The sequence below is a fragment of the Pleurodeles waltl genome, chromosome 2_1 (assembly GCF_031143425.1).
Source record: "Pleurodeles waltl isolate 20211129_DDA chromosome 2_1, aPleWal1.hap1.20221129, whole genome shotgun sequence".
NCBI classification, from domain to species: Eukaryota; Metazoa; Chordata; class Amphibia; order Caudata; family Salamandridae; genus Pleurodeles; species Pleurodeles waltl.
In genome coordinates this window covers 672,215,431-672,287,519 of record NC_090438.1, presented here as the reverse complement: position 1 = coordinate 672,287,519, position 72,089 = coordinate 672,215,431, and positions in this window count along the sequence as shown.

Sequence of the window (72,089 nt, the reverse complement as noted above, 5' to 3'; positions counted from 1 at the left end):
TTGGCCCTGTCACCTACGCTTGCCTGTGGTGATGCTGAAATTACAAAGACAAATAGGGTCACTACATGTGCCTGAACATATTTGAACAACTACTTTGATTATCAAACATTACCATAGTATACAGTAGCTCCCAGCCACAAGCTTCAACAAAGTGGACCCAACATTTACAACATCATATGCATGCATGCTACATGAACTGTGAACATTTGGCCACAGGACATTCAGAGCCACAGACAACTCCAATTTCATGGGTAAAGTGGTGCAATCACAATACCCATGGAACAAGTATAGTTTTGAATGGTTTAGCTTATGTAGCATCCCTCAGTAACAAAATAGAATGGCAATGCCAAGTTCAATCTCACAAATCCCACACAAGATCATGCATCCAGCTAATCTTCATATGACCATTACCACATCATGAAGAAATGACGGCCAAATAATCCAGTTATGTTGTAGCAACAAGTGCAGTAGCCGGAAGAAGGTGGCAGGAAAACACCTATGTCACACAGCTAAAAATACCCAATGATAATTTCACAATATGTACATTGTCTAAATAGACTCATGGAAGTTGTACCAATGTTGCCCTGATAGATAAGACACCTTTCACAGAAATGTACACTGGAGACAATTTAGGCAAACTGACTGGGAGATTTGTCTAAAAATATCCACAACACATTGAATCAGCTAGCTCCACTGAAATCACCTGTCTTGATTGGTATTGCTGGGAATACCCTAATCAGATTGTGTAAGTAAATACCAATAGTCCATTGAATATTGTAGAAGCTGAGAGATTCTCCAGTACCTGTAGAAGGCCCTCAACATGTTGCTCAATGGGAAAGCACATCACTGTCCCTTTTTGTCATGCAAACACAGATTCTTTTGGATGAATGAGTGTACAGAACCATATATGATTGCAACATTCTTGCATGTCACTCCCTGATCCATGTCATCAGTTAGGTAATGATCCGTCACCATTTAACATGTGCTAAGCACTTCGTCAAATGATTCTACATCAATGGCATAGAAATTCACATTGTGAGTCAAACCTGTAGTCCTTCTTGTCACTTCCTTCATTGCTTCTGCACTTGTACAATGCCAAATGACATGGAGTGATGGGTGAGGGTATGTGTTAGCCACCAAGCAATGGTGACACACCCTTATCTGTGGCACCACATGAACTGTAGGTCCATCACATATGTCCAATTCGTAACACATGTTGGCATGCACACATATGTGAGGGAATCAGACGTCATCCCATTAAGACAGGTAGACCATGCATGAATCAATAGTTAAAATGATATGGCAAACGTAAAATGTACACATGCTAATGTGTAGGCACATGGAATGATCGTAACAGTGATGTTACCAAAATCATGACAATGGACGTTCACTACTTACCAAGGGTAAGTTTTTCTCTGTGATTGCGCCCAAAGGGCAATATGCACTCTGTCACATGTATGATGGCCACCTTCACATGACAGACAATAGTGAGGCACCAGCACTTGTGACACACTGAAGACAAGTGGCTTGTGGGAGACAGATGACAATATACTCACTTGAGAAGACATATGGCAGAGTACAGTGGTCTATTACCTCATGTTCTATGTTGTTGGGGCTGACACGCTGAAGACAAGTGGACTGTTGGGTACAATTGACACTCACAGAAACAAACAATACTACCTGATTGATCACTGTACTCAGCAATGTGTTGGCCCTGGTTTTGGACTGTACACTTTTGTGTCCTAGGTCACTGGGCCAATAGGCAAGGCACATCGGCATGCACCAATTTCCATATCTACACAAAAAATTACTCATCTTGTGTGTCACACATAGCACACATAGCACATCTCCAATCTTCTTTTTCAGACTCTAACACATCAACAAGCAATGTAACAAGCAGGAATATGACCAGGACTCACCCCCTTGTGATTTCTATGCCCCCCTCAAATGCCAACCAAGCTCGGGGTAGGCCACTGCCAGAATGTAGGCTATCAGAGGGGGTCAGGCTCGACTGTGCACCCCATCCGTTTTGGGAGGATAGCCCCAGCTAGACATATGTGATCTTCCGGGCCCAGCATCTCATATCCTTCCACCTCCTGTGACAGTCGGTGCTCCGCCGGGTCTGGACCTCCAGGGTCTGCACTTCCGGGGGATGGCTCTCCAAATCCCTGTCTTTTGATGGGCGTTGACCTGTATGGATACAATATACAAATGAAAAGGTTACAATTCCAGTGTTTTGGCCAACTGGTTGTGTCACTCACATTTCAGAAACACCAAACACAAAAAATGTGCAATTGTCAACTTGCTACAAGTGTAAAGCACACATGCTGATGAGTACAGGGACATAAATGCATACTTTTGGAGTTATCTGCAGACTAGCCCACTACCCTGCTAATAGCCTAGACTGAATAAGCAAGCCTACTGACGTCAGGTAGCTCAGGCTCAAGCAACATGTACTGTGATGTGAGCCCCAATGAAACACAACGCACCATTATAACCTTCTGAAGGGTCACCTCCTTAGGCCAGGCTGGACAGACACATTTACATCCAGTCACATTGACTCACTGCATACAGTCCCTACGGACAACTACAACAGTACAAACCATAACCTAAGACTTAAGTGACAATGACAGGGCTGCAATGGGTGGCACGTAAAGTACCTTCCCTGTGCATGTGTGGACATGTAGGAGAACCAATGTAATCTCATACCACTTCAGTGTGGGTTTGTGTGGTATGTACGTGAAGCACAGAACAACATACCTTTGACCATATGTGGCAATCCTACAAGGATGGCATCCAACATACTAAGGTATCATTGGTCTGAATAGTTGCATGTAACCAAGCTAATGAGTCACATGTCATGCCCTCCCCTGAATCACTGCACTGTAGGTTTGTCACTTGTGCAAAATGCCTGTACTGGACAAATATGACTTAGGGAAAGGTGACAACAGAGCTATGGGAGTAAGAGAGCTGTCATAAGGCAATGACACACATTGACAATGAGGCTCAACGTGAATATGTTCTAGGTCAGGCAATCATGTCAGGACCCATTCCTGTTGTTGTCAGTGAACAAAGACCTTTAGGCCAGGTTTTGCCACTGAAGACTCATTTTCCCCACATCCAAGTATCTGCAGAGCTACAGGGAATGGGCCTGAGGCCCCAGTTTCATGGCCACAGTAACTTCACCCCAGCATGGTCTATGCCTCATACTGTGAGAAACATTTGATAGGCTGAGCATACAGAACCTACACTCACATTTTAATCACTTCCATGCATGACATTACATCCCGTGCCCATCCTCTATCTGAGTTTAGGGTTGTGTGGCACTCTGAAGGACACATTGATTTTTACATGGTTCTCATACGAGTTTGGAAAGGCCAGATGTGGGCTGAGTGATCTGTGGGACAATACACATTGCTAATGAGATCCTCCAATGACTAAAACAGTATACATACACAGCTCATGCTGTAATGCACATACATGTTGTTTTACATTTACAAACATCATATCCAAAGATACGTCATTGTATAGCTGTAAAGTCTCCTTGACTACATATACGAATGCAACATAAGGAGTATCTAGGGCTTATCACAAAACATGATGGTAATGTGAAATACATAGAGTACCTATCTCCACTACCAACACCATGTACATCCCATGTATGGAATACAAAGTGTGATAACAGGCACCTGAAAAGTCTCACTGGCACTCAGAGACACATCATAGCCTATGAGGAAGAAAAGTATGGTGTTGAACAGATTCAAATATGCCTATGAGGTTCTTACCTGCTCCTCTGGTGAGCTATAGTTCTGACCATACAGGGAAAGGACCTCCTCAATGAGCCTCTCCAGCTATTCAGGAGAGAATGAGGGGGCCCTTTCACCTGCTTGGTGTTGCATGACTGCTTCTGGTGACAGCACACAGCAGCTGAAGTGGTGGAGGTGTGGATGGCAGCAGCGTCAGGAGTCAAGTGAGTGATTTAGAAAAATGTGGCATCCATGTGCTCCAAGTACGCAGTCATCGCTGCGGACAGCCACAGCCATCGGCCTACAACTGTCACAGTCACCAAAATTAGCCTATGGCTGTGTCTTCAGCAGTTGAAAAACACCCACCGCACAGTCAACTTCCACCACATGTCACAGGCAATTCCTAATGTCAAGTGGACTAGGTCAGGCATCCGCCATTTTGGCAGTTGGAAACATAGTATTGGGTCCTGTAAAATGCATCACAACATAAATATATATGGCTGATTATCACATCAAGCTAAACCAGCCTTGCTGTTTAGGTTCTCCTACACAATCACCAGTGTAGCGTGGTGCTGGTAACAGATGACATATTATGGTGGTGCACTGTCCACTGGTGGTGAGAGTATTTTTGATGATCAGAACAGACTGTTACATTTTGAGGGACACATGAGGAGCAGGTAGTTGGGTGATGCGCAAATCCATGTTGTTGACACATGTGTACACAATTATGGAACTCACATTTCGCCCTTGAGTAGTAGACAGCTTTGGTGTGTAATGGGTGTAATGTTTTTCCAGTCAATAATGCTTTATCACATGATTACAGTCCTATTCATCATGTATGCTGGTGTGGATGCAGTGACCTATGCTCCAATTTATTTAATTCCTCAAATAGGTACCCTTGGAGAGGGAGGAGATGTAACAGTTGCCTAAACTTCCTCAGGGTCTGCACAATGAGATTGTGCGCCAATCTCTAGGCAGCTCCAAGCCATATTGCTTTTACAGCACTGAACATTAGAGTGGCCAGACGAGGGAAGAACTTGTGAAGGGGATGCCAGGGAACAAGACCTGAAAATAAACCTTTTACACATTCAAACAATGACTGCATCCTTGTATATCAGGATTAAGTGTTGACAGATTCAGGCATGATCCATCTCCTGCCCGATTCTGAATTAAGGATTCTCTTTTTGAACAGGTAATTCAAATAAATATTAATATATCTTGAAACTTTGCTCTTCTTAAGAAGTGCGATTAATAATTCAAGAATTTGTATGTGCTTAGTGAAAACAAAAAAAGTCAGGCTTCCCCCTTGATATTCTGCTTTTTAAACAAGCCTGATTTACTTAATGAGTAATTAGTGAGCTTGCAACAAAATAACTCTAGACTTCCAGTACGTTATAATGTTCACACTATCATTATCTACTTCTGTAACATTCACTAAATCAAAAAGAAAAGCATGTCGCCTCAGGGAAGCCCTTACTGTACAGAGTGCAAACCCAGTATGAAATCACCATGAGTTGTGAACAAGGAGATTCATGCTCAACAGCAGAATGCTGTCTAAAGTGTTCAGAAACATGCGGAAGCAAGTGCTTAGCAGGAGCCAGCAGCTGGGGCTGGTAAAGCTGCAGAGTAGCGCGAATACAGCCCAAGGCCAACCTGGCCAATAGCAAAAAATAGCAAAGCAAGCGGAATAACTCACCAGCTGGAATAAATCAACTAAAGGAATCCTCTGGGCCACCCACTCAAATACAGGAGCTGCTCTGAAGAGATTCTTGAGTAGGTCCACAAGGGTGGGGCTGCTTAAATAGATTGGGGCCACATCCAAGAGAGCTGTCAACAACTGACCCTGGGAAATGTGGTCTGAAAGAAACCTGTAAGCACAAACTACAGGTCTTTAACCAGGAAGCTTCTTGCAAACAAGCATTGGCACATGTGTCTTTTTACCAAATAAACATTGCACATCATGATCTTGCAAACAAGCATTTGCACATGTGTCTTTTCACCAAATAAACATTGCACAGTATGATTATATCGCAGAACACTGCAACCACCAACATGCAGAAGAATAAACTTGTCTTTTCCCACAGCATGGATTAAAATTTTGTTGGGCACATAAAGTAACCTGCGATATTGGACACAACTTGGTGGGGGCAGGCCCTAGAGCGCGTGGTGCCGCAACTTTGACAGTACTCTCCCTCCCAAGTGTGTTGTAGCGTCTGGCTTTTTGGAATGAAGGAGATGAAATTGTCATACTACTTGCGTAGCATGCACTTGATCCGCTTGAATCCAGGAATCATTCTCTGGACCATACACTTTCCAGGTGATTAAAATCAAAATTTGTTTCTACATTTTTTTAGAGTTCAAAAGTGCTCGAACTTCATATTCCCATTCTTCATTGACTAATGCAGGATGGGGACGCAAACGGAACCGATCGCATGCCAATTTTAAGGGAGAGGTGTGAAAGACTGAATGTATTCATAAGGTTCTGGGCAATTGCAATTTTTCAGTAACTACATTAATCTGTTGTAGCACTAGGTAGGGGCCTATGAATTTTGGATGGAACATGTGTTTCTTTTTTAATGTGATGTGTTTTGTGGAAAACCACACTTTGGGGGTCATTCTGACCCTGGCGGCCGGTGGCCGCCAGGGCCACCGACCACGGGAGCACCGCCAACAGGCTGGTGGTGCTCCCACGAGCATTCTGACTGCGGCGGTTCAGCCGCGGTCAGAAGCGGAAAGTCGGCGGTCTCCCGCCGACTTCCCGCTGCTCGGGGGAATCCTCCATGGCGGCGGAGCGCGCTCTGCCGCCATGGGGATTCTGACACCCCCTACCGCCATCCTGTTCCTGGCGGGTCTCCCGCCAGGAACAGGATGGCGGTAGGGGGTGCCTTGGGGCCCCTTGGGGCCCCTGCAGTGCCCATGCCAATGGCATGGGCACTGCAGGGGCCCCCGTAAGAGGGCCCCACTGTGTATTTCAGTGTCTGCAATGCAGACACTGAAATACGCGACGGGTGCAAACTGCACCCGTCGCACCCCTGCAACTACGCCGGCTCAATTCTGAGCCGGCGTCCTCGTTGCAGGGGCATTTCCTCTGGGCCGGCGGGCGCTCTTTTGGAGAGCGCCCGCCGGCCCAGAGGAAATGTTTGAATGGCCGCCGCGGTCTTTTGACCGCGGTGCGGTCATTTGGCGGCGGTACCTTGGTGGACGGCCTCCGCCGTCCCTCAAGGTCATAATCACCCCCTTTGTCTCCAGGTCGGTATGTAGTACCAGGACAATGTCATTTGTCATATTGTTGTTTGTATGCTTTTGTTTGCTTTTTCCAGATTATGCTGAATGATTTTTTGAGTGTGTTGAATTTTACACAAAGTGTCTGTAGCAGCGGGTGCATCTAATGCTGTATTAGGTATGGTGATGGGGAGTTTATTAGGATGATACATATATAACCCATAAAAGGGAGAGCAGCCAGTGGATGAATGATAGGAATTATTACAAGCCATGTAGTTCTGCAGTTGGTATAAAAAGGTAAGAATTGTGCATAGGTAGTCCTTGAACTATGGGTCTGTGTGAATGTTCTTTGAGACACTTTTGCCACTTCTCAATTTTAAAAACTTCTTGTATTTTATCAAGGAATTCCCCAGTCTTGATAATACAAAGAACTCTGGTTGGAGCTATAATAGATTGTCATGGTCCTGTAGTATGTGTGGTCACTGAGTCCTGATGTGAAAGTGTGTCAGCTTTTTAGTTATCACTCCCAGGTCTAAAAGTCACTATTAAATCAAAGTAAGCAAAAAAAGCATCCATTGCAACTGTCTTGGAGTGAGAAGATGAGCAGAACTCATGAATAGTAAGTTGCGATGGTCAGAGTACACTGTGATGGTATGCTATCCTTTCAGATAGTGTCGCCATTCCGTAAAGGCATCTCAAATGGCTAATAATTATTTCTCAGCAATCACATAATTTTGCTCAGCTGCATTAAGTTTTCATGACCTATAAGCCACTGGATTCAATTGGCCAATGATTTGATTTCTTTGTGACAAAAAAGGCCAATTGCTACATCAGATGCATTTGCTTCTCTCTCAAAAGGTTGTTCTACATTAGGATAAGATAGAATTGGGGCTGAAGTAAAGGTTCTCTCAGAGTTTTGAAGGCTTCTTCTGCTTCTGATGACCATACAAACCATTCCTTTTCACACACCAGATTTGTTATTGGCGTTACTCTTTGTGAAAAGTTATTAATGAAACAGCCATACAAATTTGAGAAGCTAAGGAAGCACTGCACATCATGGACTGAGGTGGGTGTGGGTCAGTCTGCAACTGCCTTGATTTTTCTATCTGCCATTTGCAATCCAGAAGGGGACGGAATGACTCCTAGAAATTCCACTGTGGTTACATGGAACTAGCACTTGCTGAGTTTTTCTGAGAGCTAGTAAAATCTTTCTTTACATGTATTTCATGAGCCTTTTCTGAACCAGAATAGATTAAAATATCATCTATAGAAACACTTGCAAACAAGTCCAGAAACTCTCTGAGGACATCATTCAGAAAATATTGAAACACTGAGAGTGTGTTATATGAGCCGAATGACATCACTGTGTACAAGCCATAACGAGCCTTCGAAGCTGTCTTCCATTCATTGCCGGAGCCCATGCAGACTAGGTAGTGTGCTCTTCGCAAGTCCAGATTAATGTAGATTATGGCAGATTTTACATGATTCAGGAGAACCGGAATTAAGGGCAAAGGGTATTTGATCTTTACTGTAACTTTATTTTATGCTCTGTAATCTATACATGCCTTAACTCACCATTGGCTTTGTTGACAAAAAAGAGTGGCGATGCAGCCGGAGATTTTGAGGGACCTATGAACCCATTTGCAAGGAATCTGTCCAAGTATTCTCTCAAGTGTTGATTCCCTTTTTAAGATAAGGCATCAATTCGACAACTTGGAATGACTGCCCCAGGTGCTAGATCAATTTGGCATTCATACTCTCTGTGTAGGGGTAACTCTTCAGCACCTTTCTCATCAAATACATCCACATACTGAGCATATTGAGGTGGTAACACAGTTTCTTTTTCCGCAGCAGTGGCAATTTGTAACTTTTGCTTGAGTGGAAAATTGATGCAATTTTATTAACAAAATAAGGACCTAAACTGGAGAGTTCTTCTTTTCCAGTGTGATCAAGGACAGTTGTATTGCCATCTGTCTGGGTGTTCCATTATATGAGGTGGGCTTCCTTTTGAGAGCTAGGGGATATGGTTCCAGCAGATGACACCAACCATATCCATTTTTGCCTATTTAACAGGTCAATGTTGATATGTCCAATTCTACAATGTTCTGGGGGACTGTAACAGTATATTTGGTGGCCTACACAGTCTGATATGGTAATGCCAGAATGTATATGTTTCTGACATCTTGACAGCATATGTGCTAAACAATGTAATAAAACCTCTTCTGAAAAGAAGACACTTGTATTCATGTGTTGTAAATTGGTTCTAGCCCTGAGCTAGACACATTGTGCATGAAACATATCCCTGCATGCAAAACAAAGCATGTATCTTCGTTGTATCGTTCATGTGGTCTTACATATCTACATAGCTAAATGTAAATTTTAAAACAGCAGACAATGAGTTCGTGCCTGGTGAATTTATTACAATGCTAACACAGAAAAATATTTTAGGACAGAAAGAAACAAAAGTGTACAGTGGTCAGTCATGGTGAATGAAATCATTGGAGTAGATGCCACACCATTAGATGTCCAAAGTCCACAGTACTCCTTCCATTGAAACTGGAATGTGGACCAGGATCAGTCCACTGAGTGTGAGTGTGTGACACTCAAAGGAGGACATTAAGGAAGAGGCTTCTTGCTGGCAGTGGTGGGTGTCTTGCCATCTGCACCTCCTGGATTCTTGCATAGATACCTCCGCTTGCTGGGGGAATCAACTGCTGCAGAGGCAGGGGTGTCCAAGGGTGGTTGTGCCTCTGACAGGCCCTTCCTTCTTGTAGCTGCTCCTGATGTACTAGGCCTTGAGTTATGCAGCCCACAGGAAGGGGTGGGCGGGGGTTGAAAAGCACTCCTCAGGGTTGTGTGAATGCCCCTCAGCACCCTGTTAGCCTATATTGGAAATGTGGTCATCCATTTTTTGGGTCATGTCCCTCTGCAGCTACATGGCTGATGGTATCCTGGTCGACAGCATCCCCAGTGGCCTCACATCGCTGTTCCACAGTATCCCTCCCACGCACCCTACCCCGATGAGCTTGTGCCCTTTCCACAAGGTACCCTCTCCATCTGAGTCCTAGACCCTCAATTTCAGGAGTATTGGGATGCACCTGAGAATACAGGACTGGGGCACAGGATGGTTGGAACGGTGCTAGTTACATAGGTTGGGTGGGGCGCATTGTTGCCTGTGATACTGACGTAACAGGACTGGGATGTGTTGTTGTGGTCACAGTGAGAGTCACTGTTTCTGTCTGATCAGGTTATCCAGATATGCCAGGACCATTCTTAACATCCCCAAGTCCAGAAGTGTTGTCATTACTGAGGGCTTCATCCGGGGATTGAGTGTGAGTTTGGTTGGTGGATGAGGTCTGCCCAGGAGCTGGGCCAGCTCGACATATTGAGTACGAGGGTACATTGTTATTTGTTGAAGTGTGACATCTACTTCCAAAGGTTTCGTTTTACAGAAATTAGAGACATTGGACATTTTTAAGTGGTAGGTTAGCCTATTGTGCCATGTTACCATGGTACTGGAATATTTGACATTACATGTCAAGCTTACCTTAACTATAAGACTCAAGCAGCACTTTGGAATAGGGCATTAAAATGACATCTTACCAACAGTGAAGCCAACACAGTAAAGAGGCAACAGGTGCATTTGACCATTCGGAGTCCTAGATGAGTGTGATACAGGCAAACACACTACTTTGTTGTATCTGTATCAGCAGTCATCGTGTGTGCAGTGCTGTGTCAATGTGTTTCCTGCTGCTACTAATCTGCTGATGCAGCTTAAGTCCTTAGGAATACTTGGTGTACCCACTTGGTAAGATGTCATTCTTGTCCTCAATGGTTTAATCTTGGGATACTAGGTCAAAATAGAGCTATGGAGACAGACACACCTCTGAGTTGAGTATGATTTATACATACTCCGAGCTGAGTAAACTTCATTTGAGAGTTGACATATAGGTGTATTCGGGCAAGTTCACACTGGGCTAGTGGTTGAAGTTACAGAAACAGAGCCTCCTTGGAGTTGCAATCAGGTCACTCCCTCTACTTCACAACACTTGACAAATTATATTCTCCCAGGTGAGTAAACTTAATTTGAGAGTTCACATATAGATGTATTTGGGCACGTGCACACTGAGCTGATAGTAGGAGTTGGAGAAACAGGGCCTATTGGGCTTTGCAGTCAGGGCACTCCCTCTGCCGCCCAACATTTGACACATGGAGTAAACCTCATTTGGGAGTTCCTTAACAGATACATTTGGGCAAGTGGGCACTGGGATGGTGTTTGGAGTTACAGAAACAGGGCCTCCTGGGAGTTCCACCCAGGTCACTCCCTCTACCTCCCAACACTTGACAAATAGTATACTCCCAGGTGAGAACATTTAATTTGGAAGTTCACTAACAGATATATTTGGGCAAGTGGATGCTGGACTGGTGATTAAAGTTACAGAAATAGGGCCTCCTGAGAATTGCAGTCAGGTAACTCACTCTGCTTCACAACACTTAAGAAATGTTGGGTATTACATATCTGTTGCCAGACTGCCTTTAGTTTGGAGCATACATTTGCATGTTGAGACAATCCATAAGTTTTGGGCTGACGTTTTGTCATTGAAACAATTAACAGGCACCATTCCATCTTATGGCAGGTGATGGGCCTTGGTAGCTGTGATGTTAGGTTCAACAATACACATTGGCAGTCTTACATCCTAGACACTCTGGGTATTGAATGTTGTTAGAGTCAATGAACAACACAGTAGCAAAAGCTGAGCTATGAGCATGCAGAGCATTGCATTTTAGCGACAGATTTTGTGTTGTAACTTACCAGGCTACACTTCCCCTGCTATTCCTCTCCAGCCTTCAGGATGCAGGATGGCCATGACCTTCTCCTTCCAGGGAAAGAGTTGTAATGGGGCACTGGGAGGGCCACTACCAGTTTTATTGGTCTCCATCTGTTGTCTGGAGGCCAGGAAATGCACATTGCCATTCAGGTCATTCCACCTCTTCCTAATGAGCTCCTTTGTGCACAGGGTAGTGCCTACAACATTTAGGGGCATATTTATGAGCCCCTAGCACCACTGGAACGTCACTTCAAGTGACGCTCCAGTGGCACTAACCTCTGTTCCATATTTACAAGGAGGTGTATCGCCACTTTTTGTGGCGTTATACTTCCTTGTAAAGATGAGCCCCTCCGACGCAGTTCTCTGCGTCAGAGGGGCGTACAATGGGTGTTGCTGTGGGCGTGCCACAGCAACACTCATTGCATATTGACACTGCCTCAGATTTACACAATTTCATAAACCTGAGGCAGTGCCGAAATCTAACGCTACCCCCAGGGATGGCATTAGCAAGGCACAACGAGGAGGAATACTTTTACTCCTGTTCGTTTTTAACTTTTCTATGTGTGCTGCATTCTGCAGCATGCTTAGAAAGAGCAAAATGCCAGAAATGATTATTTATGTGCAGGAAGGTGTTCCTCCTTGTGGATAAACAATCATTTGAAAATTACACTTTGGCACTTCTGTGTGTGCTGCACTCTCCAGCACACACAGAAGTGTCAAAGTGCCATTAGTGATTGTTTATGTGCGGGAAGGGACACCTACCCGCACATAAACAATCACACCACTTAACGCATTGGCAGAAAAATTTAGCACCAGCGCAGGGGACAACACAGTGATGCGCCATATTCACCTAAATACTGCGCATCCCTGCATTGTGAAAATAACAGAACGCTGCACTGCCAATTTTGGTGCAGCATCATGCTCTGTCATTTTCCATAAATATGGGCCTTACTCTGTCGACAATCCTTTGCAACAGTTTCATATTCCTACTGAGAGAAGTGTGCTGAACTTAGACTCTAAACAATTATGGCTCTACTCTTATGATTTCCTCCACCATGACTCTCAACTCATCCTCTGACGAATAGGGATCTTTGAGACGTGACATGGTGGGGAACTAAAGTGGGTGACAGGGAGTTGCTCACAAATGGAAAGTGATATGGGGAGTAAATGGAGAAAAGATTGTGAAAGGGGTTTTAAAGATAGTGGAAAAAGGGGTGCCTTATCTCTGTAGCCAGAAAGAAACTCTTGGTTGCAGTGGAAATGCAAAGGATCATGGTCTGTGAAGGGTTGTGTTTTATAGTGTGCTTTGCACCAGGTTGTCCATGTTTGAATTCATCTAATGGGCTTTTGTCTGTTGCTTTGCTGAATGTGTACCATTGCAGTCAATGGCTAACTGCTGCATGGGGACTGCCACGTTGACTGTGTGATTATAATAGGCTCAGCAGTTGGGTGCAACACTGACGGTGCCGGAGTATGGACCGCCAAGATAGCAGACCACCGCGTCAATGGCAGTCACCATTTTGGTTTGGTGGCTGCCAATTCTGCCTCCCTACATCACAATACAAAGGTCTGGGGACCACCGACGCAGAAGTCTTTTCGGCATATTTCTGTCATTTTTAGTCTATTTTCTGGAATCTAGGTCACTGGAAGGTGCTGCTGTTTGTTCTCTTTTAAGATTTGTAGGGTAGGGAGGATAAAGGGCAGCTGTTGTAGAGGTTAGTTATAGTGTTGTTTGTGTGTTTTAGTACATTTAGTTGTAGTAACTAAAAGGTGTTTCTTTAATGTCTTGGTTTAGGTTTTCATACAGTGTTTAAGAAATGTATAGAAATGCTGTATCATATCGTGTTATGTTACTTGAGATTTGATGATTAAGTGTAATGTATATGTATTTTTGGATTCTACTTATTGTTGTGGGTAGATTTTCTGTTTTACTTTGCTGTTTTTCTTAATGAATGCGTCCTGTGAGCATTTTGATTTTCCAGTTTCCTTTTTGAAGGAAATCTGTGTTGGTCTCTAAAAAACAATATTTTTCACTTTGATTTCCTGATTTTAGGTTTCTAAAATGTATTTTTTTAAGCAATGTTTCCCTTTTTTACAGTTCCTAGATACTTTGGATTTTTTTGATGGATCTCTTTTGTTTTATTTCTACCTTTTTTATTTGGCTTTTTGGAGAACAAAAATGCAGTTTTTAGTGGATTATATTTTTTGACCATGTGGATTTAGGGGGTGAACTGCAGCTACAGAGCAGTAAGTTACATTCAATTTATTTGTTTTGGGTGGGAAATGTTATATTCTATAATTTCTGTAAGTGTTATGCAATTGTTATTTGGAATTGTGTATTTTACGTGTAACAGTTCTTTTACACAATGGATTGAGTTTGTTGTTTGAGGTTTTTGATTGAGGTTTGGAGTTCAATATCGACTATATATATACACATATATATTATTATATCAGTCTTCTTTAAATGTCTAGTTTTATTTATTGGGTTGACTCTCATAAAATACTATATTTATTATTTAGATAAAAAAACAATTTTGCAATGGTTAAGTTTATGCTATATGTTTTTGGGAGTTTTGCAGGTTACAATTCATTTTATAATAAGCTTTTGGCAATTATTTCTCGGTAGTCTAATCCTTTACTGTTTATGAAGAGGTTTACTTTAAATTTTAACATTTGTTTGGTTTGTTTACTAAGTTTAGGTGTAATTTGGTTTACAGATTTCTCCATTTGTAGTTGTTAGTAGCTTTGTTCTTTTCGTAGGGCTTCTATAGATTTATAGAGTGTGTGTTGGGCTCTTCCAAGTATGGATTGGAAGGCATTGTGCCATCATTCCACTGTTTTTGTCATTTTGACTTCCTGTGTCAAGTTTAGTTCATGCAATTAAATGCTTTAAAGTCAGTTTAGATGGTACTTGGCCTGTGAGGTATTCAGGGACCTTAGGGAGTATACATTTTTGTATTTTTGTTGTGGGATCCTGGAAACTAGTGCGGCCTCTCTTACATCCTTCAATACCTTCCTTACTTCTATTTCTGTTATATTTGGGTGGTGCTTGTATTGACTTAAATTATTTACAACATCATCTTTTGGAGTGGCCCTCCCATAGCATACATTAGATAAATATTTAGTATATTTCCAGTTCACAGTTTCTATTCATGTAATTTTTGGTTTGTAGGTATAGCTCATTTGACTTAATAACTGCTTCCCATTCTGCAATGTTATATATCTTGCTTTTTCTGTCATTATGGACCAGATTATGACCTTGGCGGATGGGATACTCCATCACAAGTGTGATGGATATCCCAGCCGCCGTATTGCAAGTTCCCTTATATCCTATGGAACTTGTAAAACGGTGGGCAGGATATCCGTCATGTTTGTATTGGAGTACCCCATCTGCCAAGTTTGTAATCTGGCTCTCTGTCTGAAAATAGTGTAATTGTATAAAGAATCACAGTTTTAAAAAGTTTACACAATTATTATTCACATATAAAATTATGAAACAGCTTTTCTTCATTATAGTTACAGATGTATTCTCCCTAGATGTTTCAAACGTTTTTCAGCTTTACTATTGGAGGTGCTGCAATGTGAAGCAGGTGCATTATTTTTTGTTAGTAGAAAAAAAGAGCATTAATTTCATTTTAAATGTTTATTTGTTGGTAGTTTGTAGAGGTAGGGGTTATTAGTTTTTTCAGTTTTAGGGTGAGTTTCTGTTTCTGTTTTATAATATTTTAAATATACTTACCTTTTTATATATTTTTTCTAGTTTGTGATCAATCTTGTTTTTCAGTAGGTTAACTCTTTCTCAATGTTTTAGTATTTTCTTTTAGAAAGTACATGTAAACAGATAGAACTTGTTTTGCTAATTATTTGTTATTTTAGATTTTTAGTTTTCATTAAAAGAAAGGTTTAGTTTAAATATAAGCCGTCCTTACTGTGCAAGGCAGTTGTCCAGATATATATATTTCTGTTTTCAGGTTGTGGGCGTGGATCACATTTTAAATTGACATCTCTTCTGAACAAAGAGCAGTGGAGCTTCTTGAGGTGTGGACTGATATGGGTCCATTTGGGGATGGTCGAGGATGAATCTGGCTGCTGAATTCTGTACGGTCTTTACAGACCATGCAAAGAGTGATGAAGCATGCAGAGGAGACTGGGTTGATCTGGTTTTTCATGGTGAGCCTGCTGTCCAGGATGATGGGAAGGTTGTGAGCATGGTCTGTCAGAGTGAGTGCTGGTCCTAGTTTAGGAGGTCACCAGAAGTCATTCCACAGGGACAACTTCTGTTTTTTCTGTGTTGAATTGTAGGCAATTATTTTTCTTCCATTTGGCAACGACCCTCATGCACCTGCAGAAATTGGCCCTTGTGGTTGTGGGGTCATCTGATAGAGAGAGGATGAGCAGCTGGATGTTGTCTGCATAGAAAATGCCATTCATTCTGGGGGTTCTGAAGATGTTGGCCATGGGGGGCATGTATATGTTGAACAATGTAGGACTGAGGTGTGAGCTTTGGGGGATGCTACCAATGATGTTCTGGGTTTTGAGGTGAAGGGTGGTTGGCGGTTTGTCTGTGTTCTTCCGGTGAGGAAGAAGGAGACCCATTTGAGGGTGTCTCCTTGGATTCCAATGTGGCGAAGCCTGTTGATAAGGGTGTGGTGGGATGTGGTGCAAAATACTACTGAGAAGTGAAGGAGGATCAGCAATGACATTTCTCCCCGGTCAAGGAAGGTTCTGATGTCATGAGTGGCAGTGATCAGGGTGGTTTCAGTAATTATTGGCTCAGAATCCATATCAGACGGAGTCCAGAAGATTGTTGTTCTACAGGTTTTTGATGAGTTGGCAGCTGATAGCCTTTTAAAGGACTTTGGAGACAAAGGGGAGCAGGGAGAAGGGATGGTAGTCCTTTAGTTTGCTAGGGTAAGCAGATGTTTTTTTTAAAAGGGGTTTGACTTCTGTGTGTTTCCCTTCTTCTGGGATAGTGGCTGTGATTATGGCTGAGTTGAAAATGGCTTGCCCAAGAGGTTGAAAATGTGGTGAGGAACGGGGACCGGGGAGGAATGATTTCGGGATTGCTGTGGTGTTTTGTGTGGTGAGCTGATTCCAAGCAGTGAGAAGGTGGTCGGAGTCTGCATCGGGGTTTGCATTTGTGGGTGTGAGAAGGCAGAAAAGGCCAGCAGCATGGGATGGGGTTTGTAGTTTTGGTAGATGGTGGAGATCGTGTTGTGGAAGAAGTCTGCCAGGGTGTTGCAAGGTGTTCCTGAGAAGGAGTGATGATGTTTTCGGTGGATGAGGGGTTTGAGAACTCTACAAGATGTTGAAGAGTTCTTTGCTGTGTTTAGAGCTTTCTTTGATGCAGTCGGCTAGGGACCTCCTTTTCATTTCATTCAGTAGTTGATGGTATTCGTTGACGGATGACTTGAAGTTGCCTTGGTCCGTGGGCTCCTTGCTGGTGTGCCATTTTCTTTCTAGTTGCTTGCAATTGTGTTTCATGGTTTTCACTTCTGTAGTGTACCAACTGACCTGCTTGGTGGGTCTCTTGAATTCAGAGGTTTTGATGGGGCCGATTCTGTTGGTGCAATTGGTGATCTGGGTGGAGACGTTCTTGGCAGGCTGTTCTAGGTTGGTTGTAGTGTCAGGGGAAGGTGTTGAAGGTGTCAATCCACTGGCTCTCTGATATTTTGTATCAGATGTGGTGTAAGGTGGTGGCAAGCTTAGTGGTGGTGCCGTAGATCCTCTGATGGTTAAGTGGATGATGGCATGCTCTGTCCAAATAAACTTGGTGTAATTTACTCTGTTGCCAGCTGTGAAAATGGGTCAAAAGTGTGCCCTGCATAGTGTGTTGGGTCATTGACTAGTTGGGTGAGGCCAATGTTGTTCATGCTTTCCAGAAGGTTTGAGGTGTAGGTGCTGTTGCAATTGTCGAAATGAAACTCAAGGTCTCCGAGGAAGATGTAGTGTTTGGAGTAAATGGTGAGCGAGGCAATGAATTCAGGGATGGCAATGCAGAAACTGCGGTGTGGTTCAGGAGGTCTGCAGTATGGGTGTCTCTGATGGTGGTCTTGCCATAGGCTTGGATTTGGAAATTGAGGTGTTCAATGATCATGGCATTGTCATCTGCGGCGGTGGTGCACAAGATGGTTTGTTTGTGAATGATGGTAATTGCACCTCCGTGTTTATCGATTCTGTCCTGGTGTGCTATCTTGTAGCCATGGAGAATATCTGCAGTGATCTCGGGGGTGCATGTAGGTTGAGCCAGGTCTCGGTGAGGAAGATGATGTTGGAGGTGAGGGAGGCGATGGTGTCCCAGATCTCAGTGGCGTGTTTACAGAGTGATCCTCTGTTGAGCAGGATGCAGGGGAGTTGTTCTGGAGCAGTCGTGGTTGGTGTTGTGGCAGCCCTCATGCATGAGGGTTCTGTTTTTCTGGAGAAGAGACAGTGCCAGTAGGAAAAAGGTCCTACCGTAGCTCATGGTGAAATACGGCTGCAGGTGTTGTGGAGTCTGGCCTTTAAAGCTCTGTGGTCGTGGATCTTTGCATGGGGGGAGGACTAGGGATCCTGGCACTGGGTGACACAATTGGGCACAGCTGGGCTTGCCTTGGGTGTACCTTAAGTAGGTCCTGGGAGGAGGGAGCGGCGCTAAGTGCTTTGTGTTAAACTGGCATGAGGTGGGAAATGGGAAGGGAAAAACAGCAGCAAAATGGCAGGAAACACAAGCGCACTGCAGAGACAGAGCAAACAAGGCAACACGCATTTACAGCAAAAATAAACCCAACAGTCTACTAAGGAGATCAACAGTGGACTAAACAGCTGTAAATAGCAGCAATTAAAGAACAGCAGTAAAATGAAAAGAGAACAAGTGCAACAGTGGGCAAAGCAAGGCAGAGGAGAAGCAGTAACTTGTCAGGAGATAAGGCCAAACCCTAAACAATAATGTATACAAGCAAGGCAGAAGCAGTGGGGGGAGGTGGCATGAAGGACCCGCATACACCCTGCACGCACTACATACTACTGTATTATCCCTGACTGGCACCCAACCCAGGCACACAGCCCTTCACTCCAACGTGATTTAGGCTAAAGGTGAGTTAAACACACAACAGTAAAACCTTTAAATGCGAGTGAGCCTGTAGGCCTCACTCCAGTGACACAGGTTAAACATGAGCTGTTCACGCCTACAGATCACTGCCCTGTATGCTGTCACTGCCACACTTGTGCTATTTAACTCCTGGCAAAGGCAGTAACCTTCCACCACCATGATGGTAGCGTTTTAGGCATCTCTTTTGGTCTAAAAAAACTGCAATCCACAAGACAGGCCTATGTCATGGTGCACACTCATGATCAGTGTTTGCCTATGACAGCAAAAATCAATATTAGGGATCTAGACATCAGTACAGTTGGTCTCACAGGGCAGCGGTGCACGAACATTACCATGAAGAGGTCTTTTCAGTCACAGCAATAACATATCATGACAACATAACATAACTTTTTGAAAATTCTGTTGCAGTCCCAGCGTACCAGACAACCTGCACGTTTTGTGACATCCATCTACGTAGAAATACATGTAAGTGCCTTAGGCTTATTGACTGTGGGAATTTAAAGTCTACTGGGATTTCCACAGCAGATAATGTTTTCACTGTCAAAAGGTCAGAAAAGGGAGCTTTGTTAATGAGAGTGGGCAGCTGTCAGAGGCTCCAGTCAGAAGTTAATGTAGTGCTGCTGAATGCTTTCCAAAACCTCAAGAGCTTGAGAAGATAAATGTCAGGTTAACAAAGGCATTAGTAGCGAACTGGAAGCCAGAGACCCTTCCCATCTACCTGCGGCAACCACTACCGTAGCCTGATATTCACTCCCTCTCAGCTAATGTAAATATAATTAAGTTTCATTCATAGCTCAATTCGATGATGTATTTGGGAATCAAAACTGTACTGTATTCCTTGTTTAGAAATTTCAAATATAAATGATCTGCTTTTTGGGGAGCTGCATAGTTAGCAGATTTTTGAAAGCACGTGCTTATTTTGTAAGTAACACTTCAATATGTCATGGACTGCATCACATTTTATAATACAACTGTAGCTTAAAATAATTCGAAGAAAGGAGTGTTAGATCTGTGTTTTGTTCAATGCAAGAATATTCTGACAAAATAGAGGCATATCCTGCTGTGCATATCCTGTCCACAGAAACCCACTCAATCAATGTTCAAAGGTGTGGAATGAAGCTGTTATTTACGCAGAAATGTCGAGGATAATGCAGAGTTTAGGAATCACTGATTACATTTTGGAAATATTTCAGAAATTTCGGTATGGACATTATATGAAGTCGTGGCGTGTTAAGCAGTTTTTTTGAATTGCTATGCTTAAACAATTTAAACAAACAATGATAAATGCTATCAATCCGGCTTAGAGAGCAAGGAAGCATCGTGCCCTATGCATGACCGGCACAATCCCACCAAGCATCAGGATATCATAAACCCCGAATCCCCGCCTGTGCCGCTGTTCTGTCGGAGTGGCATATGAGGCATGTGCCAAGTGGGGTTCGAAGAAAGGAAGATGAGAGATACTCCGCTTATTAATAGTACGAAGACCGGTAATAATGGCAAAGCATACATTAGTTCAGCATCAAATGATTTCAAAATAAGTCATGAGCATTGCAAATTAGTTTCCCTCACTATCCACAAATTAGCATCAACATGTTGGGCTGGTTGTGTGTCGGAACAATGCAGGTCTTTAGCACGCCTGCCTTAAGAACGCGGCCGAAACCACAAATGCGTCTCTGCAACACATTCTTTTACCACTTGCCTTGGGGAAAGCACTGGACTTTGGAATAGTGTGGTTTACTATTCCAACTCCAGTCAGCGCCACAGTAGGGAAAGTGTTGGACTTAAAGTCCAACATCAGTCCAACAAAACTTTCCCTAAGGCAAGTCATTGTAATGACTTGAGTGGTAAAGGAATGCGTTGTAAAGACGCATTTGTGGTTCAGGCCACGTTGTAAAGGCACAACTTGACTCGAGCTGCGTTGTTAAGGCAGTTTCCCTGTTGGGCTTCATGTCAAAAGAATTTAGTAACACACATTTAGAAAAACTCTTTATCCCAGTTAATGATAGAAATATATTATTAATATGCAGCAATTAAGTCATAAGTTGCAGCTGGTACCTAGACAGCAAAAGAGACACATATTACATTGCAATGATAAAAGTAGAAACAGCAAGTAGCTTGCTTCAGCCCGGGGACACCAACAGTTCTGGCCTAACCACAGCTAACCCACTCAGCTAATATGAACTTCATATGCTCAAGTCTGCTCTCCAAACTCTAAAATAGAAATTATCAACTCCCCCCTAAAGAATTCTACCCAAGTTGTTATACTAAATCCTAATAAGCTTATGATTGGTCAGTCTATGGGGTGGTTTCATTTCAGCCAATCAACAACTAAATTGATGACCTAAAGCACAACAAATTTACGCTAACTATAACATTTTCTTCAAGAATATCTTTTCCTCTTCCGTCTCGTCTGTAGCTCCATTGTTTTATCCCCTCACGAATATCTTGTCTCAGGAAGAATCTTTTACTGTTGCAATCTACTTCCATTCTCGAGGAAAGACCAGATATTAGTAACGTTCTCAAACAATAGGACATTTCAACTTATGCAAGGCTTGGTTAAAACATGACCTTGTAAGACATAATGCAGCAACCCACTAGGGGTTGCTGTGAGCACATCTACACACACTTCAAAAACACCTTTATGTAAGCTTTTGAATCATGGAAAATAGTTAGAATTTCACTCAGCTAAGAACTGAAACCAAACATTTTCAAAAGTCACTCGTTTTGCGTGTCAATTCATTACACATTTTAGTATAAAAATAATTAATAAACCTATTAGAAAATTCACACTCTCACACAAAGCAGGTCAATAGTTTTACATCGTGGTCCAGCTCAGAAATGGTATTTAAACCCATTATATTTATACTTTTTGGCACAAAACTGCGCAAATGCAGTTTTGTGCAAAAAAGTATAGTGCCGGATTGCGTCATTCTAGAGCGCCAGCTAGGTGCCAAATTTATGGAATGCCGAAAGCCATCACAAATGGTGGGCGAGTGTAAAAATAAATTACGTTAGCCGGGTGGGGGTGGTGGTGTGGGAGAAGGGAGTTTTGCACCAAAATTTGATGTTAGGCTGGTTAGCGGCAAAAAAAAGAAAATGCCTCTTACAAGCCTAGCATTGTTTCTGACGCAAAACCATCCATACCACATGACTCCTGTCTTAGGAAAGACAGGAGTCATGCCCACCACCCCAATGGCCAGCACAGGGGACCAGTGTCCCCTGGGAATGGCCATTGCACCCTGTGCCATACAGGGGGCCCCAAGTTGGGCACCTGATGGCACTTTATTTTCTTTCTTTTTTTTAAAACTTACATATACTTACTCTACTTACCTGGGATGGGTCCTCCATCCTCCAGTGTCCTCTGGTGTTAATGGGGGTGTTCCTGGGGCTTGAGGAGGGCATCTGTGGCGGTGGTCTCCAGACCACCCTATTACAATGTATGTCAAGACAAATGGCAGCCTGCCGGCTGCGGTGAGCACTCTGTTGCCATCATGGCCGCAGGGAACAGCCAAGCCCATTACAAAAACACAGTCGACGTGGCAGTCTCCTTGCGGTGGTTAGCTGGTTAGCATTGGCCCAGTGGACACATCTGCAAATCACACTATAAGAAACATCCCTCCCCAGACCGTGATCCTTTGCCTCTCCACTACAGCACTGCAAGAAAGAGATCAGAGACCACAGTTTTTTTATTGATAAATAAGACACCCCTTTTTGTCACCATCCCATTTAACACCTTTTACACACTTTTGTCCATTTACTCCGTATATAACGTTTCTTGTTAAAAAAGTCCCTGTCACCCACTTTAATTTACATCCATGTCACGTCCCCAAAATCCCCGTTTTTCTGAAGATGAGTTGAGAGTCATGGTGGATGAAATCATAAGAGTAGAGCCACAGTTGTTTGGAGACCAAGTTCAGCATACCCCACTCAGTTGGAAAATGGAAATGTGGTGCAGGATAGTCGACAGAGTGAATGCTATAGGCACCACCCTGCGCACAAAGGAGGACATTAGGAAGATGTGAAATGACCTGAGGAAGAAGGTGCATTCCTTGGCCTCCAGACAATACATGGAGTCCCTGAAGACTGGTGTGGTCCTCCCAGTGGCCCATTACAACTCTTTCCCTGGGAGGAGAAGGTCTTGGCCATTCTGCATCAAGAGGGATTGACAGGAATACTTGGGGGCGCAGAGTCTGGTAACTTACAGCACAAAAACCATCACAAATCTTCAATGTTCTGCATGCTCACATCTCACCTTTTTCCACTGCTTTGTTTATCTACTTTCCCCACATGCACTACCCAGAGTAGCAGAGATGTAAGCTTATCAATGTGTACTGTTGTACATAGCATCACATATATTAGTCCCAATTGCATGCCATATGTTGGAATAGGGTCTGTACGTGTTTCAATATCAAAACGTCATCCCAGGACACATGGTATGAGTCAACATGTAAATGTAAAATGTATGGGCCAACCTAACTTCAGTGTGGTAACAGATATGTTAGACTAAACATTTTTCAATGTTTGGGAAGTAGAAAGAGTGACAAGACTACAAAAACCAGGAGGCCCGGTTTCTGTAACTCAAACCAACAGGCCTTTGTGCTCTTGCCCAAATACACATGTCTACCATCTCACAACTGATGTCCTTGCACCTAGGAGTTTAGCATTTGTGTAGTGCTGGGAGCCAGCAAGAGACATGACCACAACTATCAGGCGGTCCTGTTTCTGTAATTCAAACCAACAGGCCATTCTGAACTTGCCCAAATACACCTGTTTGCTATCTCTCAAATGATGAACTCTTTCCTGGAAGTTTAGCATTTGTGTAGTGTGGGGAGTCAGCAAGTGGCATGTCTACAACTATCAGGAGGCCCTGTTTCTGTAACTCAAACCAACAGGTCAGTCTGCACTTGCCCAACTACACTTGTGTGCCTTCTCTCAAATGATGTACTCCCCTGGGAGTTTAGCATTTGTGTAGTGTGGGAAGTCAGCAAGCAACATGAATTCAATTACCAGGAGGCTCTGTTTCTGTAGCTCAAACCAACAGGCTATTCAGCACTTTCCCAAATACACCTGTTTGCCACCTCACAACTGATGTTCACTCACATGGAAGTGAACACTCTACATATCATGCTTAACTCAGAGACGTGTCTGTCTACCTAGCTTGCTCTTGTCCTGGTATCCCATAATGAAACAATTGAGGACAGGAATGGCACCTTACCAAGTGTGCACATCAAGTATTTCTAAGACATCAAACTGCTTCAAAAGATTGGTTGTGGCAGCTAACATATTGACGCAGCACTGCTCATATGATGGCTACAGCTACATATGCCAGAAAGTTGTGTATTTGCCTATATCTCATAACTAGGCTTTGGAATGGTCAGATACACATGTTTCATCAACACTGTGTTGGATTACCTGTTTGTAAGATGTCATGTTAATTCCCTCATCTAAAGTGCAACTGATCACATCCAGTGAGCTGCTTGAGTCTAATAGTTTTTGCAAGCATTACATGTCATTTCAACATCTTCAATGCCGCAGTAAAAGGACACAATCAGCAAACCTACCACTTAAGATTGTCCAAGGTCTCTACTTATTGTGACACAAAACGTTTGGATGTAGATTTCACACTTCAACTAATAACAATGTACTCTTTTTCTCAACAGGTCTAGCTGGAACCACACCTGGTCTGACATTGTCCATGGATCAGACTCCCAATCCACCTCCGGATGAAGCCCTCAGTGATGATGACAATCCTGGAAATATAGACGTGGATGACAGTCCTGGCCCATCTGGGCATCCTTGTCAGATGGCAACAGTGAGTCTCACTCTGCCCATAACAATACCTCAGTTGCTTCTACATCACAGACAATAATGCGCCCCAAACCTGTGTATTTAGTATAGGTGCCACCATCTTGTGCCCCCCAGTCTTGGATCCTGAGATGAAAATCAACAATCCTGACAGTGAGGATCCAGGAACCAGTTGGAAAAGGGACCCTGTACCAAGGGCACATGCTAATGGGGGAAGGGTCCGTGGAAGGGATGCTGTGGGCCAGCAGAGTGAGGCTACTAGGGCCACTCACAACCTGGATCAGATCTATCAGCTAAGTCTTAGGGGTCTATTAGGAGTCCCAAGGTGTGATGTGCCATGTGCTAACCAAACTCTGGGAAATCAAGCAGCTGTGGAGGTGCATGACCCAACAAATAGAGGACCATAATTTTAACATGGCCACCCTAACAGGGGTGATGAGGGACATCTATCCAACCCCGACCAGGGCTTTTCTCCCCAACATCTACCCCTTCCTGTGGGGTAACCACATCAAGCCAAAATACATATGTGGCCGACGCAGGAAGTGAGGCCCGTCCAGATGACCAACAACCCTCAGACACCTACTCTGCAGCAGCTGAGACCCTCCACCCCAGCAAGCCGGGATGTCCATGGAAAAATCCAGGAGGTGAGGATGGCAAGACACCAACCACTGCCAGCAAGAAACCTCATCCTTAATGAACCCCTTTGCAAGTTACACATTCACTCTATGGACTGATCCTGAACCCTATTCCATTTCTGATGAGAGGAGTACTCTGGTCTTTGGAATTCACCTAGTATGGCATCTACTCCTATGATTTCATTCACCATGACTGACCCCTTCATTTTTAATTTATGTTACTTTTTGCCACAAGGTTGTTTTCACCGTTAGCACTGTAACAAATTCACCAGTCACAAACTCATTGTCTGCTGTCTTAAATTTCACAGTAAGTACTGTATATATGTAAGAACATGTGAACCATACAATGAAAAAACAAGCTACTTGTGAAAGCAGGAATATGTTGCATATACACAGTGTCCAGCTCAGGTTTACAACCATTCCACACAAACACATACATACAAGTGTCTTGTCAAAGGAGACATTGTATTACTGTGTTCACCACATAGGCTCTCAATATATCTGAAGCATAGCAAATCATAAATAATTGAATCATACTGTGTAAATGATCAAGATTACAAGTACAGACCTCCAGAACATGAAAGGAAGCAAGATAACAGACATTGTCCTGTAGAATAAGCAAACATGAAATTGGTTGATGTCATCAACTGCAACTATATAGCCGACCTCGCAAAAGGAGTCCACATAATAAAATGCAAGACTCAGATGGATGGCAGTACAACAGTTTCTGATCATAGGGTTATTTCAATCCATCTGCATCTGGTGATATGACACAAACAAATGTCTGTGATGTTCTACAGGTATTTTGACCAACAATAATGAAACACATCAACATCTACATATAGTTCCCACAAAAGGAGTGTTTAGCCACTATGAAGGGAAACTAACATGAATTCAGCCTAGGACTACATATTTTCTGACCACATGAGGAGACACATGATGCATCAGGGCCACCACATGACAAGGAACAAGTCCAATGGAGTCTTCTAAATGTCTATCCTCTCACTATGCAAGCTGTCTTGGCACAGGTCTTGTACACCCAAAGTCTGTGACATACATTCCCAAGAATAATCCATGTCCTCTTCATATGTCCGAAGAGCATCATATACCTTCCAATGTGACAACTCAAAAATATCCCATTGAAGATGTCATGGTGAAGGTACTTGAGCAAATGCAAAAACAAGGAGATCTTGTTGCAAGTCAGCTCCTTCCTCTTCACCACTATCATCTTCATTTGGCATTTAAGGATACTCACCTAGTGGCACTGCAGGCTTCCCCTCCCCTGGAATGTAAGGGATGTTCCTTTGCAGGGTGATGTTATGGGGCATGTAGCAGGCATGGTGATTTGACACACCTTTCCGGGTGAGTATAGGAGGGCTCCCCCAGTTTCGTCCAGATAGCTAAATCTGGCCCCCAGGAGCCCTAAAGCCCACTCAGCTGGTCACCATGGGCCTCATTGAAGGCGGACTTCCCCTGACGCAACTGAATTCCTCAGCGGTGTTAGCAACCAAGGATCGTTGGGATATGCTGAGCCTCCTGTTTTGTAATGAGACATAAGTGCCACAATGAGTCACACACTTCTTGAAAGTTGCACTTGACACTTCGCACACAAGATCAGGACAGATGTAACTTACCAACAAGCCAGGCCCTCTCTGATCGCACCTGTGACATCAGCTGGGTTATGGTGCTTTGAACTTTGTACATTTGAAATGTACAGCTCTGACAAGCAGACAGCTTGCACATTGTTAGAATGGAAGTGCTTCCTGTTTCAATAGAATTGTTCACTGGCATGCAGTGGCACCAATGCTATATGAGTGCCACCAACGGCTCCCACAACATTGGAGTTGACCAAATCCATACAAGTTAACCTTCACATTGGCTAAATCCTCACATCTAGGGCACCTGATATAACTGTCAATGTGTTTCACCATTGTTGATAGAATGTCTTTTAAAACACCACTGAACATAGACACACCACCAGATACAGCCTCTGTATATTGAAATGACCATGTGTCCAGGAAGTGTAATACTGCCATGAGTCTCACAATGGGTGTGATACATGTCTGATTATTGTTTTGAGGCATGAGATCTGGCTCCAGCTGATGACATAAATCTTTGATTGCTTGCCTATTCAGATGGAACTGCTTTATTACGCCACATTCTTCCATGGTCTGGATTCTGAAAATGGACAGTAGACTGGAGGTTGTCACCTTCTCCCTCTACAAGAGTACCTATTTGTGGAATGAAATGAGTTGGTGCACTAATCACTGTGTCCAGACCAACATTTATCTGATGAGTAAGACCAAAGTTGTGTGACAAAACATTACTGACTGGAAATACATTACACCCATTACACATCAACACTGTCTACTACTCAAGGTCCAGCTATGATCCCCATGGTTGTCTAGACTTGCATCCACAACATATATGTGCACTTAACACACCTATCTGCCCCTGTTGGGCCCCTTGATATTGTAAAGTATGTTCACACTGCCAAAAATACTGTCACCGGCGGGGTACAGTGCACCAGGGTTATATGGCATCTGTGACCAGCAACACACTACACTGATTATTGTGTAAGAGAATCTACATGTCAAGGGAGCTTTACATATGCTGAGATTTTGCTACACATGTATGGATGTTGTGATGCATTTAACAGTCACCAAAACTGTAGTTTCAACTGTGAAAACGGCGGATGTCTGACCTCATTCATTGAACTTTAGGAACCTCCTACTGCCGGGGGAAGTAAACCATGCAGTGGGCAGTTTCAACCACGGTGGACACGCCATAGGCTAATGTTGTTGACTATGATCATCACAGTCCAATGGATGTGCCCGGCAATGGTGATGACCGTGTACGTGGCATACTGTACATGTACACTGCGGTTTGGAAATTAACTCACTTGCCTCGTGACAGTGCTGCCACCAACACCTCCACCACTTTAGCTGCTATATGCCACCTCTGGGAGAAATCATGCCAGGCAAAGCAGGTGAAAGGGCCCCTGCCTTCTCTCCAGAGGAGCTGGAGAGATTTGTGGAAGAATCCTTCCCCTGTATGGACAACTCTATAGCTCACCAGACGCACAGGTAACTTCCTCATCAGCATATTTGACTCTGTTCAACACCATCCTTTCCTTCTTCATAGGCTACAATGTCCCTCTGAGTCCCAATGAGTTACTTGAGTGTATGTTGTTACAATCTGTGGTACCTACATCAAATGTACAGGTTGTGGATTGTGGAACCCTGTACTCTGTATATTGCAAATGACCATTGTGTCGTGTGATGTGTGATGTACGCTAGATCCCCTTTCTTTTGCATTCATATGTCTACGCAAGTAAACTTTGCAGCCAAACAATGATATATCTGATGAGCTGATGATGGTAAATGACACAGTAAATGTATTTGCATAACAGCATGAGCTGTGTATTTATATCTTTTGAGTCAGTTGAGGATGTTGTTAGCAATGTGTAAAGTCCCACAGGTTACTCAGGACAGAGCAGGCCTTGGCAAACTGTCATATGAGAACTATGTAAATTTCACTGAACCCTTCAGAATGCCTCACAACCCTGAACTCACATATAGGATGACCACCAGATGCATGGTAGTGATGGAAATGTGATGTTCATGTAGGTTCTGTGTGCTCAGCCTGCAAAGGGCAAGGCTTGTCAAAGCCTTCTCATTGTATGGGACATAGCCCAGGCTGGTGCACAGAAACTGAGGCACTGGGTCCACTCCCTCTCGACCTGCATATCCTTGGATATGGCCAAAATGAGTCTTCAGAAGCAAGATTTGGCCTGAATGCTTTTACATTGACTACGTTAGGAATGGGGACTGTGGTAACCACCTGACCTGCTACTTATTGTTATTGACCCTCATTGTCCATGTGGACATTGACTTATGACAGGCCCCCTTACTCTCATAGGTCTCTTGTCACCTGTCCATAAGTCATGTTTGTACAGCACAGGCTTATTTCAAAAGTAATAAACCCACATTGAAGATAGTTGGTTAATTCAGGGGAGACCATGACATGTGAATCACTGCCTTTGTTCCATGCAACAAATCAGAACAAACATGCCTTTGTATGTTGAATGTCATCTCTATAGGAGTGCCACGTATGGTAAAAGTTGTCTCCTGTGATAACAGTACATACCACCCAAAGCCAATCAGAAGAGGTATGAGAATCCATTAGGTAGACCACATGTCCACACATCCACAGGGAAACAGCTTTCAGCGACACCCATGGTAGCCCTTTCATTGTCACCTAAGTCTTAGGGTGCAGTCTGTACCATGGTATTTGCTTGTATTGACCGTATGCAGCGAGTCAATGTGTCTGGATGTAAAGGTGTCTGTACAGTCATGCACAAGTAGTTTACCCTTCAGAAGGTCACAATGGTGTGTTGTGTTTCATAATGGCTCACATCGCAGTACAAGTTGCTTGGCCCTGGGCTAAATGATGTAAGTGGGCTTATTTAGTCAGTGTGGGCCATGACCAGGGTTGTGCATAGTCAGCAGATGACTCTAAAACTTTGTATTTATATCCCTGTACTAATCACCCCGTGAGATTTACACATGTAGTGTCTTGACAATTACAAAATGCTTGTGCTAGATATTGCCAAAATGTGTGTTAAACAACCAGTTACCCTAAAAAAGTGCAATTGTGACTTCTTCATTTGTTTATTGCATCCATACAGGTCAATGCCTGTCGGATGCAAGGGATTTGGGGTCACATGTACGTACCATTTTTCCTCTCGCAAACAGCCCGATTTGCAGAATCCGACTGTTTGCGTCAGAAAAAAACGATTTTGGTATGTACAGAGCCTATTTTGCGATTCGGTAATCTATTTACCGAATCGCAAAATAGGTTTGCAAGTCGCAATTAGGAAGGGGCATTCCCTTCCTAATTGCAAATTGCAGCATTATGTAGCATTGTTTTGTGACTGTGAACGTGGTCACAAAACAATCACAGTTAGCACCAGTTTCAACTGGTGCTAAATGCGATTCCATTGGGACCCCTTCCCCTTAGTGAATGGCAGCGAAAATATTTGTTCGGAGCAGACAGTGGTCACATGGACCACTGCTTCTCTGAAAAATTGAAAAGAAAACTTTTCATTTTTGTTTTTGAAATGCATCTTGTTTTCCTTTCAGGAAAACAGGCTGCATATAAAAAAAAAAACTGCTTTATTTAAAAGCAGTCACAGACATGGTGGTCTGCTGTCTCATGCAGGCCACCATCCCTGTGAGGGCGGCCATTCCCTATGGGGTTGCAAATTGTGACCTACCTCATGAATATTCATGAGGTAGATAACTTGTGACCCCATTGTGAATCGCAAACAGTGTAAAGTACACTGTTGTACATTAGCTTTTGCAGCTTGCAATTTGCAACTCTCAAACAAGTTGCAAATTGCAAGTTGCAAAACTCAGGGTCGTACATCTGGCCCTTGGAGAGCCATCACCGGTAATGTGCAGTCCCAGGGGTCTATTGTCAGCGGAGTGTCCACTGTTGCAAAAGCTCTGGCAGCTTTTTCTGCCTACGGCCCTGACCTGATTTCAGGCTAGGGCCATAGACATCGGAAGAAAGCTGCAGTTTCAGGCCTCTTGTGCACCAGCCCGCCCCATGTGCTGTACACAAGAGGCCTGAAACAGCAGCTTTCTCCGCCAACGGCCCGCACCTGAATCTGCCCAATCTCGTAAGCGCTAAGTAGGGTAGGGCCTGGCAAACCAGGCCCGACCCTGCTTAACACTTCTGAGATCGGGCACATTCAGGACTACATGGGTCACAGAACTCTGAAGAATTCCACAGAGTTTTTATTCAATTCTGTAGAGTGGAACTCCATGAACTCCACCCAGGCCTAGACTAAACTTTGGCATTGCCATAACATTTGATGCCAACAGGTTACTGAGGGGTGCCACAAGAGCCATTCAAGGTGACAAGGCCTCCTATTAGATCAATGGGTATTGTAATTGGACAACTTCACTCATGCAATTGAAGTTGTCTGTCATTCTGATTTTCCTGTAGGCAATTGTTTCCAGTTCATGTAGCATGCATGCATGTGGTTTTGTAAATGTTGCTTCCACTTTGAAGTACCTTGTAGGGCCTTCTAGAGACTTTCCCTGCAACATGCCTGGGCGCGGTTCTAGGCTGGGCCAAGACTCTATAAAAGAGAGTCAGCCCAACTTCCAGTACTCACTATTCAGAGGTCCCGGTGCAGAGCAGCAGCTTCTTCCTGAGCTCCTGTCCCGGCGGCCTATTTGGATTTTCCAGTCTTCTGCACTCATCTCTCATTGGTGATCACTGTTTCCAGGCGGTAAGACGGTGTTTGGACATTTCCAAACACCGTAATTGAGAATTTTCATATTCTTGATTTTAATTCTTAAATGAATAACAGATTACTTGTGTGCTGCCATTTTTTGACATTTGTATGGTGGTTTGCAAATAGGGAGGGCGCGCAATTTATTCCATAAAGATTTGACTTCTTTATTACATTGTTGTTCATTGCGCGCTGATATTTCTTGACATTTACATGATGTTTTACGAGTTGGCAAGACGTGCAACTCGTTTCATGAGCATTTAACTTTGTTGTTCATTGCACGCGCGCTACCTTTTCTTGACATTTACATGGTGGCATTCGAATCGGCGAAACGCGCGATTCACTTCTCTTGTGTAATTCATGCTGTTCATTGTGCGCTGCCATTTTCTGGCATTTACATGGTGGCATTCGAATCAGCAACACGCGCAATTCTTTTCTTGAGTGTTTTTTCATGTTATTCATTGTGCGCTACCATTTCTTGGCATTTGTATGGTGGCATTTGAATCGGCAAGACGCGCAATTCTTTCCTCGTGTATAAATAATGTAAATTACTGTGCGCTACTATTCTAAGACATTTTCTTGGTAGCATTTCATGTTGACACGATGCCTGATTTATTCCTTGAATCTTTGTTGTGTGATTTCATGGTGCACAATCCTTTATGGTGTTTAATACTCATATAAAAATCTGCAATGTGCGCAATTCACTTCCCAATGTTTTTTCTGAGATGAACACAACAATACCAGAGTTCTAGATGTAATGCTGTGTGTTCCTGATATATATTCTTAAAAGGAGATTCATATGGTTGTTTAGAAATTGCTCAGAGTGTTTCCTGATTCTCATGCTAAAGATAGTACTCGAATCTGAAAGTCCTATTTATCTTTTCCTGTTTCCTCCTCAGGCATTCGCTCATCTAAAACCTAGTCAGTTTTAGGACTATTCTAGGGTTGTTCATGTTTTTCGGAAAAGACGAAGCTTAGAGTTGTAGCATGGTACTGATTTCATGAGATGTAATTTTGATGTTGTGTTTTAACCTTTTGCTTCCTACAGGTTTCCTTCCCAGCTGTTCCCGTCCTAATCCCCTTTTCCCCACTTGGACTCTCTTAGACTCTGTGATAAATCTAATCAGAGTATTGGAGCTGTCTTGTGGTGGAAGTGTTGGGAACGTGCACAGACCCCGAGGATCTGGTGACTCTGACATGTATGACTTCAGTTGTGTTTGTTTCACCCTGACTGATGGCCCATTTTATGTGGTTGATAAGATCTGACTTTGGAACCAGTGCTAGAGTCACTCAGGATAAGAGAAATGTTCGATGGATGGATGTGTGGCTTGTAATCCAATTGGGGTGGCATTATATTGTATGGTATTTAATATGGTAAGTATTTCATCTTGGCTTGGCCAATGTCAACATCTATTGGGTTACATTTCTCCTCCTGATGTAGACTGAACATATGTGTCATGTGTTAAAGCTTAAGGTTTGTCCATACATGGGGGTCTTCAATTGTGCTATCTTCCAATATAATCCAATAGATATGTGTCCATTTTAATATGTGTACTTTTAACCTACTTTATCAAAATGTGGGACCCATGCTGTTTCTGCTGTATTTGCTTTCTACACTTGCACGTACACATTTGTCACATCGGCATGACTCTTGGTTATATTATTGGTCGTTCCTGGCATTCATCAAGCCACAGTTCCTGTGCAAATAGTGGTTTTAATGCATGTGCAAAGTGAAATGTGTACCAGGGCAGCAGCCTTCCTGGGGTCCCCCTAATGCTACCATACATATTCTGCAGGTATTGTTTAAATTGTGAGCTCTGGATATCTGTCACACAACATATTCTGTGTTCCATTTACCTTACATTCTTTGGCAAAGTAGGTGATTTGTGTGAATCCATGACAAGGTTTATGCAGGGAATGTGTGTTTGGGTTCAAGATGTATATGTTATGTCATGACAGGCCATGGACTGTGAACAATGTGAGGGTGTCACTTCAATTTTTAGGTGTGATATTAATGATGATTTGCTGTTGTGTGGCACAATGTTATGGACATATCGCTATCACTGAAACGGGGATGTGCACACATATCAAGTTTTGAAGAGTGTAGCAGTGCAGTGTCAGTGACCCCCAAAGGGGGTGTCATCTGGTTGTGATTGGGTCATATGTTGTGCACAACTCCGACCCTGTGTATACAACATATATTTGGGCCAAAGAGCACAGCCCACATACCAGGTCAATGGCAGCTTATTGATTTACTGTGGAGTTGGATGAAATAGGTAAGTGTTTGGCTTAGTGTTGGTTGCGTCCATTACGGCATCGATTTTGTGTGCCATCGAACAGCACAAGCAATGGCAGAACATGGATGATCTGCTTCATGGTGGCACAGGATGTGTAATGCTGTATGCATGTTGGTTTCTGCCTTATATCCCTCCATTTCCACCTGCTCAGATGTGGTGGTGGAACCGCCACAGTCATGTCAGTGGAAAGCAACATCAAAATTGGTCTGGCGGCACCCTCTGACAGGGATATTGGCCTATTTCACCACAGTCTAGTGTTGCTGGTGGTGTAGGCAGGACTACTGCAGTCTTTCATCAATTCAACCACATGTATTGTAATATGGCAGTCGGACTGCCAACACAACAGTGGTCAGACCCCCACTGCCGTGACATTCCCTGGACCGCCAGACTTGAAATCAGGCCATTAGAAATTGACACGACGGAGGCTACTTAACATTTATGATCATCAAAAGACATATTAATAACAAATATGAAACAACAAACACACATAAATGGACAGGGACTGGTTCTTACATTCTATGACAGCTTGAAACTGGCCCCATATTTCAGTCCTACATTCTCCTCATTATGAGCATGGCGGTCCGTTCTGCACCACCGGCGGTGGTGGCAGAAACCGCCAACAGAGGAGCGGTCCGGACCGCCAAATAATGAACCAAACGAAACTCACGCATCCCACGCACCACCCACCGCCAGGAAAGGATTCCCGCTGATGACGGCAGAGGCTGCCCACAGGCCGTCGGAAAGACCCAACCCGCCCATCAAATTATGAACCACCATTCCACCGCCAGTTCGGGGTGGGAACCACCGCCACACAAAGCCAGGTGGAAATGAAACAAATAGGAGGAAATACTCACCGGAGCTCAACAAAACGTGCAGCGATAGCCATGGACAGAGAGCTGCAGATCATGCCAGCCTTGCTCCTTGCCATATATCTACACGACTGAGACCACTGACGAAGACGATGACGGTAAGTACTGCAACCTACAAAACAAGGGAGGAAAGGGCAAAGTTACATACCCACCCACTCCACCCACTCCTCAAAGCCCCCAACCCTACCCAGCAGCAACAGTCAGACACCCCACACCAAGAGGGATGTACCCGACCAAAGGCCACTGCAACTTGGCCATAGGACATACAATAGCACCACAGCCATAACTTATATAAACAAACACCAGGGCGGAACTGCGTGCAGCCCAAACACAGGCCACACCAAAACTTTATTATGAAGCTCACTGAGCGAAATGATGAAAACAGGGCCAATAGCCAGTCCATAAAAAGTCAATTTTCCTTGGCCACAACTGGCCACACCTGACACCCACAAGTGCTGGGTACTCCACTCAACAGGGCACCATAGGGTGATCCAGGCACCTCACGGAATTGGGGCATGGGGTTGGGGGTGGGGATTGACGACGGAGGTGGGACTTTGACTTGTGTGAGGAGGTTGTGGGGGTGGGCTTCTCCTTAGAAGCAGGTGGGGGCTGTTTGGCACGGGCAGAGCTGGATGCCTTAGGCTCAGAGCGGGCCTTCTTCTTCAGTGGAGAAGGGGCACAGGAATGGGAAGGCTGGACTGGGGTGGGCTGCGATGTGGAAGGAGCGGGAAGGACAAGGAGGTGGGCATGTTTCGGGACAAGACGGGGTGGGCCAGTGGGTTCGAACAGGTCTACACAGGAGAGGAAAAGTTTCTTGGGAGCAATTGGGGTGGGTGTGGATGAGGGCGTGGGAGTGGAGGCAAAGGGCGTTGATGTATGGGGTGTAGGTGTGCGTGTAGTGGGTGCCGGTGACTGCTCAGTATGCTGTGTGTGGTGGATGTCTGATGGGTGGGTGTCTTGGTGCGTTTGAGTGTTTTGGGAGGTGGGGGGGTGGACACAGTGGGAGAAGACAGACAACTAGTGTGGATGTATGTTGGGTGGGCGTCTGCAAGTCGGGTGAGTGTGCTGCATGTGTCAACTACAGTGGAGGTGGTGAGTGCAGGTGTGGTGTATGGGGTGCATGTATGGCTATCTACTATTGTGATGAGTGCACAAAGAGGAGCAGTAACAGTGAGTGATGGTGCAGTGCATGAGGGTGTGCATGTAGAGGGGACAGACAGGGAGGCGGAAGAGGCGGGCACACTGGGAGAATGGACGTTGTTGTGTGTGCAGGTGTATGTTGGCTGTGTGAATGCTTGTGGTGGGGGGTGTGGTGCTTGTGTTTGGAAGTGTGTTTTTTGTGTGTTGAAGTGCTTGACTGCGTGTCTTAATGTGTGTCTTGGACGGGTGAAGGGAGTAGGGTGCTGGAAGGGGTAGAGGAGGTTGGAGGGGGGATGGAATGGCCAGGGAAACTGGCTGCCGTCCAAGAGGAGGTCAGAGCCTGAAAAGATCTCTGTGGGGCAGACACTGCACTGTGAATGCCATCCAGATAGGCATTAGTCTGCTGCACCTTTGATGCTAGCCCCTGGATGGCATTGACAATGGTTGTCTGCCCTACAGAGATGGTTCTCAGGAGGTCAATAGCCTCCTCTGTGAGGGTAGCAGGGCTGACTGGGGCAGGGGAGGAGGTGCCTGGGGTGAAGGAGACGCCCACCTTTCTGGGTGGGCAGGCACGGCCAACTCGGTGGCGAGCAGAAGGGAGGGCACTGATGGTATGGGTGGTGGCGGAAGATGTCACGGTCGTGATTTGTTCCACTAGTGTCCGCCACCGCCGGAGGACACCCATCGGAGGAGGTTTCAGAGTCACTACCACCGGTGGTAGTAGCCTCCCCCGTGGAAGTCCCCTCACCCTCCCACCCACTGGTCCCCTGGGCGTCCATTGTCCCTGCCTCCGAGGATCCATGGGCCACTGTCTCCCCACTAGCCGGTGCCTCAGGTACCTCGCCTGATGTTGAAGTTGTACCAGACACACAAAAGGGAATAGGGATGGGGAGACAAAACAGGAGAGACACTTGTAAGTAGCTGAATGCTGATACACAATGGCCAGACTTACACCTACCCAGCAGGCACACCCAACAGGCAGCACCGTGCACTAGGCCCATGACCATGGCCGTGACTACTGAGCAGTATATTGACCTACACCCATATCCTGTCATTGCATTGAAGCTGAGGTAGGTGAAACCTGACAGGGACACCCCTACACCCTTTGGGGAGCAGACAGTAGCTGGACACCAGTCAAAACCCTGCTCTAAGCCCCATGACCCTATTGCACACACACTCATCCTTCCAGGCTGAAGTATGGGCTATGAGTACTTACCCCCTTGTGACTGCTGTGCAGCCTTCAAGCGCCCATACAGGTCTGGGTACGCCACCGCCAGGATTCTTCGTATTAAGTAGGTCAGTGCCCGACGGGCACCCCTACCACATTGGGAGGACTTCCCCAGTTGGGCCTCACTGATCTTCCGCACCAAGCCGCGGGTCCTCCCACCTCTTCCGACAGTGGGTGCTCTGCCGGTTGTAGACCCCAGGGTCCGTACCTCCTTGGCGATGGCATGCCAATGTGCCCTCTTCTGGTGGGCACTGACCTAGTAGGGAGACACAGAGAAGAAACACAGAGGTCAGGCACCTGCACGATGGCAATAGCTGGCTGATTATTAGACATAGGACAGACAGTACTCCTAGATATGCAGGACAGTGGGACGCAGCATTCCATGCACCAAGCCCTATCCTGGCTCACAGGAACACACATCAGAGCAATCCACTCCATCCATTACCACACAGTGCCCCCCAAACCCGGACTCACCTGTACCCCTGGCCGGCCGTAGAGTCTGCCGTACAGGGGCAGGACCCCTTCCACCAGTTACTCCAGTTCTTCCTGGGTGAAGGCCGGGGCCCTTTCCCCTGCACCACGTGGAACATCCATAGCCAGAGGCAGGCCACAGCAGTACACGGAGTGGAGTACTTGTCCGCACAAGATCAGGGAGTCAAGTGAGTACACAATGACGAATGCGCGTACGTTCCGCGGCGGAATGCACCGTCACCGCCGGCGGCGATCATGATACGCCAAGATTCCCCATTGGCATCAATGTTATCCAATGAGGGTGCGAACAGCAGTAAACTCCACCGAACGCTGTGACGTCAACCGCTAGCGGTCTTAGGTCACTTCCACAACGAAGGGGCAGTACTACAGTGGGCAGACATTTTGCCATCACCTACACATATTGAAATTCAATTTAGTCACAATGCTGGGCCTACTAGCCATATGATTCACATATGTCTCTATCCATAGAGTATATTATCACACATGATTTACTCCGTTCCCTCTGAGTGGTGACAATGTTCATCTGTCGGGTTGCAGTTATTGTACAGACACTACTATGAAGAATGCAGTGAATGTGTTTAGCAAATATGCCTGTGCATGTGTGCACATGACTCCTTGTTCTTGCCCCTCACAGGTACAGACCCTTGTGGCGAGGAAGGGCACCTTCTGTGTACAGATCACTTGTGGATATGGGGACCATGGTGGAGCATCAGATCATTATCAATTACAGACTCACACGTGCAACTATTCAGGACCTATGTGCATTACTGGATCCTGCACTGACTCCCGGAAATCGTAATCAGCATGCCATTCCAACTGAGGTGCTCTCTGCACTCCATTTCCTAGCCACAGGCTCCTTTCAAGTGACAGTTGGCATGGGTGATGATTTTTCACAGCCAATGTTCAGCCAGGTACTTACAAGATTTCTAAATGCATTTGTACTGCAATCCTATGTGCGATTCCCACAAAGTGCTGAGCTCCCTGCCATCAAGCCAGACTTCTATTTCTTTTCAAACATTCCCCATGTTATTGGTGCCATCGATGGAACCCACATACCCATCATCCCCCCAAGAGTGAGTGAACAGGTGTACAGAAACAGGAAGAACTTTCACTCCACGAACATCCAATTGGTATGTACAGCAGACCAGTACATATCCGATGTGAATGCCATGTTTCCTGGTTCAGTCCATGATTCATTTGTTTTGACGAACAGTAGTGGGACACAAAAGATGGAACAACTCCAAGAGGACAGAGGGTCGATCATAGGTAAGTGTCTGTCACTAACTGACACATTGCTGAAAAACAGCCTGTCAGACTAAGGACATTCCAATGACAACTCTGTATTGACCATTTCTCTAGGTGATTCTGGCTATCCAAACTTGTGTTGGCTCCTGACACCAGTGAGGAATCCCAGGATGGATGCAGAGTGGAAATACAATGAGGTCCATGGGCGTACTAGGAGGGTGATAGAGCGTACTATAGGTCTCCTGAAGGCTAGATTTCGGTGCCTACAAATCGCTGGGGGTTCCCTGGCTTATGGGCCTGATAAGGTGTGTAGGATAATGGTGGCTTCTGCATGCTGCACAACATGGCAGTGCGACATTCAATCCCCCTTTTGGAGGTGGAGGGTGCTATGGGTCCTGATCTGTTACCTCAGAGAGATGAGGAGAGTGATGGTGAGGATGAGGAAGGGGAAGATGTAAATTCCAGAAACCAACTGATAGAACTCTACTTCCAATAACTGTCTGGGACTTCAGCCTGTATTTGTGGTTAGTGACTGATACTGTAAGTGTGCCATGTCAACTAGGGGGAATTGGTCATGATATGCGAGTCATGGACCTCTTCAGCATGGTACAGACAGACTACAGAAGCATTCCCTTCTTGACTTTTTAGAAAAACACTGTACCAGCAGCATGCACAATTTGACAATAAAGTTTATCCCTGCCTGCTGCATCATTACTCCACTTTGTTCAACATTGAAGACAGGGGACAGTGTTATAGATGAGATATGTTGTTTAGTGGTGGAATACAGTGAAATGTGCTATGTACAGTGATGGAAGTAGTTATGGTTGGTTGTCCTCAAAACCTCAAAATACAGGTGGCAGGCCTGTTTGATTTCATAGGTGGGTCCTATTTGTAGTTCTGTTCATCATTTAGCCCTCAGGTAAGTGCAGTTTTTGAATGGGTGTGTTGGTTGCTTGGCAGTAGCAGCAGTGTCAATTGTTGGTAGGTGGCTTGTTCTTTGCTGGGTTTCCAGGGCCATATCTTGGCCTGAGGCTACGTTTGGGCGCCTGCTCTGGAGCTACTTGGGGTGACATGGTCAGCCCTTGTGATTCCTGGGAGGCTTTTTCCTGTGCAGTTTTAGCTGCTTGGGATAACTGTTGCTGGTTGTCCAGGGCTGTTGTGGGGGCCTCTTGTCCGGTGTGGGTGTCTGAGGGTTTGTTGACCAACTGCAGCAGTGCTCCAGCAATGGTGGCCATTGTGGCATTGTGTTCTTTCCACTGCTCCATGGCCTGTTGGTGGTGTTCCAGCTGCATCCTCTGACTTTGCTCCAGGGTGGTTACAATCTGTGCCAACCTGTCTTGGGTATGTTGGTATGCCCCCAATACCTCTGCAATGACATCCTGGGCTGCTGCATCTATCCGGTGCCCTACCCCCTGACCCACTGGGGCACTTGACATTGCCCTGGCCCCCTGTGCCTGTGTCCCCTGCGCAGGTATGGACGTGCCACTAGTACTGGGGCCCCCGTTTCCTGCATGTTGGGGGTAAGAGACTGTGTCCTCTGTTTCTGTGTTCCACCTGTTTGTGACCTGGGTCCACTGGTGTGGGCACGCCTCCCCTGGCCTGCTGGTCTTGACTGGGTGTTAGGGGTGACAGTGTTTTCCTGGGTGGGACTGCTGCATGGTGAGCATCCAAGGCAGTGTGAAGGGCCTGCCTGCTCATCAGTATCCAGGGATCCTTCACCAGTGTCCTGTGATGTGCCTCTGTCTCCCTGGAATGCTGTGGCACTCCTTGTCCCCTCCATTAGGGTTGCATGGGTGGTGGTACCTGTTGGGGGACATAGAATTGTTTGTTACATATGCAGGAGGGTCTGAGGTGGGCAGTACTGTACAATTTAGTGCTGGTGTGCCTTTCAGTGGCCTTCAGGGGTGCCTTTGTGAGGTGGACATAGCATCTAGTGGCAGTGGTGGTGATACATTGTAGTGAGGGTTATTATTCCATTGTGGGAACGTGAAGGGGTGGGTGGCTGTGCACAGCGGGAGTGATGTGGGCCTGGTAGTGAATTGTGGGTGATGCAGGGTGGTGGATGTGGTGGGTAATGGCTGGGAGGGGTGTGGGTCTAGGTGGGTGTGGGTGGGATGGGGTGGTGCATGCATTACAGGTATGGTGTATATAGGGTAAATGTAGACGACTTACCCGAGTCCATTCCTCCAGTGAGTCCAGTGAGCCCCTCTGGGTGCAGGATAGCGAGTACCTTCTCCTCCCAATCGGTGTAGTCGGGTGGTGTTGGTGGCGGCCCTCCCCCAGTCTTCTGCACTGCGATGTGGTGCCTGGATGCCATGGCCCAGACCTTCCCCCGCAGGTCGTTCCATCTGTTGCAGATGTCGTCCCTGATGCGTGGATGGTGTCCCACTGCATTCACCTTGTTGACGATGGTCTACCACAGCTCCATTTTCCAGGCAATGGGTGTGTGCTGCACCTCGGAGCCGAATATTTGTGGCTCCACTTTTAGGATCTCGTCCACAATGGTCCTTAGCTCCCTTTCGGTGAAGCGTGGATTTTTTGGGGGGTACATGGTGAGGGTGGTTGATGGCGTCAGGACTAGGGACGATGTTTGGGTGCTCCTGTGTGGGTCGCTATGTGTGTCCTGTCTGCTGGCGTTCTCTGTCTGGCTCTGGTGCTCTCCGTCTTCTGGTCCTGGTTTAGTTGCAAGGGATTGTGGGGTGTGTCTGGGGGTGTTTTATGGTGTTCTGGATGTGTGTCAGGTGTGTGGGTGCTAAGCCTAGCCAATGTGTGCAGTGGTTGCTGTTGGGGCCACTTGCCACTGTGGCGGACGCTGCCGCCAGTGGTTGTCCGGCCTCCACTGTCTGCCGAGGTGATTTGTGCATCTTTAGTTGGAGGGCGGTGGCGGGGTGGGGTGGGCCATGATTCCCGCCGACAGTGTCCTGGCGGGGAGTGGTGGTGTGGGAATGTTTGGCGAGCGTGGGTTTTTTGTTCATTATATGGCGGGTTTCCATTCACCGCCACTGGCGTGATTCTATTCACCGCCGCCACGGCGGTCGGCGGTCTTTACCGCCATGTTCATAATGACGCCTTGGTTTGCAAATGCCTCTCTTTACAGAAGCCATATGTTACTCAGCTAAAACAGAGTTTTCAGTCTAGAGGCATATGCACATGCAGGGCAGCAATAACAGAAAATCTTAATCTTGCTGATCCTCAATTCAACTGCAAGCTAATAAAATATTTGTCATTGCATGAAACCTGAAATGCAGTACAATTTAAATCTGAACAAAGCACAATAAGTGCTTGTGAGTGTGGACAGACAGCATGCATAAAGTTTACATAGGTGGAACATTAAACGGCGGTGGCAGACTGCTAGCGAAAAGCACAATTTGGTTACCCATGGCTATTCTGTCAACAGCCTGGATGAAAACTAGATAGAAATCCCTATGTAGCATACAGTCAGTGCATCTAATGATAACCTCTTTGCCTAGGTGCCCATGTCTGTAATAGGGTGCTAGTGTAAAGGCAAAGGATTCTCTCATTTGCATGGGGTCAGGCCTCCATGCAAATGCATACAGTCCATAGGTCCATGCAAATGAGGGCACATCCTCTTGTGATCATGTTAACAGACATTTAGTACTGGGATGAACCATACTTCAGAAGGGCCCCTACTATAATAGCATAGTAGCCAGGGGGTACAATAAGGGTACATTAATGTCCATTGTGCTCCAGGTCTATTAATTTGAAAAGAATACATACCAGTATACAGCCCATAAAAAAGGATTACTTCCACAGATGTTCCCAGTATTAATTCTGTGTTAAGCTTAACATTTTGAAGGTCTTCGAGTGGGTTGGTTTTAGCAGTACTGGGAGCCTTTTACATCTTTCGGCTACACTATACTCCTGCAGGTGTCATCCTGTGATGTGGTGGCCTTCAATCTGCAGCCAACACTTTGCCTTTGACTGACATTCCTCTTTTTGGGCCAGATGTGTGATTAAAACCCCTTTGCGAATCGCAAATAGCGATTTTTAAGAAATCGCTATTTCTGAGTCTCAAAATGCAATGTAACAAAATTGCGATTCGGAAATAGCGATTTCTTAAAAATCGCTAATGCAATTTGAGAGGCCCAAATACCGTATCGCAAAAAAACCAGGCCACACTCCATCCCAGAAGCCAGATCTACCATAAGGCAGGAGTCCCAGCCCCAGTGTCATTCAACACCCCGCAGGAGGCCTCAGGATGCAGGCACACAGCACATGGAAGTAGGTGAGGGCCCATCATTCTTCGGTGGCCTGGAATTCTCTATGCTTAAAGTGCAGCGCCTGCAAAATAAGAAGATGGCGGCAATGCACAGGCAGGTGCGGGCACACAATGCCAACATGGGGGGGCTGCATAAGCAGTTGGGGTGCCTTAATTCAAACATTTGCAAGCTGCATGAGGGACAGATCACAGCTGTGGAGAACACCAGGGAACTGACCAAGCTGAGGAAGCTCTGTACAGAGATAAGGCATCAGAGAGTCAGCCACCGCAGGCATGAGAGGCGATTCATGGGGATGTTTAGTGGATTTTGTGGAACTATCAATCGCCTTGCGACATCTACTGCCTTCAAATCGCGGCGTGCTGTGGCCGCACAGGTGGAGGCAGCACACAGCAGTCGGGATGTAGCACAGGGACTGGTCCAGATTACAAATGTTCTGGATACTATGCTGGGTAACCGCAGTGCTACACCCAGTGAACTTGGACTAGGGGAGACTGAGGAGTCATCTAGCCTCAGCAGCCTTGCAGTGCCCACGACAGATCCTAGGCGTCGCAGTGCCAGGCACAGCACTGCCACTGAGGCAGATACCAGAGGTGCCGGCGACGCCACTGCACACTCAAGTGGATTGCGTGGCTGTAAAAAGTGACTTTGATGGCCACAGGGGACTGACTGCATATTTTGTTTTACAGTGAACTATGAAGACAATAGTGAGACACTGTAAATGGTTATTTCATGACACATGTGTTTGTTATTTTTTCCTAGTGACACTTATGTTACCTGAAGTTAAGGTAATAAAGGTACTAACTACCAGAACACATGTCAGTGAAGTTGTGTTGTTATTACTTACATCTGAAATGGTAGTGCGTGATGTCAGCACGCCTTTGCCTGCCCTCTGCTGCACTGGTCCTGTCTGCTGGCTGTAGGGGTGGTATGGGATCCTCATCCTCATCTGAGTCTGGATCAGATATTTCCACAGGTATGCCCCTGGTGATAGCTATATTGTGCAGGATCGCACATGTGGCCACTATTCTACAGGTCGTGTCCGGGCTGTACTGTAGTGCACCTCCACTTTTGTGGATGCACTGGTAGCGACTCTTCAGCAGGCCAAAGGTGCGCTCCACCACAATGCGGGTTGCCCTGTGTGCTGAATTGCATCTCTGTTCTGCTGGTGTTGTAGGATTTAGGTAGGGCGTCATCATGTAGATGCGCACTGCTTAGGCACTGTCTCCTGGAAGGAACAGAGGGTATAATGAGTATCTGAGCCATCTGACATCACATTTCCATCAATGCACCAGTGTACAGAGGGACAATACCTAGTAGAAATCCTTCACCAAACTCCCCAGCTAGCAGTCTTGTGTGAATCCCGCTGTGGTGAAAGATGTACGAATCCTGTGTGTTCCCTGGGTACCTGGCCACGAGATCAGTTATGATGTAGGAGGCATTGCATATCACCTGTATATTCATGGAATGTTGCTGTTTACGATTGCGGTACACATACTCTGTGGCCGATGGTGGACAGATTGCAACATGTGTCCCATCTATGGCACCTAGGACGTGGGAGAACTGTACTATCTGGTAGAAATCTATTTTTGTCTGCTGTATTTCCTGTGGGGTGTGGGGGAATCTGATGTACTGGTGTATCCTACTCAGCATGGCGTTAAGAAATGCATTGAGAAATCTAGAGAGGGCACTCTGTGATACTCCTCCAGCTGCTGCTACGACCCCTTGATAGCTCCTTGAGGAAAGTAGGTGCAGGGAGCATAATACCTGCACATGGGTGGGTATGCTATTAGTCCTATGTGTTGTGCGCTGCAGTATGGGTTGTAGCTCAGCTATCAGGTCAAGTATCATGGCTGAGTTCAACCTGTACTTATCATATATTTCCTCCTCAGTCTGGTCAAAAAGTGTAATGCGCACTCTGAAAATGCTCTCCTGTCTCCTCCTCCCTCTCCTCAAACCTGCCAAGATCCTCATTCTCCTCGCCATGACGTAGAGTGCAGCCATTGTGGAAAAGAGTCTTAGGCACTCTAGGCCTCTTTATATAGGGTGCACCTGGTTACCACCTGCTTTCTCTCCGTGTTAATTTGCATGTGCAAAAGGCCATTCTGCGAAAAGTGGCAATTTGCTAATTCTTTGATGCATCGAATTGCGACATGATTTTACATGTCGCATTTTGCGTCTCACAATTTCCGACGTGAAATACCGAATTTGTATTTGCGAGTCGCTATACCGACTCGCAATTTGCGAAATGCTAATAGCGATTCAGTATTTCATGTCGCAAATTGCGAGACGCAAAATGCGACACGCAAAACCATGATGCTTCGCAAAAAAACGCTATTTTTGCGATTCCTTGTTTTTGGCCTGCGAATGCCTTTCATGCATCGCAGACCACGTTGTTGCATTCACAAGCGGCCAAATTCTGCGATTCGCACCGTTTGCGAATGCAAAATGGTTTGATACATCTGGCCCTTTGTGCTGACAGAACTCTTTTCAATGTATACATTGCACCCTTCTTTTTAATCATAAGCTGGCAGTCCTGATATTGACAATGTTTTCATGATGAACACTTTTGGATTGTATGTGTTATTTTACCATCATGATGTTTGTCTGTAAATGTGACCTGAAAGCCAATAAAACAAAGGTACCTATTTGGAGAGGGAAAGGGTGTCAGTTCTGGGAGGGGGTAGTGTGGCATAGGCTAGTCCATTATCTGAGAACACAAACGTTTGAACTTTTGGCCACAGGGCCTTGGCCAGACCCATCTCAACTGTGACCAGTGTTCCAAACCTCTTTTATGGCCAGCTAATTCTTGAGCCTCAAAGAATGAAAGGTGCAGACTTCATCTTCTTTACAATGCATGCCCTCAAGACATTTGACCTCTTCTCCTGACAGACAAGCATTGCACTGTGATCCATGCAGTGATTTCTTTCCTCATTTACCATAGCAAATTGCTCTCTCTGGAAGTATACAAATATATTTCATGTAATTTTCAGATTTTCCAGAACACAGCCTGGTTTTAGGCATTGTAAACCCATTGATGGTCACTTGGGGATCATTCAATGGCTCCCTGTGGCCCAAATATGCATCCTTAGGACACCTTACCATGTTTATTGTATCAGAAGGCTCCAATCAAATCCAATGCCCAGCAATTCAGAAATGAATTCTTTCAGGCTGGCCTCATCCACTTGTCTCATAACACCTAGCCTGGGAGCATTGTGGAACTGGACTATTATAGGACCCCATTTTGTTTTTACTTATATAAAATTTAAAATATAAAAGAAGGTATGATGAAAAGTTTCTTAAATAATATTAATAAACAATCTCCCTTCCCTGGCTCTCATTTCCTACATATTGGTTTAACCACATGTACCGATCATTAATAAATAATGAACAAACTGCTTCATGTTGTTGACCTTAAGCAATACTTGAAAAAGGGGCATTTAGTATACATGCAAAAGACGGTAACAAACATAGCACTGACTTCTGGAAAGTAGAAACCTTAAGAACTATGAAACATCTTGCAAACATTAAAAATTTTAAAAAAGTGTTCTTTGTTGTTTCAGTGGTTAAAGGGGGTGGAGATACCAATTTTACTCTCATATTCCAAGCTCCTGGCACCTTCTGTTGCCTGTTTAATGTCTTCCAACACAATAATCTTATGTTGGAAAAGCATGAATTTTACCACCATAAAATTCATGGAACATCCTGTATAACATTGTTTTGCAGCAACACGCTAATAGATAGCATTGAAGAGTATATGTTATTCTTTTAGGATTTCTGTAGATGCAGCAGATATTTGGAGTGGTATGTAAATGGTATAGGGTTTCTTCACCTTTGAAGTCTTCCGTGCCAACAACAAAATCCTCAGAAACGTCCTTTCACAGGTCTGTTCTGAGACAGCGACCTGAGTCGAGTCACAGTGTAAAGCTTTTACCATTTGAGCACCATATTTGTACCCCTGCAGTACCAACTGGAATTTGGTAAGAAAGGAAGGAAACATTTGGAGAACAATTAACCATGGTAAACATACATATGTAAATGTACTCATATGTAGATGTACTCCTACACCTTGGTGTAACACTACATTATTTTGCTATTCACCATTTCCGCATGGAGCTTTACTCTCATGTGTAGACTTACATGTCCTCACCCCCTCAAATGAAGAGGTGAAATCTCACACAACAGAATCTATGAGCATAAACTTAGTACTAATAATGTTTCACCTGTTAATGATCATCCCTGGGGTGAAGCTCTCATGATGGGATACTATGAGGACATTTTAAAAAGTTTATCATTCAAAAATAATATTTTATTATATAATATGAATGTGGACAATTTAAATCTTTACTATCAATTTGGAGCTAATAAAATAAATCTGAGTGCACTAACTCATTAAATTAAATGTCTAGTAAATTATAACATCAATTATTAAATACAAATAAAATAAACAATATCACAATTAAGTAATAAAACAATTTAAAAGTAATAATTTAACTTATAAACATCAATGTTTAAACAATCATTTTGAAAAATTAGCCACCTTTACTAAGATTTTAGTATATTTTGTGAACATGTATGTAAGTAATTAATGTCAATACTTTTTAACTATTTTTTATAAATCGAAGTAAATATTTAACAATTATACACAACTGTCTATGCATTAAATATTTAATTACTTTAGGTAATTAGCATTAATTCCTTTGGGTTTTTATTTTAATTCCCTGCCTCCATTGTTTTCTATGGCTGTTTTCAGTACCTGTAGTTGCTCATCGGTGGTGCATGACTTACTCCAAGGCTGGGCTGAAGTACATTTAAACGTGGACTGACACTTTTGGAGCTGTAGTAACCTCAGAAGTGTATTTTATGAACTGCAATGGTCTTATTCATTTTTAGTTGTGTGTGTTGAATTAACTTGTCCCTGCCAGCCTCCTCCTTTCTCTAAGCTCTACAATTATTCACAATTTTCGCAGCATTCTCCTACTCCCACCTTTGTTGCAAAGTATTACACATTGGACTGACACTTTTGGTGCTGTAGTAACCGTAGAAGTGTATTTTGTGAACTGCAACGGTCCTACTCGTTTGTGGTTGTGTGTGTTGAATTAACTTGTCCCTGCCAGCCCCCTTCTTTCTCTTAGCTCTACAATTGTTCACCATATTCGCAGCATTCTCCTCCTCCCACTTTTGTTAAAAGGGTTACACATATGAATCGTCACACAGGAACAAGGTCTCCTGCCATCAGTTTATCAGTTTGTGAACTGCATTTTGTTGCACCTTAGTAGTCCTACAGTAGTACAACTTAATGTACTCCAAAATGCAGTTTGTGAATCGGGAACCTGGTTTGTACATTAATGTTTAGAGGATCTGAGGAGAGGTGTGGCAAAAATGGGGCCAAAAGTTAATAAGCACCCTAACCGTACAGAAAAGAGTCAATCTTTTTCTGTAGAATCCTTAATATGCCTAGAATTAACCAATAATCCAAAGAAATACACACACACACATTTTCTTTGGGTTGGAAGTTCATTTCTTTCTTTATTTCTGGTAGACTATTTTTCAATCAATCAATTTGGTTGCTACCCATCACAGTTTGCTCAGGCATTGGACTATGTAGCAAGCTATAAAATCTTTATGGATGCCAAACTAAACACTGCCAAGGTATTTCCAGGCTGGGATTTCTCCGAAATACAAATACAATCTCTAGAGCAAAATAATGGAGATCAGCGTGAGACATTTTGAAACCCAAGACTGAGACATGTTGTGAGAACTAGGAGCTAATAACCAGCAGACAAGCTTGCTGTAGGTTTACTGTAAGGCATGAAAGGCCATCTCTCATCTATTCATTGCTTGTCTTTCTAGATCTCTCTGCAGCTTTTGACACTGTCAGTTACAATATGCTCTTTGCTGCCTCTAATGTGATTGCTAAATGGGACTAATCCTTCAATATTATTCATTTATGGTGTATGAAATTACTTATTTAAATTGATTTACTCCTTCTCACATGCAGGATGCCACAGACTTAAATGCAATTTATGCAGTAGTTTGTAATTGAATTAAAATATATTAGAATTTACAATATATTTAATTAAAGTATTATCATGTGTACTAAAAATTGAGCTTTAGGCCCTCATTTTTACATTGGCGGTATTGACTGCTTACCGCCACGGCAACAGCGCCAACATACTGCTGCCGTGGCTACCAGCCGGCAACGCGTATTATGACCGTCGACGGTATTCCGCCAGGAATCTGGCGGAACACCACCGGCGGTCATGGCAGCGGACTGCAGTAAGGCGGTGCTGCTGACTGCAGCACTGCCACGCCAGCAAAACACCACTGACCGTATCATGAGCAATGATATGGCCTGGTGGTATTTTGCTGGCGGACGCTGCTGCTGACACAGGCGCCGTGGACCACCTCCAGCTGGAGGAAGCAGGTAAGTCGGGTTCTCTGACCGGAGAGGGGGCTGGTGGATGTTGTGTGTATGTGGGGGGGGTGTATGTTTTGGGATGCGTGCACGCGGGTGTGAGTCGTGTTGGATGCATGCGTGAATGAGTGATTTTGAGTGTTGTGTGTTGTGGATGCATGTGTGTGACAAGCTATGTTGATGTGTGTAGTGGTGTGTGGGTATGCATGCGTGCATGCATGGGTGGTGGTGGGAATGTGTGTGTGCATTTGTGTATATGGGTGTACGTGTGGGTGTGTATATGTGCGGGCAGGAGCGGGTGGGGGAGGGTGAGGGAGTTCTCTGGGGAGATGGAGGGGTCGGCAGAGACCCCTCTCAGTGCCAGGGAAGGGATTCCCTGGCACTGATAGTGCCTACCGCCATGGTTTTCGTGGTGGTAAATTTGGTACGAAAACCATGGCGGTAGGCAGGGTCATAATCCCGAGGGTGGGATTGTGACGGCCGACCGAAGTCTCCAGCCCAACGGCAGTTACCACCCATTTTTTTTACCGGCGCCCTGTTGACGGTATTACTGCCGCTTTGACACCGACTGCCAGGGTTTTAATGAGGTCCTTAGTTTTTTAAACATTTTAATAAAGTTAAGAAAGATGCTTGGCTCCATGGATTTGTATGGGAGTTTATTGCAGTACTAGTAGTAGGTCATGCTTGGTGCCTGACATAGTGCAGGGCTCAGTGGGAATACATTTGAACCTGTTTTGACAGCTGTACTGCTGTGATAGGTTTAAATATGTATTTTGCAAATTGCAATTGTTACTCTTATGTGGTTGTGTGTTCTGAATTAACATGTTGCTCCCTAAACCTCGTCCTTCAATTTCCCTCAACTACAGAGATTTTGTAATATTTATTTCTCACCTTTCCAGTACTCCAGATTGTTCCTCCCACATTTACTATTATATCCTATTGTTACGTTTAAGGCGATCTCTTGCACCACGGCAGAGATATTCATGCAAAACTTTAGGAGAGACATAGGGTGGAGATCTCCAGCTGCAGCTTTATGAATTGCATTTTGGAGCATGCAAACTACTTTGTGTACTCCAAAATAGCATTTTTCATTAGGCCCTAAAGTGAGCATACCATCAACTCAAATATACACAGACTGCTGCTAAACTTCTCTGAAAAGTACAGTATGTCAGATTCATCTGCCAGTATGTTTAGGTTTTACATCTTACTGGAAAGCATGCTAGATGATCCCTTTGGTGCCATCAGGCGTACAGGACAGCACCAAAGGCATATGGTTGACTAAACTTTTACACCTCAATAGAAATTACAAATATATCAGAACATTCCTGAACAACTTAACCTAAGTATGTCACACCAACACGTGAACAAGGTTGCATCCGAGCCATCCATTCAGCTAACATTTCTTAACAAAATGAATTCTTAGGCTGAGCCATGGGCAGTAGTAAATGAGAGCAGAACTAAATATACAGCGAAGTAGTTTGGCACAGGATACTGCATTTAGTGCACTAAAAAGATCACTGACAGATCTGGTCACATAGGGGTATATTTACAAACAACTAGCGCAGCGCGGTGCTGCGTCAGTTCTGAAATGCAGGGATGCGCCGTATTTACAAAAATGCGGTGCATTCCTGTGTTTTCCCCTGCTCTGACACCAAATTATTTGCCTAGCACCAATGCAGTGACTGTTGCGCCTTGGTGCAAGGGTGGCTGATTTGCAGTGCAGATTGTTTTTGTGCAGGAAGGGACACCTTCCTGCACAAAAACAATCTTTATTGGGGATTTGCAGAAAACGAGGAGAAATTAAAGCATTTCTCCTCGTTGGGCCATGCTAATGCCACCCCTGGTCTGGTGGTAGATTTTGGTTCTGCCACAGGTTTACAATTTCTTGTAAATCTGGAGCAGTGTCAAAATGCAATGGGTGTTGCAACCCAGCAACACCCTGTTCTCGCCCCTTCCACCTCCAAGTGCTGCATGTGAAGAGGCCATATTTACTAGGTGGCGTTAAACTACAAAAAGTGGCTTAACACTGCCTTGTAAATACTGAGCCGTGCACAGCGCCACCGGAGCATCACAAAAAATTACCTCTGCTGGCGCTAGGGTCTTGCCCCATGGTGCCCCCGGTACCTTCTATGAACCATCAGAAATACTTTTTTTTCTAACCAGATACAATGATGTAGACGATCCGTAAAATCCGTGGTCGAAATTATGTAAATGTTATTTGGCAGAAATACTCTAATGCTGATAATGAAACATAACCTAACATTTCATACTATAGCATACCATACTACAAGATACATCTTTTTACTCCTTTACAGCACGTACACCTTTTTCATATACAAATGTCAGGATTGGTTTTGAAATAAAAGAAAAAACAAGATCCTTGAATTGTGAAATCCTCTTTTGCAAATAAATGGAATCCGTTTATTCTATTTTGTTTTCTCTGATATCCAGACAGTGTGGAGCCCCCCTAATTAAACCACAAAGATGTGTGTCTCTAACTTAAACGTTGATTTAGCAGAAGGCACGGCTAATGCTGCTGCTAATGCAGCTTTCATTTAACTGTAATAAAGTAGTGTGTTATTTCCCTTTGTTTTGCTGACTTTGACATTGGAAAATGTCAAGATGATTGAGCCTTTTCTCCATAGTGTCATAGTTTAAGAAAATAAACCTTCAACCGTGATATTCATTTTGAATTTAAACAATTGTATGATTCTTCTCTGTATAAATTCAATGCTATTGCACTGAGAATATATTATTTGCGTGGCATCGGAATGTTTAGCAAATTCGCTAAATACTATGCAAGAAAGAACTTCCTCAAGAGCTTGCAATCTCCAGCAAAAGGTCAAGCCATATGGAGCAACATCCTACAACTTATCAGACTCACCTAAACACTCCTATGAATCAGAATAGAGCTGGAGAAGCATCTCCTGAAACAAAATCCAACTCAGATCTTTATTCCTAGTGGTCTGGGGAAACTGCTTCAGAATTCCTGACTGTATAACTTTCATAATCAGACATTGGGGTTCCAAACGTATAAGAATACCATACAATTATGAGTTGTCCCTTGAGAAAATAACCACTAACTTGGGAATCAGCGTTTGCACCTCCAGTTGCTATGGTAGTTTCTCAGTTTTTTAAATCTTTTTCTCATCCAGATATTTTGCTAGGTTTTGGAAGTGAACCTTTGAATGGGATGGGATTTAGAAGAGAGTGTGGTTTTATTGTAACAGATGCAGTGCTTCCGGTTACTACTGTTATTAGAAGTGGGGTCCCATGTACCAGAAAGAATGAGGGCTTCAGGATGACCAAAGTAGGAAAGGTTTTCCCTGTTCATTTCCTTCACAAACCTTGCAAAGCTAAAACAAATCTTGCTGCAGATAAACTGACAAAATCAGTTTTAGATACAGAATTTGCAGGGGTGTGTCATTCTCACACCAGCACTGTTTAGCACTGCTTTGCCCTCCAGCTTGTTTTGCAGCCAATACATACAACTAGACACATACAATGTCTGGGCGCTTTCCAGAAATGTTCTAGCCCTTCACTATTGACTCTTATAGTTACCTTCACAGCATCTGTGAAACGAGGAAGTGGAGATGCGTAATAACCTGGTAACAACAATTTTAGTGGTGCAGTGAATTATCTTTATGAGAGAGGGGGACGGAGGAGTACTCAGTCTTGGTTAAACCACACACAATATATTGACAATGAATAAAAAAACATAGAGTGGAAGCTAGAAGTATATCACTATTTGAATATGTATATATTCCAAAACCAAATCCAAATCTTTGAAAACCGCCAGCAAACAGACGAACATACTCACTCAAAGACCTTTCAATGTAGTTTATTTAAAAAATCCAGCCCCTGCGATGCATTTCGGCACTATATATATCTATATCTATATATAGATATATATATATATATATATACATATATATATATATGTATATTTCCTTAAATAATGAGAACGAGACCAAAGGGTATCTCTCCAATGTTTATACTTGTCTCTTTGTCCATTGCACTGCAATGCTCCAGGTCAGGTGGAATACAAAGAAAAATGAAGGTGAAAGAGACTGGGAAAGAAGTAAGAAAAGAATAGAGGCCAGGAAGAGAAAAAGAAGTAAACAAATAAAGAAACAAAAGTAGAATGTACCACCAAGAACCCTCATAACATTCACAATACTGAAGAGTAGCTCCTATAGTGTCATCATTGGTACTTTCATCACAAGGCTAAAGAACAATATCAAAATGCAATGTTCCTCATTCTGCCTGCAGCTTCCTATGACCCTATAGAAGAGCTTAGCATCAAGGAGACGCAAAGAGAATAACAATAAGCAAAACAGTTGCCCTACCCATTAACCCCTTCGCTGCCAGGCCTTTTCCCCCTCCTGTGCCGAGCCTTTTTTTGGCTATTTGGAGCAGTTTGCGCTTAGGCCCTCATAACTTTTTGTTCACATAAGCTACCCACGCCAAATTTGCGTCCTTTTTTTCCAACATCCTAGGGATTCTAGAGGTACCCAGACTTTGTGGGTTCCCCAGAAGGAGGCCAAGAAATTAGCCAAAAAACAGTGAAAATTTTGTTTTTTTCAAAACAATTGGAAAAATGGGCTGCAGAAGAAGGCTTGTGGTTTTTTCCCTGAAAAGGGCATCAACAAAGGGTTTGCGGTGATAAAATCACCAGCTTACCAGCTTTCAGGAACAGGCAGACTTGAATCAGAAAACCCAATTTTTCAACACAATTTTGGCATTTTACTGGGACATACCCCATTTTTACGATTGTTTGTGCTTTCAGCCTCCTTCCAGTCAGTGACAGAAATGTGCATGAAACCAACGCTGGATCCCTGAAACCGCAACATTTTTGAAAAGTAGACAAAAATCTGAATTCAGCAAGGGGTAATTTGTGTAGATCCTACAAGGGTTTCCTACAGAAAATAACAACTGAAAAAGAACAATATTGAAATTGAGGTGAAAAAAACATCAATTTTACTCTACGTTTTACTCTGTAACTTTTTCCAGCAATGTCAGATTTTCGAAAGCAATATACCGTTACGTCTGCTGGACTCTTCTGGTTGCGGGGATATATAGGGCTTATAGGTTCATAAAAAACTCTAGGTACCCAGAGCCAATAAATGACCTGCACCCTGCAGTGGGGTTTCAATCTATGCCGGGGATACAGCAATTCATTTGCTGAAATATAAAGAGTAAAAAATAGCTATCAAGAAAACCTTTGTATTTCCAAAATGGGCACAAGATAAGGTGTTGAGAAGCAGTGGTTATTTGCACATCTCTGAATTCCGGGGTGCCCATACTAGCATGTGAATTACAGGGCATTTCTCAAATAGATGTCTTTTTTACACACTGTCTTACATTTGGAAGGAAAAAATGTAGAGAAAGACAAGGGGCAATAACACTTGTTTTGCTATTCTATGTTCCCCCAAGTCTCCCGATAAAAATGATACCTCACTTGTGTGGGTAGGCCTAGCGCCCGCGACAGGATATGCCCCAAAACACAACGTGGACACATCACAGAAAACAGAGCTGTTTTTAGCAAAGTGCCTACCTGTAGATTTTGGCCTCTAGCTCAGCCGCCACCTAGGGAAACCTACCAAACCTGTGCATTTCTGAAAACTAGAGACCTAGGGGAATCCAAGATGGGGTGACTTGTGTGGCTCGGACCAGGTTCTGTTACCCAGAATCCTTTGCAAACCTCATAATTTGGCTAAAAAAACACATGTTCCTCACATTTCTGTGGCAGAAAGTTCTGGAATCTGAGAGGAGCCACGAATTTCCTTCCACCCAGCGTTCCCCCACGTCTCCTGATAAAAATGATACCTCACTTGTGTGGGTAGCCCTAGCGCCCGCGACAGAAAACGCCCCAAAGCGCAACGTGGACACATCCAAATTTGTGAAGGAAAACAGAGGTGTTTTTTGCAAAGTGCCTACCTGTAGATTTTGGCTTGTAGCTCAGCCGCCACCTAGGGAAACCTACCAAACCTGTGCATTTCTGAAAACTAGAGACCTAGGGGAATCCAAGATGGGGTGACTTGTGTGGCTCGGACCAGGTTCTGTTACCCAGAATCCTTTGCAAACCTCCAAATTTGGCTAAAAAAACACATGTTCCTCACATTTCTGTGGCAGAAAGTTCTGGAATCTGAGAGGAGCCACGAATTTCCTTCCACCCAGCGTTCCCCCACGTCTCCCGATAAAAATGATACCTCACTTGTGTGGGTAGGCCTAGCGCCCGCGACAGGAAACGCCCCAAAGCGCAACGTGGACACATCCAAATTTGTGAAGGAAAACAGAGGTGTTTTTTGCAAAGTGCCTACCTGTAGATTTTGGCCTCTAGCTCAGCCGCCATCAAGGGAAACCTACCAAACCTGTGCATTTCTGAAAACTAGAGACCTAGTGGAATCCAAGATGGGGTGACTTGTGTGGCTCGGACCAGGTTCTGTTACCCAGAATCCTTTGCAAACCTCAAAATTTGGCTAAAAAAAACACATGTTCCTCACATTTCTGTGGCAGAAAGTTCTGGAATCTGAGAGGAGCCACGAATTTCCTTCCACCCAGCGTTCCCCCACGTCTCCCGATAGAAATGATACCTCACTTGTGTGGGTAGGCCTAGCGCCCGTGACAGGAAATGCCCCAAAGCGCAACGTGGACACAGCCAAATTGGTGAAGGAAAACAGAGGTGTTTTTTGCAAAGTGCATACCTGTAGATTTTGGCCTGTAGCTCAGCCGCCACCTAGGGAAACCTACCAAACCTGTGCATTTCTGAAAACTAGAGACCTAGGGGAATCTAAGATGGGGTGACTTGTGTGGCTCGGACCAGGTTCTGTTACCCAGAATCCTTTGCAAACCTCAAAATTTTTCTCAAAAAACACATGTTCCTCACATTTCTGTGACAGAAAGTTCTTGAATCTGAGAGGAGCCACGAATTTCCTTCCACTCAGCGTTCCCCCAGGTCTCCCGAAAAAAATGATACCTCACTTGTGTGGGTAGGCCTAGCGCCCGTGACAGGAAATGCCCCAAAGTGCAACGTGGACACAGCCAAATTGGTGAAGGAAAACAGAGGTGTTTTTTGCAAAGTGCCTACCTGTAGATTTTGGCCTGTAGGTCACCCGCCACCTAGGGAAACCTACCAAACCTGTGCATTTCTGAAAACTAGAGACCTAGGGGAATCCAAGATGGGGTGACTTGTGTGGCTCGGACCAGGTTCTGTTACCCAGAATCCTTTGCAAACCTCAAAATTTGGCTAAAAAAACACATGTTCCTCACATTTCTGTGACAGAAAGTTCTGGAATCTGAGAGGAGCCACGAATTTCCTTCCACCCAGCGTTCCCCCAGGTCTCCCGATAAAAATTATACCTCACTTGTGTGGGTAGGCCTAGCGCCCGTGATGGGAAATGCCCCAAAGTGCAACGTGGACACAGCCAAATTGGTGAAGGAAAACAGAGGTGTTTTTTGCAAAGTGCCTACCTGTAGATTTTGGCCTGTAGCTCAGCCGCCACCTTGGGAAACCTACCAAACCTGTGCATTTCTGAAAACTAGAGACCTAGGGGAATCCAAGATGGGGTGACTTGTGTGGCTCGGACCAGGTTCTGTTACCCAGAATCCTTTGCAAACCTCAAAATTTGGCTAAAAAAACACATGTTCCTCACATTTCTGTGGCAGAAAGTTCTGGAATCTGAGAGGAGCCACGAATTTCCTTCCACCCAGCGTTCCCCCACGTCTCCCGATAAAAATGATACCTCACTTGTGTGGGTAGGCCTAGCGCCCGTGACAGGAAATGCCCCAAAGCGCAACGTGGACACAGCCAAATTGGTGAAGGAAAACAGAGGTGTTTTTTGCAAAGTGCCTACCTGTAGATTTTGGCCTGTAGCTCAGCCGCCACCTAGGGAAACCTACCAAACCTGTGCATTTCTGAAAACTAGAGACCTAGGGGAATCCAAGATGGGGTGACTTGTGTGGCTCGGACCAGGTTCTGTTACCCAGAATCCTTTGCAAACCTCAAAATTTGGCTAAAAAAACACATGTTCCTTACATTTCTGTGGCAGAAAGTTCTGGAATCTGAGAGGAGCCACGAATTTCCTTCCACCCAGCGTTCCCCCACGTCTCCCGATAAAAATGATACCTCACTTGTGTGGGTAGGTCTAGCGCCCGTGACAGGAAATGCCCCAAAGCGCAACGTGGACACAGCCAAATTGGTGAAGGAAAACAGAGGTGTTTTTTGCAAAGTGCCTACCTGTAGATTTTGGCCTGTAGCTCAGCCGCCACCTAGGGAAACCTACCAAACCTGTGCATTTCTGAAAACTAGAGACCTAGGGGAATCCAAGATGGGGTGACTTGTGTGGCTCGGACCAGGTTCTGTTACCCAGAATCCTTTGCAAACCTCAAAATTTGGCTAAAAAAACACATGTTCCTCACATTTCTGTGGCAGAAAGTTCTGGAATCTGAGAGGAGCCACGAATTTCCTTCCACCCAGCGTTCCTCCACGTCTCCCGATAAAAATGATACCTCACTTGTGTGGGTAGGCCTAGCGCCCGTGACAGGAAATGCCCCAAAGCGCAACGTGGACACAGCCAAATTGGTGAAGGAAAACAGAGGTGTTTTTTGCAAAGTGCCTTCTGTAGGAGGCTGGACTGGCTTGTAGTGAGTACCAAGGGGTACTTGCACCTTGCACCAGGCCCAGTTATCCCTTATTAGTGTATAGGGTGTCTAGCAGCTTAGGCTGTTAGATAATGGTAGCTTAGCAGAGCAGCTTAGGCTGAACTAGGAGACGTGTGAAGCTACTACAGTACCACTTAGTGTCATATGCACAATATCATAAGAAAACACAATACACAGTTATACTAAAAATAAAGGTACTTTATTTTTATGACAATATGCCAAAGTATCTTAGAGTGTACCCTCAGTGAGAGGATAGGAAATATACACAAGATATATATACACAATAGCAAAAATATGCAGTGTAGTCTTAGAAAACAGTGCAAACAATGTATAGTTACAATAGGATGCAATGGGGAAACATAGGGATAGGGGCAACACAAACCATATACTCCAAAAGTGGAATGCGAACCACGAATGGACCCCAAACCTATATGACCTTGTAGAGGGTCGCTGGGACTATTAGAAAATAGTGAGAGTTAGAAAAATAACCCTCCCCAAGACCCTGAAAAGTGAGTGCAAAGTGCACTAAAGTTCCCCTAAGGACAAAGAAGTTGTGTTAGAGGAATAATGCAGGAAAGACACAAACCAACAATGCAACAACTGTGGATTTCCAATCTAGGGTACCTGTGGAACAAGGGGACCAAGTCCAAAAGTCACAAGCAAGTCAGAGATGGGCAGATGCCCAGGAAATGCCAGCTGTGGGTGCAAAGAAGCTTCTACTGGACAGAAGAAGCGCAGGAACGCAAAGGGCTAGAGACTTCCCCTTTGGAGGACGGATTCCTCTTGCCTTGTAGAGTTGTGCAGAAGTGTTTTCCCGCCGAAAGAACGCCAACAAGCCTTGCTAGCTGCAAATCGTGTGGTTAGCGTTTTTGGATGCTGCTGTGGCCCAGGAGGGACCAGGAGGTCGCAAATTGGACCAGAAGGTAGAGGGGACGTCGAGCAAGACAAGGAGCCCTCTTAGCAGCAGGTAGAACCCAGAAAAGTGCCAGAAACAGGCACTACAAGGATGTGTGAAATGGTGCTCACCCGAAGTCGCACAAAGAAGTCCCACATCGCCGGAGAACAACTTAGGAGGTCGTGCAATGCAGGTTAGAGTGCCGTGGACCCAGGCTGGACTGTGCACAAAGGATTTCCGCCGGAAGTGCACGGAGGCCGGAGTAGCTGCAAAAGTCGCGGTTCCCAGCAATGCAGTCTAGCGAGGTGAGGCAAGGACTTACCTCCACCAAACTTGGACTGAAGAGTCACTGGACTGTGGGGGCCACTTGGACAGAGTTGCTGGATTCGAGGGACTTCGCTCGTCGTGCTGAGAGGAGACCCAAGGGACCGGTAATGCAGCTTTTTGGTGCCTGCGGTTGCAGGGGGAAGATTCCGTCGACCCACGGGAGATTTCTTCGGAGCTTCTAGTGCAGAGAGGAGGCAGACTACCCCCACAGCATGCACCACTAGGAAAACAGTCGAGAAGGCGGCAGGATCAGCGTTACAGAGTTGCAGTAGTCGTCTTTGCTACTATGTTGCAGTTTTGCAGGCTTCCAGCGCGGTCAGCAGTCGATTCCTTGGCAGAAGGTGAAGAGAGAGATGCAGAGGAACTCGGCTGAGCTCTTGCATTCGTTATCTAAAGTTTCCCCAGAGACAGAGACCCTAAATAGCCAGAAAAGAGGGTTTGGCTACCTAGGAGAGAGGATAGGCTACTAACACCTGAAGGAGCCTATCAGAAGAAGTCTCTGACGTCACCTGGTGGCACTGGCCACTCAGAGCAGTCCAGTGTGCCAGCAGCACCTCGGTTTCCAAGATGGCAGAGGTCTGGAGCACACTGGAGGAGCTCTGGACACCTCCCAGGGGAGATGCAGGTCAGGGGAGTGGACACTCCCCTTTCCTTTGTCCAGTTTCGCGCCAGAGCAGGGCTAAGGGGTCCCCTGAACCGGTGTAGACTGGCTTATGCAGAATTGGGCACATCTGTGCCCAAGAAAGCATTTCCAGAGGCTGGGGGAGGCTACTCCTCCCCTGCCTTCACACCATTTTCCAAAGGGAGAGGGTGTAACACCCTCTCTCAGAGGAAGTTCTTTGTTCTGCCATCCTGGGCCAGGCCTGGCTGGACCCCAGGAGGGCAGATGCCTGTCTGAGGGGTTGGTAGCAGCAGCAGCTGCAGTGAAACCCCAGGAAGGGCAGTTTGGCAGTACCAGGGTCAGTGCTACAGACCACTGAGATCATGGGATTGTGCCAACTATGCCAGGATGGTATAGAGGGGGCAATTCCATGATCATAGACATGTTACATGGCCATATTCGGAGTTACCATTGTGAAGCTACATATAGGTAGTGACCTATATGTAGTGCACACGTGTAATGGTGTCCCCGCACTCACAAAGTCCGGGGAATTGGCCCTGAACAATGTGGGGGCACCTTGGCTAGTGCCAGGGTGCCCTCACACTAAGTAACTTTGCACCTAACCTTTACCAGGTAAAGGTTAGACATATAGGTGACTTATAAGTTACTTAAGTGCAGTGTAAAATGGCTGTGAAATAACGTGGACGTTATTTCACTCAGGCTGCAGTGGCAGGCCTGTGTAAGAATTGTCAGAGCTCCCTATGGGTGGCAAACGAAATGCTGCAGCCCATAGGGATCTCCTGGAACCCCAATACCCTGGGTACCTCAGTACCATATACTAGGGAATTATAAGGGTGTTCCAGTAAGCCAATGTAAATTGGTAAAATTGGTCACTAGCCTGTCAGTGACAATTTGTACAGAGAGAGCATAACCACTGAGGTTATGATTAGCAGAGCCTCAGTGAGACAGTTAGGCACCACACAGGGAACTCATACATATAGGCCACAAACTTATGAGCACTGGGGTCCTGACTAGCAGGGTCCCAGTGACACATAACAAACATACTGAAAACATAGGGTTTTTTACTATGAGCACTGGGTCCTGGCTAGCAGGATCCCAGTGAGACAGTGAAAACACCCTGACATACACTCACAAACAGGCCAAAAGTGGGGGTAACAAGGCTAGAAAGAGGCTACTTTCTCACACCTACCTGTAGATTTTGGCCTGTAGCTCAGCCGCCACCTAGGAAAACCTACCAAACCTGTGCATTTCTGAAAACTAGAGACCTAGGGGAATCCAAGATGGGGTGACTTGTGTGGCTCGGACCAGGTTCTGTTACCCAGAATCCTTTGCAAACCTCAAAATTTGGCTAAAAAAACACATGTTCCTCACATTTCTGTGGCAGAAAGTTCTGGAATCTGAGAGGAGCCACGAATTTCCTTCCACCCAGCGTTCCCCCACGTCTCCCGATAAAAATGATACCTCACTTGTGTGGGTAGGCCTAGTGCCCGTGACAGGAAATGCCCCAAAGCGCAACGTGGACACAGCCAAATTGGTGAAGGAAAACAGAGGTGTTTTTTGCAAAGTTCCTACCTGTAGATTTTGGCCTGTAGCTCAGCCGTCACCTAGGGAAACCTACCAAACCTGTGCATTTCTGAAAACTAGAGACCTAGGGGAATCCAAGATGGGGTGACTTGTGTGGCTCGGACCAGGTTCTGTTACCCAGAATCCTTTGCAAACCTCAAAATTTGGCTAAAAAAACACATGTTCCTCACATTTCTGTGGCAGAAAGTTCTGGAATCTAAGAGGAGCCACGAATTTCCTTCCACCCAGCGTTCCCCCACGTCTCCCGATAAAAATGATACCTCACTTGTGTGGGTAGGCCTAGCGCCCGTGACAGGAAATGCCCCAAAGCGCAACGTGGACACAGCCAAATTGGTGAAGGAAAACAGAGGTGTTTTTTGCAAAGTGCCTACCTGTAGATTTTGGCCTGTAGCTCAGCCGCCACCTAGGGAAACCTACCAAACCTGTGCATTTCTGAAAACTAGAGACCTAGGGGAATCCAAGATGGGGTGACTTGTGTGGCTCGGACCAGGTTCTGTTACCCAGAATCCTTTGCAAACCTCAAAATTTGGCTAAAAAAACTCATGTTCCTCACATTTCTGTGGCAGAACGTTCTGGAATCTGAGAGGAGCCACGAATTTCCTTCCACCCAGCGTTCCCCCACGTCTCACGATAAAAATGATACCTCACATGTGTGGATAGGCCTAGCGCCCGCGACAGGAAACGCCCCAAAGCGCAACGTGGACACATCCAAATTTGTGAAGGAAAACAGAGGTGTTTTTTGCAAGGTGCCTACCTGTAGATTTTGGCCTGTAGCTCAGCCGCCACCTAGGGAAACCTACCAAACCTGTGCATTTCTGAAAACTAGAGACCTAGGGGAATCCAAGATGGGGTGACTTGTGTGGCTCGGACACGGTTCTGTTACCCAGAATCCTTTGCAAACCTCAAAATGTGGCTAAAAAAACACATGTTCCTCACATTTCTGTGGCAGAAAGTTCTGGAATCTGAGAGGAGCCACGAATTTCCTTCCACCCAGCGTTCCCCCACGTCTCCCGATAAAAATGATACCTCACTTGTGTGGGTAGGCGTAGCGCCCGTGACAGGAAATGCCCCAAAGCGCAACGTGGACACAGCCAAATTGGTGAAGGAAAACAGAGGTGTTTTTTGCAAAGTGCCTACCTGTAGATTTTGGCCTGTAGCTCAGCCGCCACCTAGGGAAACCTACCAAACCTGTGGATTTCTGAAAACTAGAGACCTAGGGGAATCCAAGATGGGGTGACTTGTGTGGCTCGGACCAGGTTCTGTTACCCAGAATCCTTTGCAAACCTCAAAATTTGGCTAAAAAAACTCATGTTCCTCACATTTCTGTGGCAGAACGTTCTGGAATCTGAGAGGAGCCACGAATTTCCTTCCACCCAGCGTTCCCCCACGTCTCACGATAAAAATGATACCTCACATGTGTGGATAGGCCTAGCGCCCGCGACAGGAAACGCCCCAAAGCGCAACGTGGACACATCCAAATTTGTGAAGGAAAACAGAGGTGTTTTTTGCAAAGTGCCTACCTGTAGATTTTGGCCTGTAGCTCAGCCGCCACCTAGGGAAACCTACCAAACCTGTGCATTTCTGAAAACTAGAGACCTAGGGGAATCCAAGATGGGGTGACTTGTGTGGCTCGGACACGGTTCTGTTACCCAGAATCCTTTGCAAACCTCAAAATTTGGCTCAAAAAACACATGTTCCTCACATTTCTGTGGCAGAAAGTTCTGGAATCTGAGAGAAGTCACGAATTTCCTTCCACCCAGCGTTTCCCCACGTCTCCCGATAAAAATGATACCTCACTTGTGTGGGTAGGCCTAGCGCCCGTGACAGGAAATGCCCCAAAGCGCAACGTGGACACAGCCAAATTGGTGAAGGAAAACAGAGGTGTTTTTTGCAAAGTGCCTACCTGTAGATTTTGGCCGGTAGCTCAGCCGCCACCTAGGGAAACCTACAAAACCTGTGCATTTCTGAAAACTAGAGACCTAGGGGAATCCAAGATGGGGTGACTTGTGTGGCTCGGACCAGGTTCTGTTACCCAGAATCCTTTGCAAACCTCAAAATTTGGCTAAAAAAACTCATGTTCCTCACATTTCTGTGGCAGAACGTTCTGGAATCTGAGAGGAGCCACGAATTTCCTTCCACCCAGCGTTCCCCCACGTCTCACGATAAAAATGATACCTCACATGTGTGGATAGGCCTAGCGCCCGCGACAGGAAACGCCCCAAAGCGCAACGTGGACACATCCAAATTTGTGAAGGAAAACAGAGGTGTTTTTTGCAAAGTGCCTACCTGTAGATTTTGGCCTGTAGCTCAGCCGCCACCTAGGGAAACCTACCAAACCTGTGCATTTCTGAAAACTAGAGACCTAGGGGAATAAAAGATGGGGTGACTTGTGTGGCTCGGACCAGGTTCTGTTACCCAGAATCCTTTGCAAACCTCAAAATGTGGCTAAAAAAACACATGTTCCTCACATTTCTGTGGCAGAAAGTTCTGGAATCTGAGAGGAGCCACGAATTTCCTTCCACCCAGCGTTCCCCCACGTCTCCCGATAAAAATGATACCTCACTTGCGTGGGTAGGCCTAGTGCCCGTGACAGGAAATGCCCCAAAGCGCAACGTGGACACAGCCAAATTGGTGAAGGAAAACAGAGGTGTTTTTTGCAAAGTGCCTACCTGTAGATTTTGGCCTGTAGCTCAGCCGCCACCTAGGGAAACCTACCAAACCTGCGCATTTCTGAAAACTAGACACCTAGGGGAATCCAAGATGGGGTGACTTGTGTGGCTCGGACCAGGTTCTATTACCCAGAATCCTTTGCAAACCTCAAAATTTGGCTAAAAAAACACATGTTCCTCACATTTCTGTGGCAGAAAGTTCTGGAATCTGAGAGGAGCCACGAATTTCCTTCCACCCAGCGTTCCCCCACGTCTCCCGATAAAAATGATACCTCACTTGTGTGGGTAGGCCTAGCGCCCGTGACAGGAAATGCCCCAAAGCGCAACGTGGACACAGCCAAATTGGTGAAGGAAAACAGAGGTGTTTTTTGCAAAGTGCCTACCTGTAGATTTTGGCCTGTAGCTTAGCCGCCACCTAGGGAAACCTACCAAACCTGTGGATTTCTGAAAACTAGAGACCTAGTGGAATCCAAGATGGGGTGACTTGTGTGGCTCGGACCAGGTTCTGTTACCCAGAATCCTTTGCAAACCTCAAAATTTGGCTAAAAAAACTCATGTTCCTCACATTTCTGTGGCAGAACGTTCTGGAATCTGAGAGGAGCCACGAATTTCCTTCCACCCAGCGTTCCCCCACGTCTCACGATAAAAATGATACCTCACATGTGTGGATAGGCCTAGCGCCCGCGACAGGAAACGCCCCAAAGCGCAACGTGGACACATCCAAATTTGTGAAGGAAAACAGAGGTGTTTTTTGCAAAGTGCCTACCTGTAGATTTTGGCCTGTAGCTCAGCCGCCACCTAGGGAAACCTACCAAACCTGTGCATTTCTGAAAACTAGAGACCTAGGGGAATCCAAGATGGGGTGACTTGTGTGGCTCGGACACGGTTCTGTTACCCAGAATCCTTTGCAAACCTCAAAATTTGGCTAAAAAAACACATGTTCCTCACATTTCTGTGGCAGAAAGTTCTGGAATCTGAGAGAAGTCACGAATTTCCTTCCACCCAGCGTTTCCCCACGTCTCCCGATAAAAATGATACCTCACTTGTGTGGGTAGGCCTAGCGCCCGTGACAGGAAATGCCCCAAAGCGCAACGTGGACACAGCCAAATTGGTGAAGGAAAACAGAGGTGTTTTTTGCAAAGTGCCTACCTGTAGATTTTGGCCGGTAGCTCAGCCGCCACCTAGGGAAACCTACAAAACCTGTCCATTTCTGAAAACTAGAGACCTAGGGGAATCAAAGATGGGGTGACTTGTGTGGCTCGGACCAGGTTCTGTTACCCAGAATCCTTTGCAAACCTCAAAATGTGGCTAAAAAAACACATGTTCCTCACATTTCTGTGGCAGAAAGTTCTGGAATCTGAGAGGAGCCACGAATTTCCTTCCACCCAGCGTTCCCCCACGTCTCCCGATAAAAATGATACCTCACTTGCGTGGGTAGGCCTAGTGCCCGTGACAGGAAATGCCCCAAAGCGCAACGTGGACACAGCCAAATTGGTGAAGGAAAACAGAGGTGTTTTTTGCAAAGTGCCTACCTGTAGATTTTGGCCTGTAGCTCAGCCGCCACCTAGGGAAACCTACCAAACCTGCGCATTTCTGAAAACTAGACACCTAGGGGAATCCAAGATGGGGTGACTTGTGTGGCTCGGACCAGGTTCTATTACCCAGAATCCTTTGCAAACCTCAAAATTTGGCTAAAAAAACACATGTTCCTCACATTTCTGTGGCAGAAAGTTCTGGAATCTGAGAGGAGCCACGAATTTCCTTCCACCCAGCGTTCCCCCACGTCTCCCGATAAAAATGATACCTCACTTGTGTGGGTAGGCCTAGCGCCCGTGACAGGAAATGCCCCAAAGCGCAACGTGGACACAGCCAAATTGGTGAAGGAAAACAGAGGTGTTTTTTGCAAAGTGCCTACCTGTAGATTTTGGCCTGTAGCTTAGCCGCCACCTAGGGAAACCTACCAAACCTGTGGATTTCTGAAAACTAGAGACCTAGTGGAATCCAAGATGGGGTGACTTGTGTGGCTCGGACCAGGTTCTGTTACCCAGAATCCTTTGCAAACCTCAAAATTTGGCTAAAAAAACTCATGTTCCTCACATTTCTGTGGCAGAACGTTCTGGAATCTGAGAGGAGCCACGAATTTCCTTCCACCCAGCGTTCCCCCACGTCTCACGATAAAAATGATACCTCACATGTGTGGATAGGCCTAGCGCCCGCGACAGGAAACGCCCCAAAGCGCAACGTGGACACATCCAAATTTGTGAAGGAAAACAGAGGTGTTTTTTGCAAAGTGCCTACCTGTAGATTTTGGCCTGTAGCTCAGCCGCCACCTAGGGAAACCTACCAAACCTGTGCATTTCTGAAAACTAGAGACCTAGGGGAATCCAAGATGGGGTGACTTGTGTGGCTCGGACACGGTTCTGTTACCCAGAATCCTTTGCAAACCTCAAAATTTGGCTAAAAAAACACATGTTCCTCACATTTCTGTGGCAGAAAGTTCTGGAATCTGAGAGAAGTCACGAATTTCCTTCCACCCAGCGTTTCCCCACGTCTCCCGATAAAAATGATACCTCACTTGTGTGGGTAGGCCTAGCGCCCGTGACAGGAAATGCCCCAAAGCGCAACGTGGACACAGCCAAATTGGTGAAGGAAAACAGAGGTGTTTTTTGCAAAGTGCCTACCTGTAGATTTTGGCCGGTAGCTCAGCCGCCACCTAGGGAAACCTACAAAACCTGTCCATTTCTGAAAACTAGAGACCTAGGGGAATCAAAGATGGGGTGACTTGTGTGGCTCGGACCAGGTTCTGTTACCCAGAATCCTTTGCAAACCTCAAAATGTGGCTAAAAAAACACATGTTCCTCACATTTCTGTGGCAGAAAGTTCTGGAATCTGAGAGGAGCCACGAATTTCCTTCCACCCAGCGTTCCCCCACGTCTCCCGATAAAAATGATACCTCACTTGCGTGGGTAGGCCTAGTGCCCGTGACAGGAAATGCCCCAAAGCGCAACGTGGACACAGCCAAATTGGTGAAGGAAAACAGAGGTGTTTTTTGCAAAGTGCCTACCTGTAGATTTTGGCCTGTAGCTCAGCCGCCACCTAGGGAAACCTACCAAACCTGTGCATTTCTGAAAACTAGACACCTAGGGGAATCCAAGATGGGGTGACTTGTGTGGCTCGGACCAGGTTCTGTTACCCAGAATCCTTTGCAAACCTCAAAATTTGGCTAAAAAAACTCATGTTCCTCACATTTCTGTGGCAGAACGTTCTGGAATCTGAGAGGAGCCACGAATTTCCTTCCACCCAGCGTTCCCCCACGTCTCCCGATAAAAATGATACCTCACTTGTGTGGGTAGGCCTAGCGCCCGTGACAGGAAATGCCCCAAAGCGCAACGTGGACACAGCCAAATTGGTGAAGGAAAACAGAGGTGTTTTTTGCAAAGTGCCTACCTGTAGATTTTGGCCTGTAGCTCAGCCGCCACCTAGGGAAACCTACCAAACCTGTGCATTTCTGAAAACTAGAGACCTAGGGGAATCCAAGATGGGGTGACTTGTGTGGCTCGGACCAGGTTCTGTTACCCAGAATCCTTTGCAAACCTCAAAATTTGGCAAAAAAAACACATGTTCCTCACATTTCTGTGGCAGAAAGTTCTGGAATCTGAGAGGAGCCACGAATTTCCTACCACCCAGCGTTCCCCCACATCTCCCGATAAAAATGATACCTCACTTGTGTGGGTAGGCCTAGCGCCCGCGACAGGAAACGCCCCAAACCGCAACGTGGACACATCCAAATTTGTGAAGGAAAACAGAGGTGTTTTTTGCAAAGTGCCTACCTGTAGATTTTGGCTTGTAGCTCAGCCGCCACCTAGGGAAACCTACCAAACCTGTGCATTTCTGAAAACTAGATACCTAGGGGAATCCAAGATGGGGTGACTTGTGTGGCTCGGACCAGGTTCTGTTACCCAGAATCCTTTGCAAACCTCAAAATTTGGCTAAAAAAACACATGTTCCTCACATTTCTGTGGCAGAAAGTTCTGGAATCTGAGAGGAGCCACGAATTTCCTTCCACCCAGCGTTCCCCCTCGTCTCCCGATAAAAATGATACCTCACTTGTGTGGGTAGGCCTAGCGCCCGCGATAGAAAACGCCCCAAACCGCAACGTGGACACATCCAAATTTGTGAAGATAAACAGAGGTGTTTTTTGCAAAGTGCCTACCTGTAGATTTTGGCTTGTAGCTCAGCCACCACCTAGGGAAACCTACCAAACCTGTGCATTTCTGAAAACTAGAGACCTAGGGGAATCCAAGGTGGGGTGACTTGTGTGGCTCGGACCAGGTTCTGTTACCCAGAATCCTTTGCAAACCTCAAAATTTGGCTAAAAAAACACATGTTCCTCACATTTCTGTGGCAGAAAGTTCTGGAATCTGAGAGGAGCCACGAATTTCCTTCCACCCAGCGTTCCCCCACGTCTCCCGATAAAAATGATACCTCACTTGTGTGGGTAGGCCTAGCGCCCGTGACAGGATATGCCCCAAAACGCAACGTGGACACCTCACATTTTTTCATTGAAAACAGTGCCTACCTGTAGATTTTGGCCTCTAGCTCAGCCGGCACCTAGGAAAACCTACCAAACCTGTGCATTTCTGAAAACTAGAGACCTAGGGGAATCTAAGATGGGGTGACTTGTGTGGCTCGGACCAGGTTCTGTTACCCAGAATCCTTTGCAAACCTCAAATTCTGTCTAAAAAAACACATTTTCCACATATTTCGGTGACAGAAAGTTCTGGAATCTGAGTGGAGCCACAAATTTCCTTCCACCCAGCGTTCCCCCAAGTCTCCCGATAAAAATGATACCTCACTTGTGTGGGTGGGCCAGGTGCCTGCAACAGAATAAGGCCCAAAACTTGTAGAGATAGAGGGGATAGCACAGCAAGTTTATAAGGACATATTCTTTTATACATCTTTAGACTGACTCTGCTTTGGGGACCCACATAAGTGAGGGGTCATTTTACTTGGGAGGCTGAGGGGAACACTGGGGAGTAGGAATTTTGTGCTGGAGTGGTGATCCTACGAAGAAAAGTGAGGAAAATATGCAGGTTATGTGAAAAAGACCCCTCACCCACCAACCAAGTTGGTGGCATGCTTCATCATCGGGGTCCCACCTGAGGCACCTAGCGTGTCACAGGTGTGCTGCGACGCCTGATTACAGCGGAGCAGGTTTTGTCATTTTTACCACACATACTGGTTGGATTTGGCACGAGGGTGAGTGATGGTTCAGTGGATCAAATTTTACTAACAAGAGCTTTCACAAAAATGAAATGCACTGTTAGTAACTGAAAGGCAAAAAACTGAACCAATGACTCACAGCTCGTGAGCTGTAAAGCCGCGACAAGGCACCAACCGCTTTACAGTCCATTCACACAACTTTCATACATGACACACACAAGGCCATTCACACCGCCAGCCACGGGCCCACCACATTACAACACTCACATCGACAGACAGCGCCACTCAAGGGCCCATCACTTACATATGCCCACATGCCTGATACAACAATCACACCAGCTGATGGGAGTGTGTGGACTGGTGTTTGGCTGGCAGTGTGTTGCAGTAGCCAACAGCAAGTCAATATGTACACTCTCAGCCAAGCCCCACTCCACCCACAATGGCATCATTTTTTTATTTTTTTTTAACAGAGGAACCCCTAACTAAGTAGAAAGAATTACAAAACTACAAACACAAAAGCTCTAACTAAGAACATGACAGAAATGCTAACCATGAAACTAAACACATGAAAATACAAAACAGACATGAGTTTACACTCATGGTTGTTCCCAGAAATTCTTCTGGGTGTGGTAATTCTTAAAACAAGCACCGACACACAGCCCAGGCTTTGAAGGACAATCTGGGCAGTACATTCGAGTCTCCCTCCGGATACCTCTTCGAAAACACACTCTACATTTCTTAGCTGGAAAGTCTTTTTTGGGTGTGGGAGGAATGTGCTCAGCAAAGTGGCGATCTTTCAATCTAGCCACATCCTCCACCACTGCTTCTCTAGGAACTCTGGCCTGTTCCACCACAATAAGGCTCTCTATCACTGACTCCTGAAATTTCACAAATGTCATCTTTGAGTCTGGAGACCTATCCCTAAACACAATAAAAGCATTGAAGGTTGCTAAGTGGAAGAGGTGAAGTGCTAACTTCTTATACCAAACGTAAGACTTACGAATAGCAGTATAAGGTTCCAACCTCAGGTCAACTCTATCTACACCTCCCATGTGCTTATTATAATCTAAAATGCACACAGGTTTGCGCACTTCAGCAACCTGGCCCCAAACAGTCACAGGGGAAGTACTCTCATCATGGATGGTACTTAGCATGTAGACATCCCTCTTGTCTGAAAATTTCAAAGCTAGCAGCTCCTCGTTCCGCAAGGCACAGCACTGTCCTCTCTCAAGTTTTTTACAGACAAGCTCCCTTGGATAGCCTTTCCGGTTAGAACGGATTGTGCCACAAGCAACTGTGTCCACTCTAAAAAATTCCTTGAACAATTGCACACCAGTGTAGAAGTTATCTACATACAAATGGTGACCTTTGTTGAACAGTCGTCTACCAAGATCACACACAATTTTCTCAGTAACTCCAAAAGTGGGAGGACAACCAGGGGGGTCAATATTGGAATCCCTACCAGTGTACACACGGAAACTATACACATATCCTGTCCTACTTTCAGACAGCATATACAATTTAATTCCATATCGCGCCCTTTTGCTAGGAATGTACTGCCTAAAAACCAAACGACCCTTGAAGAGGACCAAAGACTCGTCCACACTTAACTCTTTGCCTGGAACATTGACCTCCGAAAACCGATCTACAAAATGATCAAGGACAGGCCTAATCTTAAAAAGACGGTCAGAATCTGGGTGATCTCGTGGCAAGGCTAATGCATTGTCAACAAAATGCAGCATCCTAAGAAGAAGCAAATACCGATTACGACTCATGGTCGCTGGAAATATAGCTGTTGCCATCAAGGGACTAGTAGACCAATAAGAAGCCAGTGACGGCTTCCTTATCAACCCCATCCAAAAAGTCAAACCCCAAAACTTTTTTAACTCCTCCAAATTTGTGGGAATCCACTGGGCAGCTCTAGAGTGTGGCCTAAGTCTAGCAGCGTTGTCCCTCAAATGCTGCTCCGCATACAAATTATTCTGCTCAACAATCTCTTCCAAAAACACATCATCCAGGAATAACTCAAAGAAATTGATAGGCATAAAGTTCTCTGTATTGGCGTTACACCCCGGGAGACCAGTAAAGGCAGGCAACTCTGGCTGCTCCATGTTTGGGGCAACCCAGACATCAGGTCTTATAACGGGAAACCTTTCAGCCCCAGGTTGCTGCACTATTGGCACATCAATGTCCTCCTCTAAAACAGGCCCTTCATCTGCACTGAGTGTGGCTTCATCATCAGAAGATTCCCCTCCAAGAGAAACATCACTGCCAGAATCTCTGACTTCCTCCTCTGCCTCAGATGCAGAGTCCGACTCATAGTCATGATCAGACTGTGACTCAAAAAGCATACCAACCACCTGCTGAGCGGTCATCCTGCGGCTAGCCATGATCTCTCCTGCTAAAATTAGCTGGACAAATTCACCACCAACAACCAGCACTGTGTAAGACAAGTAACAAAGTGTAGCTTTGTTAGTAAGAGTTATAAACTCAAAAACTATACCGCTCACTTGCCTGAAAAAGCTTGATTCACCAGCTACTACACAG